Genomic DNA, 72,089 nt, shown 5'->3' with positions numbered 1-72,089 from the left:
TGTTGGACATATACAAGCATGCCAACAATAGTTTTTTTCAAAAATATCAATTATGAAAAAATCATCAAATCAATCTCCAAAAAAAAGCAAAACATGCTAAATTCGATCATCAAGGATACAAAAGCACTCAAAATCATGCCATAATCACAAATTAAAATAGCTTATCAATATTATGCAGTATCAATTTTTTACAAAATTACTTAAAAATTGATGCAATGATGAGAAAAATTTTACAAAAGGTATTAAAAAAATCCCTTTTTTTAAAAAATTCCGCACAATTAGATGAATGGTATAGCAAAAAAAACCTAAATTTTAACAACAACTCAATTTCCAATTAATTCTAACAGTGAAAATCATTACTAGGCAATTAAATTGGCAAAATTAGATTAAAATCGGTGCAGTTAGAGTGTGTAAAATCCCTGTTTGTAGTCCAAACACACATCAATTAACCATTTCACACATCAATTTTTCAATCACAAATCAAATCAAGCACGCACAATGATCAATTTTATGTTGCGTGCTCGCGCATACACACACTAGTAATTGACTTTTGTTTACCAATTTCTAGGTGTGTACACACAAGTGCTAAACCTTATCAAATTTTCACATTAAGCACACAAAGTTATTTAGTCATATCCACAATCACACATTGATTACTAGGGGACACACACGTGTGATTTAGTCTACAAAAACCTGAGATTTCACACACACACACACACACACACACACACACACACACACACACACAATCTTAGTTCACACAATTAGAAAATCAAAATTGCAAATTACCAAGTGAAATCATCAATACCATGCACAAGCAATTCTTGGAAAATTTTGGTATTATGATGGCATGGAAACACACAAATTAAAAATCCATAGCATCGAATTGGAAACAACTTTGCATACCACCACACATATCTATAATCCAAGGGCACCACTTGGTTGTCGATTGCTCAATGTGTAAGTCAATTCAATTGATGCTTTAAAACCCTATTCTTGCATTTCAATATCAAGAAATGGTTAAGTGATTAGCAGAAATCAACATTGTTACAATGCAATTAAAGCCTCTAACTAAACAACTATCAAAGTATAAGAACCAAATATTAGTCCAATTAGTAAAAAATTAGTGTGTAAGTTAGCAAAAATTAGTGAAACTAGGAAGAAATCAGCGAGAAATTAGAGTGTGTAGCACACAATTAGAGATGTGTCGTGTCAAATTGAGGGAAATCAAACACGTTATCATAGGCACACACATCCAACATCCACAAAACAACCAACACACATACCAAATTAGTGAGGCAACCTATTTTATAATGGCAAGACGACACTAGCATTAGGGGTCCATCAATGGATAGCTCCAATGATTACACCAGGGTACAATGAGGCTAAGTGTGTAGTGTAGATTATGGATGCCAAGATTACACTAGGATACAATGACACCAAAAATTTGGGGTTCCATCAAAGCATGGCTCCAATGATCAACATATAAATGTCAATCCACAGAGATGAGGCAAGGAAACACTCACACAAGACTAGTGAGCTAACCAAGACAACAAAAATGCTTAACTCTATGATGTGAGCTTGGCCTATGGAGGAGCTAAGCCATAATATTAGCAATATCGAGTTCCACTTCTCCTCACCTAAATCAACTCAATCACATGCCCTAACGATTCCAATGCTGCACAAGATCACTAATCCCATCATGCTACACACTAATCACATGCATGCACACACAGATTTATCAATCATCATTACTCCAATCAAATCTACTTGCACACACAAAGAATAGAGAGAAGTCACATAAGATGAAATAGCAACTAGCCATTAATTAGTTAAGATCTAGTTAATCAAGGCATCAAAGATGATTCAAGAGGCATAGTGAATGAGAATTAAGAACATTGTGTTAATCAAGTCACATGAGCATGACGAAGCTCAAGGACTTCATAGTCACACACCACATGAGCTCTGACTAGAGGTACTCTTAAGAAATGAGGTTGAGAACCCTAGTTCCATTCACACAAGGCCTTATATTTCCAGGGCTAAACTGTGCAATGTCTGAGTGCCCAAGGTCTTTAGGGTTATTGACATCTGCATTACATTTTGAAACTCTTATTGAGCCCGTACCACGTCATAATTATTACAATGACTCTAAATAAAATAGGAAATTATATGACCTTACCGTTTTGGAAAAATGTGTAGCTCTGATCTTTACTACTACTTTGTATTTGCCCTTAATGTACAATTGCTTGTCTTGGGCCTAACAGAATCCTATTAACTAGCATCATCTTAGTCAACACCCGAGCATCCACACCCCCTTGCAGATCTTGTTAAGGTTGAATTTAATATATATCTATGACATTGAGATATGTTCGCTTTTGCAAAGCTTTTGGTTGCATTTGAAGCTTACTTTGGAAGAGTCACCTAAAATTTTCTACAAGGTCGCTTCATTTTTCCTTGAGCTTATAAAGGCAATTTCTTCAAAGCATCAATTGCAATCTTACGATGGTCAACTTGGTGAGTATAGTTCTTGATCATGATAGATTCTAAAATGCAAGGTTATATTTTTAAAAGACCCTCTAGCTAACATATTCAAGCATATCAAGAGGGTTTTCTTAAATAAATTGTCTAATGGAACTAGCATTTAATTTAAATTTGTTAAAAAAGGACACTTAAAGTGTCTTGTTTTGGTACCAAACTAGTGTTAATGCAAGTAACCATTCTTTGTTATAGATTTAAGATATCAACCCATTGATTTTAAAGTGACATTCTCAACACTAATGATGGTCATATTCTTCAATCCTAAAAGGCCTCCTTTTTGGCTCAGGATGTGGATTTAGTCAATAGTTTTTTTGTGCTTTGGTCTTTGCCTCAATGATTGAACCATGATTTTTTCCTCGCAACAAATTTTGATAATAGCATTGGAAAGGATCATGCTACAAGAGTTGAGAGGGACATTGGGTCTTGGAGATGATTTTGCATTGGGACCATCAAAGTTTTTAATGTAGAGAGAGATCCCCAATCCACAAACTCTAAAGTCATGATGGGGTCCTTGCTTAATAAAAATTAGAGTCTTTTAATAAGAAAAATCCAGGAATAGGTCCTCACCATTGGCAATGTCTTGAGTCTATAAGCTTAAAAAAAGACCTAGTCTTATCTTGCAAGCAAAAATGGGACAAAACCTAACTGGTTTCAAACATTTTTGGCCTTACAACCTCTCTAGATGGGCTAAGGAATCCTCTTCCAATTTGTTTCCCCCTCTACACAAGTGAGGGCACAAACCCACCCATCCATGATTGACAATCTTAGTCAATCCCCACTCACCACCTTGCACTCACACATGATTCTTTATTTTTTAATTACTACTACACTCTTTTAAAACTTAAAATAATGGTTCGTTTCAATGTTTAGTAACAATGATTGCTTTAGAAAATTTCTTAAAAGTAGTATTGAAAACATTCTTTACTAAACTGAGATCTTTAGACTTCAGACAAGGTACTACCAACAAAACAATGATAATAACAACCATGTCCATTACTCCTCTTGTCTCAAGATCACCTATACATGGTTGAAAAATGGCACACATTTCTTTGTTTCAAAAACCAATGTGGAAGAAGACATCACCAAAAGTTCGGATGCCCATAAACCCTAATAACCAATTGACCATACAACTGGGCGGCTCCCCTAGGATAAGAAAAATATATCCAAAATAATGTAGAAAGATCAATACTTGAATAGAGTAGAAACTCATTGTTCACGGGGATGGATGACTTAAAAGTGGCCTTATAGCCATCATTGTTCATCACTTGAACTAAAATATATCCAGGAATGAGAGGTGGTCTTGGGACAAGCTGTCTTAAGGATGATCAATTAGATATTCCCTAATTCATTCAGTCTAACCAAAACATTTCTTTCTTAGCTTAACAAACAAGTGTACGATGTTCCTTGGAAGGAGGCCTTTCGTTCTCAGCTAATTTTAATATTTTCTAAGTACCTATCTATTCCCTAATGGATGCAATGCTATAATTTGTGAAGAGTTTATAGTAAATCAAAGAAGTTTTAATAATATAACTGGGCGGCTCCCCTAGGATAAGACAACGATATCCAAAATTATGTAGAAATATCAATACTTGAACGGAGTAGAAACTTATTATTCACAGGGGTGGGTGACTTAAAAGTGGCCTTATATACAACTAGGCGGCTCCCCTAGGATAAGAAAACGATATCGAGAATTATGTAGAAAGATCAATACTTGAACGTAGTAGAAACTTATTGTTCATGGGGGTGGGTGACTTAAAAGTGGCCTTATAGCCATCATTGTTCATCACTTGAACTGAAATATATAGAGGAATGAGAGGTGGTCTTGGGACAAGCTGTCTTAAGGATGATCAATTAGATATTTTCTAATTCATTCAGTCTAACCAAAACATTTCTTTCTTAGCTTAACAAACAAGTGTACGATGTCCCTTGGAAGGAGGCCTTTCGTTCTCAACTAATTTTAACTTTTCTAAGTACCTATCTATTCTTTAATGGATGCAATGCTATAATTTGAAGAGTTTATATTAAATCAAACAAGTTTTAATAATCAAAGGTTCACTTGGAATTGATCCGGTGCTAGGATCTATTGCCGCTTGGAGGATTGCATATTGTCATCTATCAAAAAGCTACTTGGAACAACCTCATTGTCATAAGTGGCTCTAGCCCTCTTGGTGGTGACTTCCTCTTCTATTAGATGACTTGTACGTGTTCTTTTGGGATCCATTTTCTTTATCCTCTATTAATCACTTAGAGTTTTTCTCTCTTAATGAATTTTGAGATGATTCTCTATGCTAGAGAGATTTTATCAAGGTCTCTGAGGCCGAAACAAATTGTGAAGAATGTTAAGTATGGAGCCTGATTCACCCCTTGTAATTTTTATTCTTAAAGACCCATATTTGTAAGGCCCCCATTATGAGGAGAAGCCACCGTGTGTAAGAAAAAGCACTCAACAAAAAACCAAAAAGTCACACTCAGTCTAAAAAATGAATATTTGTCAGAATATTTCCTTTATCATCGGAATATTATGACCGAACAGTGGTAGAAAATTGATCAAAAAATGGCCAATTTGTTGATTGATTCGCCGGAAGTTAATTGTCGGTGACCGGTGAGTGGAAGTCTTTGGCTAGTGGCAGAATTAAATGGCCGGTGGCCAATTTCTAGGCGGACTTGTCTTCTCAAGGGCAGCCACACATGGACGCATCAGAAGGTCCAACTTGGACTTGTCTACATAAGGGCAACTACACACGGTTGCCTCTCATGAGAGAGGGTATCCCTTTTGTCCTATAAAAGGAGGCCTCTACTACACACAAAATGCATTGTGAAGTTGATGAAACAAGGTGTATTTAAGGTGGTGAGAGTGAAGCAAGGCGGGAGCTCCATTAAGTGTATAATTCCTTTGTATCCTACTTCTAGCTTGAAGTACTAAATCCATTGAGTGACTGCTTTCCCGCGGATGTAGCCCGCATTGGGTGAACTATGTATATCATGTGTTCTCTCTCTCTCTCTCTCTCTTTCTCTCTACTCTATAATATCTCGTATGTGTGAAAATTATTTCTCTCCATTAAGTAAATCACTCTAATGTCTCCCTAGCTACGTCCTATTTTCTAGCAAAGACTAGGGGCATATTTATAGTTTTTTGGCAAGCAAGGATTGCGTATAGGCACCCCAACTTTCCAAGTAGCCCCCCAACTTCCCTAGGTGGACCCTTTTGCTAATTCAATCCTTGGCATGTTCAAAATATCTCCCATAGCATCTGCCTCGCTTGATTTTTCAATTCGCTAACTTTTGTTTCATTTTATTGCTTCAACTGGAAACATCTAGACCATGTGATTTAATGTCTTCTAGCCTATATGATTTACTATCTACAAAGGCTTCAAGTTATTTAATTTATTAAGGAGACCGTGAAAACTTCTGGTGAGATTCAAAGGTCAGTTTCTATACAAATTCGATTCAAATTTTTTTGGATCTAAATCTTTGCTTAAGATTTCAAAAATACCAAATTCAACTATTTTTAGGTGAAGGTCTTACTAATTTGTATGTCCAATATTCTCAATTAAAAATCAGGGTTCATTTTCTTAATTCCAAAAATGTGGAAACCTTCCTTAGGAATCCAACTTTGAGTAGTCGTTTTTTGTTGATGCACTGGAAGGTGGTGGAAGTCCCACTCGTACTATCTAGTACTCTCTATCTCTCTTTAATACGTAAATCATCTTTAGGCATTGAAACACGAAATTTATTTAATTTAAAGCCTATAGCAATAGTATTACATGAAAAGCCTAGTTTGAACACACCAAGAAGACACTAATTTTTCTTAAATTTTTCCTAGTGTTTTCCAAGAGTATTTTATAACTAAATATTCAACAATTCTCTCTAGCTACATGATAAAATTTCACAATACTAGCATCATGATATTCGACACAAATTAATTAAATGTATGGTTTGAATGTGAAGTGTCATTTTTACAAATATAGCACAATTCTTGCTAGCTACATGCATGACTTCCTATCTAATGCACCTTGGAGGCCCATGCCACATGGAATAAGGAGAGAGATTGGAGGGAGGAGTGGAGGCCAAGGCAAAGAAAGAAAGAGAAAGAGGCCCTAGAGCTATGTGGAGAGAAAAGGGGCCCTCTTTCTTGCTATAAGGAGATATCTCTCCCTCTCCTCGTCCATAGGACGAGCCACACCATAGTGTCTTTTACAAATAGAAATGAGCAAAGTTTTGAGGAGCCATATATTTCATTCTGACAATTCGTCTTTTTTAGAGAGAAGGCACCTACACAATAGTGGCCACTAGCAAAGAGAATGCAAAATTGGGTCTTTCTCAATCGCTTACAATTGAGAGTTTGGAAAGAGAAAACATAGAAAGAGAGGAGAGAAGTAGCGTAGAGAGAGTGGGGAACGTTGGTCTATTGAGTACTCAATCTACCATCACAAAGGGATGAATATTAAGCCTATTTGATGTCTATACATTATTGAGCAGTGACCAGGGCTCCATATCAAGCAAGTTCAATGCTAAATGTATGCTAGATGTGGCTTTAAAGAGCCAAAAATCTATGCTTTTGATGTTGAAAGCGGACATGTTTGAATTTGTCAAGATGGAAGTTTATGGACTAAGAATGTAGTACTCGGAGTGCTCCACAGGCTTGTCCTTATGGCTTGTCAATTGGAGCTACGGTGTGAAAGTTATGATAGTTTGAAGTTTGTGGTGCTTTTCAGATTTGTACCGGGCTGGACAGTTGTAGATGAAGGGTCGGGGATGAAGTGATTGCATGCGCCTGAAGTGCTCATCATATGGTGCACCTCAATCTTTTGAGATCGGCAATCAGAGCTCAAACTATGAAGATATGGCTAGTTGATGAAGTTTCGCCGGGGGCTAGTTCTATGCAAGGCTGGTCATCTCAATTGGTGTTCCATCTAAGGTTTTTGCAGCCTTTCCAGGGTTTGAATGGAAGGTATGCAGTGTATGAAAGCCATATATTTGATGGCACGTCAACAAACCGTTAGCAGTTGGACCTACATCTAGGGAACTCTTGGAGAGGATTGTAGAGCTTGAAGCAAATCACATTCATTTGCAACAAGAGATGACTAAACTTAAAATTGACCTTCAGTCTCCTGCTACAAACCTTGGGATTTGCTCACAATCACCATCACATGGAGGTGCACGCACCCGCACCCGCTCCATCTCTCCCAAGGTCAATTGAAGATGGCCATGTGTCTCTTCTCCAAGGCCATCATCTCCTTCTTCTCCAAAGTTTACATCCTCCATGACTGAGTTTTTTGTATGCACCTTTCAACAGCTCTCCTTTTCAAGATTTAGGTTGATAAATCCAGAGAGAATAGTTAATACAATATCTCCTCCTTTGTTATCAAAGGTCCAACTGTGAAAACTTCATTATCATTTTGTACAGGTTGGCTTGTCCCATCAATAGAGCACATTTTCTTTGCATCACCCACAACACCTCCATCTTCAACTATGGTGCACTCATGGTTTGTTTCAACCAATTCAATAGATGGGACATGCAATGAAGCCAATATATATCAAGGTGTACTAGATCCTGATCAATCATAAAAACCTAACACCCATGTTGATGGTTCCATGTCCCCCCCTCAAATAGGTATATCATCATCATCTCAGCCCCATCCTCAGCTATATGTGAACATTCTACAATCTATTGGTTAGACAGCCTACTTGTTTCGGTCTAATAAAGAGGTGACCTATTGGTACATATTCCCTTTTGTCAAAATATCATGGTCGAACGACGGTCAAAAAGTGGCAAAAAATTGACCGGTAGAGGTGGACATATGGTCGGTGGTTGTTTTTTGGGTGGACTCGTCTACACATGGGTGGTTACACATGGATGCATTGACACATGGGTCTCGCATGAGAGAGAGAGAGAGAGAGAGAGAGAGAGAGAGAGAGAGAGAGAGAGAGAGAGAGAGAGAGAGAGAGAGAGAGAGAGAGAGAGAGAGAGAGAGAGAGCAGCCCACAGAGGCTCCTTTATATCTATAATAGGAGGCCTCTTCTACACATGAAAAAAGATTGAAGCTAAGAGAGTGGATGCATGAATAGGTGGCCCGGTTTTAACCGGTTGAAAGTTGCTTTTGGAGGCTTAAAATTTAGGGGGTATGAAACTGGTGTTATGGGCAAGAATTGTTTGAATTAAATAATCATGTGGAGGATACAAAATCTTAATAATCGTGTGGAGGATTCAAAAACACGTGTGGAGCCCACGTCAGATGAATGTTCAGTCGAATGTTTGCATGACTGTACTTCTCCATATCTATGTGCCTTTCTCAGCTCACTTTATAGCCCCCTGTGCACGCTTCTTATCCTTTTCTATGGATAGCAACCTAAGAAAAAGCCCAAGGAATGCAGCCCGACAGGTCTCCCCCACAAAGACCCGACATTCTCCCACGAAGGTATGTCACCTCTCTCTGTGTTGTGTATAGTGGACCTGTATCTGTAGTAGAGTATTGAGGTGTGGATATATTGAGTAATGAATATGGATTTATTCTTTTTAGAGACAGAAGTTACAACCTCCTCCCAAAATTAGCCGCTTTGTTCACCCAAGGATGTGGAGGTGCCATTAAAGGCATTCTGCACAACAAAGGAGGATTTTCACAGGGAATATGGGTTAAGTCTTGAGCCCATATCCAACTGGATGAAAGTTTTCACGTGTCTTCCAGTGAAGGAGAAAAAGTACCGATAAAAAAAGCAAGGCCGGATCACTACAAGGAACTCTACCAACTCTACAAGCAGGTGTATCAATCCAAACCACCAAACTATCTGCTAGGAGTCAAGTTTGCACGCGGATATGTTTATTTTGTATGCACAGGTCTGGTAAAGTGGGCTGAGTTTGCATCTGAGGTGGTGAAGAATGTGACTAATGAAGGTCACTTAAATAGGAAAAGAGAACAATGGAAGTTAGAGACTTCCCAAGTATCCACAGGAACCCCAAGTGGTTCTGCCATCTTGTTAGTAAATACCCCATCCGGAAGTACACCAGCCGGAAGTGGGCTTTTTGCAACTACTCAGTCTGCGTTTAGTGTTGAAGTATCCACTTCCTTGCAAGAACTACTTGTTGAGGTTAGAAAATCTCATGACAATGTATCAGCTGAGTGTGAAAAGGCTAAGGATTCTGTGGTCAAATCTGTTGCTGATGTGCACCGTTGCGAGGGTGCCCTTGACACCATCCGAATGCACTTCCCTGACGATGACAGTGTACCAATAGGCTTTCTTGACAGCCTCCAAGAAAAATTTGACCAAGCAAAATCCACCCTACAATAGGCACAAGTATGCTTTTAACTCCATCTGATTGTAGTATAATACCTGCAAAGTACTGGTTTGGATGTACTATATACTATAGTCTATATACTGTTGTGAATGATTACACAATATACCTATAAAGTAGATTGATTACTATGAATAATGGTAACATACCTGCAAAGTGACGGTTGCAATACCGGTATTGGTATTCTATTGGTGAACATGTTACTATAAGTTCTATCAATGATCACAATAATGATATGAAAGCAACATAATACGTGTATAGCAACAAAATAATACCGATATAGTAACAAAACAAAACAGTAGTTTAACACTAAAGTAACGGTATGATTATAATAACCATATTGTACTGAAACTCTAATAGTGAAAATGGTATTATAAGTTTTACAATACCGGTATTATAACTCTATCATACCGGGATGGGTAGAATGTGGTACCACAAAACCGAATAATAAAAAAACATAATAGTATGACAATAACATCAATTCGGTAAGGGTAGATGACAATACCGGTAGAATGTTATCATACCGGTAGGATTATATCCTACCGGTATGATTACATCCTACTGGTATGATTACATCTTACGAGTATGATTACATCTTACCAGTATGGTTATATCCTACCAGTATAATTATATCCTACCGGTATGGTTACATCCGACCGGTATGGTTAGATCCGACCGGTATGATAAAATCCAACCGGTTTGATGTTATCCTTCCGGTATAATGTTATCCTACCGGTATGATGTTACCGGATGTTATCCTACCGGTATGATGTTATACTATCCAGTATAATAACATCATACCGGTGGGATAACATCATACCGGCAGGATGTAATCATATTGGTATGATAACATTATTATACCGATCTTCAAGCATTCATACCGATTTTATATCTGTTTGACATTGTCCGATAACAGGGGTCTCTTGCCTACAGGAAGAATTATCCAAATGCTTGGAGCGTGAGGAAACCTTTGGTCTTTGTGTCACGTTTGTGACAGACATGATTAGTCAACCAATGCTACTTGAAACCATAGTCTTGCCTGCACGAGTTTCAACTCCTAGACATAGTGTTGTTCTCATTGATGTGTGCAATGCTTGTGGTGTAAAAATTCATGATCACAATCACTCAAGCCATGTTGTTCTATTGCCTTGTTCACATGCATACCATGCATTTTGATATGCTCACTTGGCTGAGAAAGGAAAGTGCCTGCTTAAGGATTGCCCCGGAGTTATTTTAGTAGAAGACCAATCCCTTCTAAAGAAGAAGCCATTTGAACCATACCCAATAACAGGTGAGAAAATTGTTTCAATGGGTAAGAAACACACCATTGTTTTAATCAGGTGGTTGATTTTTGTCTTCTCTGAAGCTTTTTCAGAGTCAAGCTACTTCAGAACTACTGCCGGTAAAGACACAGGGAACGATGCAGTGACGCCTGCATACAAGACACCTGTGGAGGTTTTTCTTGATGAAAGTGTCCTTGGTAATGATGGAAACCTGTTTCGGAAACAGCAGAAGAAGAACAAAACTTTGAGGTAAAGGAGCAGAGTACGACTGGTGCTGAAGGGAAAACCTAGAATGAGGAAGACGATGTGTTGCTAGACACTGGCGTGCGGGTGACAAGATCAAAGACCCCGAGAAAACGAGGCCAACATGGCAAGAGTAAGTTTTTTCATTTATTAAGGCTCTAATAAGTGATCTTTTGCTGCACAACTTTCTAAAGTTGATGGTCGTGTAGATGTCAGGCTGGAGGGAAGTCCCGAGGAGACCCTTGCTCAGCATATAAGAAAGGCAAAAATAAATAAATTGAGAAGACTGTAGATGAGAAGCTTGAAATGGATCAAAAAAGCAAGGAAGAGGAAGAGACCCAGGGGCAGCCAGAAGAGGAGATGGACATAGAAGACACTAAGGAGATGCAGAATACCGGCACAAGTTCTGACCCTAAACCCAGAGCCTGGAAAAGATTATAGTTTCCCCCCCCTATGTTTCTTTTTATGTAACCACTTTTGAAATTAATATAACTTTCTTTCCCATTCGACGTCTCTTTTATCTTGTGCCTAATATTTGAACATTGTGTATTTTTATTGTATGATTTCAATCTGTAGATATGTCCTAATTGCATATTTAAATTTGAGTCTTGTGTAATTTTGCATCTGCAGATATGTTTTCAGTTGAATAATGGCGCCTTGCAGATAGGTTCAGGGCTGACATTCGTGCAATATGGAATTGGGTGTTGTCTCCTCCAGTGCTCGTGTTTCCTCTATGGTATAGACTATGTAAAAGAATCCCATTGATATGGCCAAGGCCACCACCTTTGTTGAGCGTCCAGCGTAGGGCTCTCATTTTGGACCTTAATGGCTTACTTCTCAAGTAATTTGATGAAAAATATGGTGAAGAATTGCCCTACTGGCAAGAAATGCGGTATGTTGTTGAAGGGGATACATAGTTTTGGGTAAGGCCCGATGCAGAAGTGTTTCTGAATTTTTGTTTCAGATGGTTCTAAGTGTTGATATGGAGTTGTTGTGAGTTTGAGAAGCTCAAACGCACGCTAGCGACAATGTTCCCAGACCACCACAAAAGATTCAATAGAGTGGTAAGTCAGGCGCAGTGCACAAGGGCCCCTTTTAAATTGGGCGCGACAGATAAACCGGTGTTCCACAAGAATCTCAAAAATTTTCCTGACCTACCACCTGACACACTTATCTTTGATGATTCTAGATATAAGCTAATGTTTAATTCATTGGGGTCATTTCTTGTTTTTCCCAAGCTATAAAAGCAGTCTGAAGAAGTGCATGATTGTTTTTTGTCAACCACTGTCATAAACTGGGTGGCACACTTGTTGATCTCTAAGGACAGAATTGAGTATACAAAGAGGACTGTAATTTGTAAAGACAGACAACCTGACGACACCTATGTGCGTCGTTTTTATTGGAAATGGCGGATTGACTTTTTCCAGAATAAAGGAACATATATTTTTTATAAAACAAAAGCTTCATAAACTCTGTGAAGTGGGCGACTTTTGTCGATGTATTTTTTTGTCGATGGATGTAAATGGAGAATTACTCAGCCTTCTCAATCAATGTAACAGAATTCATGTATAATACATTTACAAGCAAGTTGCACGGAAATACGTTGTATTGTATATTTGAAGTATCTTGCAAATAAAAGGAGAGAGGGAGAGGGACAAAGAGAGAGAGAGAGAGAGAGAGAGAGAGAGAGAGAGTCTGATACCGGTATTATACTGAGAAGTGACTCGTATGATACCGATATGATACTGAGAAGTGATTGGTATGATACCGGTATGATACTGAGAAGTGACACAGAGAGAGAGAGAGAGAGAGAGAGAGAGAGAGAGAGAGAGAGAGAGAGAGAGAGAGAGAGTCACGGAGAGAGAGAGAGAGAGAGAGAGAGAGGGACTTGTATGATACCGATATGATACTGAGAAGTGACTGGTATGATACCGGTATGATACTGAGAAGTGACTGGTATGATACCGGTAATAGGTATGATACTGAGAAGTGACAAAGAGAGAGAGAGAGAGAGAGAGAGAGAGAGAGAGAGAGAGAGAGAGAGAGAGAGAGAGAGAGAGAGAGAGAGAGAGATAGGGAGGGAGAGGGAGAGGGACTTGTATGATACCAGTATGATACTGAGAAGTGACTGGTTTCAAACACAGTTCAGTTTACAGTTAAAGGCAGAGTCAGAGAAAGGGGTTATGCCATCATGTTTGTACTATTATTGTACTTATACTGTAATCTCCAACTTGTATGATACCAATACAAAACCATTTAATTGCCGCCTTTATAGAACCAGTTTATTTAAAACGTAAGGACATGTAGTGATTCAAAGGGATAAACAAAGACATTTTTACATTTTAAAAAGGAAGTTTGGACAAAAAATTTAAACAAACTGGTTGCTACAACTCAAAAGGCATACTATTGTAAATAGACTCACTGACATCAAGTGATATTGTATTTAGTTTTGAGTTGCTGGGATGGGGTATCATGGGGATTTTGATTGCCCGAACAAGATGTGAATATATGAACACCTCTGGCTTTTTGTCCAAAAGCTCGTAGGTCTACTCATTTATCATACAATAGTAAAACCCTTTGATAGCATACGATCCTCGCCCAATGATATTGCCCCAGTCATCTTCAGCGTCTAAATGAAACTCCTCAATAGCTGCAGTGCATTTCACTATATAGAAATCCACTTTTTCTTCATTGTCATTTGGTGCCGGAACAGCAAAATTATCACCAACAATAGGAGCTTGACTGAGGGTGTCATAGTGTCCTTCACACGTTGCATCCTCATTTATTTCGTCGTCATCGTCTTCCCCTTCTTCTGTAGGCTCCAAAATAAGGTATGTCCAGAAAGGAACGTGTGACTTGCTCACACATCTCCTCCACTGTTCCTGTTTACATGCACTACAGAAACAAGACAGTGAACGTGTTCTCAAAGCAGTTGTATCATGCTCTGAATATGCAGAAACAGAGTGCATTGAGCGGGTATTTTTTACAGCCTTCACATCCCAATTTTTCCCCCTTTCGACATCCCCCAATTCAATCACCCAAAAAATCATGCTTACATAACGGGTGTGGGATGCATAGGTGGCTGTAGCACCATCTAACAAAGTCCGTCTCAATAGTGCCACAACATCTGCAACACAGTCTATCTTTGGGCAGTTTGGTTGCAATTGGTATTGAGTTAAAGACCTTTTTATCACTGCTCCCGCACCGTCGTGTTCTCCCTTACAATGGCCGGATCCAAAAAAGTTTCAAGACATTTTCCATCTCGTAAAGACACTGTATCTGCATTTTATTCAATGTATAGAAGAAGTTTAATATACTCTTGACACGATAAAATTACCAAAAAAACACGTATTATAATATTACTGATGTTAGACAAGCATTTTATTACAACTTTAATGCCAATATTATAGGTCTCTATATTAAAACCACCTTCAGATAATGTTTGTTAGAACATGGTATACCTGGCAAGAAAATAGAATGGTCTTCTTGCTTTGAATTGTGAAGCTGCTCCATCAGACCATACCCAATGACGCCTTATGTTTAGACCAAATTTCTTTAGCCATTCTGCACGTTTCAAAAAACAGTGTTGAACAAAATGTGTGTCATGTTGCTTGTCATTTGAAATGAAGAAGTGAATTGTCTTGTGGATGTCACCTACATAATATAAAAATCATAAATTATTGAAGGCTTAATACAAAAGAAGTAATATTGATCTAGGGTGATGTCATTACCTGCAATTCGGAAATATGTTATGTGCACAAAAATAGTTACTAGATTTGAATACCACTGCATGGATTGAATCTCATTTTGTTCTTTGAAACTATAATTTTCAACAAAGTCAACAACTGACACAACAACATCTTATGGAAAGCTTTGTATACATTCCCTATATTGTTCTGCTTGCCATCTATACACAAAATTATGCATTATGTATTTCTTAAGATGGTCTTTGAACATGACTGAGAGATCCTGGCATGATATTTCCTTATGCGACAAGACTTTCCTTTTCTTCTTCTGGCCGTCACGCGCAGTTCCTACTTCTAGGTCCTCAAAAATCTTCACCATAATCGTTTTAGCAATAAATGCAGCCTCTGTAGCACAAAAATCTAACTTATCCGGGCCACACCTTTTACATTGACCACTCAAGCAGGCAAGGGCGTGGAAGGTGGACGTATCTGATTTTGGACACAGTATAGAGTCCAATAAGGCTGTTACACTCTTGATAGGGTTTTTTGGTGCCTTGCATCCACCATTGTCTTTGCATATGTTGCATTGGCATTGGCAAGCTTTTCCATGCAGACCTAATACAGAACTTCGCATGTGATTTATGGCATCCTTTAGCAAGGACATTTGAAAATGTGAAATGCAGCAGCAAGTATATCGGTCTCTCAATTTCCACACAAAATATGGCTTCATGTACTCAAACGCACGCTGGCTTATTACAATTTCAGGGTATTGTTCTTTGAAGTTGAGAAAGAGCTCCACCTACAATGAAAAACATATATGGTTAAAGAACATTGAGGAAAACTGCAGGTTTTTATTATCTTTGAAGAAAACTGTTACATTACTATAAACCAGTATTTTTATTTCAAACCAGTATGTTTTTTCACTTAATTGGTTAGGCAAACCAGTACATATGAACACATGTCCTTGGTACGTACCAATGGTATATAAGTGTCAACCAGTTCAAATGTTCTTACTGTTGATGTAAACCAATCTTTTCATTTAAAACCGGTATGTTATTTACCTAACTAGTACATGTGAGCACTTAACCACGATGTATACCATTGAGAAATAAGTGTAAAAAAAAATTTACTGGATATGTAAACCAGTATTTTCCTTTCAAACCGATATGTTTTTTACCTATCTGACATGACAAACAGTACATGTGAACACTTGACCAGTACATGTGAACACTTAACCACGATGTATACCAGTGAGAAATAAGTGTTAAAAGTTTTTCACTGGTTATGTAAACCAGTTTTTTACCTAACTGGTTATGTAAACCAGTTTTTTACCTAATTGGTATGACAAACAGTACATGTGAACACTCGACCAAGATGTTTACTGGCATAAAATGTGTAAATGATTTTAAATCTATTTACTGGTTATGTAAACCGGTATTGTAATATCAAACCGCTATTAGTTTTTATATAACTGGTTATGTTAAGTAGTATGTCTACTACATACCACATATACACTTGACCGAGCTGTAAACTACTGTGAAAATGTGTTAACCAGTTGAAATTAATTTACTCGTTATATAGCCGGTTTTTTCATTTCAAACCGGTATTAGTAAGTGCATAATTGGTCGGGTTAACTAGTACATCTTTCACATACCACATATATACACTTGACCAAGTTCTATACTAGTGGGAAAAAAGTGTTAAGCATCTAGAATTTAATCTACTGGCTATGTAAACCATTTTTTTCATTTAAAATTGGTATTAGTCATGGCCCATTGCATACACAGAACCTAGTGCAAACCTGCAAACTGTATTCGTTCAGCCAGTTGCGTACAAAGAACCTAGCACAAACCTGGAAACTGAATTCGCTACTAGTGCTGACTCGGAGCTGTCAATATTGGGGAGCAACTACCATGTGGAAGAGATGAGGCAAGGCTGCGAAGCAAGGAAGGGCATACTATGAACGCTATGCAGGCAGGAGCAGACTCGCAGAGTACAATCTCTAGGAAATTTGGGGTTTTTAATTTTAGTCCCGTTTGTTTATACATATCATACGCGTGTGAAAGTATGCGTCTGCAAACATATGTTTCAGCAAACATACGCGTATGATATTCTCCTTCACATCCAATATTTATCTACTCTTAGTCTAGGACCAAATACAGATTCCCCTTATTTCCATTTAAAACTTTCTTCATATCCGATTTCATATCTACTCTTATCAACCCAATTATAGTGAATATAGGTCATGAATGCAAATATTAGAAAACAAAAATGGATATAGTGAAGCATGTTATTACCTGAGATTGTTCAAGAAGATGCACAGGATGTTTGACATATGAATTTCTTCCAATACGCTTTCTGCACACATCCTTCTTATTGGGTGAAACACGAGTGCTAGACATCCAAAAAGAGAAGATCAACTCTTTCTCATCAAGTGTTATGAAACCACAATCCATGGGCTGTCGAGCACACAAAGAGATTGGCAAATTGCCATCACCTGCTGCCCTCAACCGATTCTTTGCAGCTATGAAGTTCCTCTTGTGCAAATTTAGCAATTTAGATGCAGCTGAAACATTCACTTTTAAGGTAGATGTACACTCAACATTCATAAGCATTGTGGTGATGAACCTTTTAAGAAAGAGCTCCTGTCCGCTCTTGGGTAATTTGATTGCATCTACTGTGTTGCGTATGGCTTCAACGAAGGTTGTTTGTGCCCTGGGCATTTCAAGGTCTCCAAGAGAAGGATGATTGAAAAACTTGCACAAAATATATGAGCGTGATGCAACATCGAGGGTCTTTGTACGCCGATTGAAGAGCATAACAAGGTCATTGCAAAGTCTTTGACGCTTTGCATCATCAGCACCATTTTGATCATTATCTTCCTCACGTGCTACCTGCTCAAGCTTGTTCTTAGCACGCTGCTCCCTCTTTCTCCTAGCATGATATTCCTTGACCGCATCAACAACATACCTAGCACAAAGTTCACAGTGAGGCTGAGAGTAGTCACATACAATGTGAGATTCTTGCTCCATGCTAGAGAGGGAGAGATTGTGCGAGGTGATAGGCCTACAGAGATCAAGAGAAGTATATGACAGCAATAGATGTGTGATAGGCCTACAAAGTAAAACAGCAATCTGTGCTCCTACACAGAGAGTTAGAGAGAGACAAGAAAACGAGAGAGCGGGAAGACAAAGAGCTAGTTGACGTGCATAGTTAAGAGCTACAGAGCTGTCTTCTATATTTGAAAGAGAGGCGTGGAAATAGTAATGGTGTAAAGAGCTGGTTGACGTGCATAGTTAAGAGGTACAGAGCCGTCTTCTATATTTAACAAAAAGCTGTGGAAATTCTATATTTAATTAAAAATCTGTTCAAAAGAATATATCGAATGGAACTAATATAGATGGTATTATGTACCATTTATAAAACCTCTGTTCAGGACAAGGTTTTTGGTCCACCTATTCATGCATCCACCCAAGAGAAATGAGATAAAATAAGAAGTGCAAGGTAGAGAGAGAATCAGGATGAACAACCATTAAGGGTTTTTAAGCCCTTTGTAGATTACTTCAAGTTTGACGTGTAAAGCTATTGAGTGACTGTTTTCCCGTGGATGTAGCCCACAGTTGGGGTGAAGTACATGCATCTTGTGTGTATACTCTCTCTCTCTCTCTCTCTCTCTCTCTCTCTCTCTCTCTCTCTCTCTCTCTCTCTCTGCTATGCATGATTTATCTCTTTCCATTAAGTACACCACTCTAATCGCTACTTAGTACTCATTAATCCTGACAAGAGATCCAAATTACCTTTTAGAATTGCTAACAGATGAACACACTACATGGCCATTTTAGAATGAGTTTTGTTTTGTGTTCTCGACAAAATTTTGTTGTGGTGCTTTGAACTTGGGAAGTTTAGCATCCATTTGAATTACACTCAAGAATCATCCTCCACAATTGCTATTTGGATACACAAAAGTGGAAGCTTTGGGTTGTAATATAGTTGACTTGGATGCTGATGAAAGTACACATGGTGTAGCAACCAAGGTAAGAGAACGAATAACCATGGGACAAAGTTTGCCAGGTTAACTCCCAATGAAGAAGAAGGTTGGAGAAGTATTCACAGTGCCATGGTCACAGATTCACCATATTATAATGAAGATGGTAGCCTCTTAGGCATAGTTGAAGTCTCATATGATTCACACTCTTTCTCAAAGATCTTGATTCCATTTTTTGATGAAGAACCTATCTATGCTATCTAATGCACCTTGGGGGGCCCTGCCACATGGCATAAGGAGAGGGATTGAAGGAGCAGAGAGGCAAGGCAAAGAAAGAAAGAGACGGAAGCCCTGGAGTTGGGAGAGATAAGGATCTCTCTCTCTCTCTCTCTCTCTCTCTCTCTCTCTCTCTCTTTCTTTGGGAAGTGAGCTCCCTCCCTCCTCCCATCCATAGGATGGGCCACACACTCCTTAATGTAGTTTACCATACACCATGAGTTTGTCGTGATAATGTATTTACTTGTGTGCAAGACCATCTTCATGCAAGGATGCCCTTGATTTTTACAAAGATTGAAAATTAGAGTTGGGTACGATAAGTCCAATCCCTTCCTTCTACTCAACACATGTATCATCTTGTCTCTCTCTAATAATTCAAAGTGCGCTCATGGGAAAAAAGAAAAGCAAAGGATGCTTTTACTTGCATCTTTCAAGTGGCATGAAAAGCAACAAGTACTTGTGTTTGACAAATGTAACATGAAACTTTGAATCTACCTACACAAAGTGGAAAGGAGCAAAGGTCAGCGAAACTGTTGAGCATCTAGCTTGTCCTTGTGCACCATGCACAATAATGAGACGTTGAGTCCTATCAATGTCAATGTCCTCCCGTGGAGCTTCCTGAATCCTCGATTGATAGGTGTTCATGCATTGTATTATATACGAAGGCTGTGCTAAAGTTTGAAATTTTGAAGGACTGGATTGGTAAAGGGATTCCTCTATGACGAGGTGCACTGCCGTTCCCTTTTACATTCAACGTCATATATAATGTTAAAATGAAATAAGTGCATAAATCACATGCAAGTTTGCAACTTCACGATAGATTTCTGAAAGTGATTTACAAGGTGGGCGGGAATGTACATCACTTCCAAAAGGTATTCTTACCTCCAAGATAGTGAGTGCATAGGAATCCATAACGACTTTAAGGGTCACACTGATGGGTTCCCACAATTAAGAACCCTCTCTATATATAGGGCTTTCATAGGGTGTACTGGAAAAACCCTTTTGTTAATATGAATAGATTGACCCTTCTTTTTGGATTTCTAAAAGATGCCTCAGAAGAGAGTTGAGTTAGGCATACTTTCAATGTTTTCAGTGATGATTGAAACTTACCTTAAATGTTACTTTGATTTTAGAATATTAAATAAATCTTTTCATTTTACCTTTTAATGTTTCCAATGATGATTGAGATTTACCTTAAATGTCATTTTGATTTTAAAATATTAAATAATTTTTTTTTGCAAGCTAAAGGCTATCCATATGGGTGAAGGTCATTCAATTTTACTTGAAGGACACATTACTTGTAAAACATGTGTCCCTCAAAAGACCCTTAAAAATCTTCTTCTTTTTTTTTTTGCAAAACTCACAATTGTGAGTGGATTAGATTGAGTAGCTTAAAAAGTTACAAGGTTTTGTCATGCTCATGTTAAGCCATGACAACATCTAGGGATCATAATTACATCGGCTATCAGGATAGCCACCCCTACGAACCCGCTCCACAACCTTGATACAGAAGGTCCATACTCTTGTCATTCTGAGATCTTTTATTTATCGAAGGCCAATATTTTCCCCCATCCTGTGCATTCCATCTGCTGACAACAAGACACAAGTAGTTCTAGACCAATCCTCCGAGTGATGCTTGCGTCCGAGTGCCCATATTAGCACTTTGCTTTCTTGTATAATTTTTATGAAGCTTGCCACCTCAAAACCTCCTTAAAAATTACGGCGGTTCCTTGTCTGCCATACATTATGAAAGAAGAAGTATATGACGATCTGAGTGATGACGAGGAGTGCAGGATTACCTGAATTTTTATCTCCAAGAAATAGGTCAGTCTTAAAAAAACTAATTTTCCATGTTCTTTGGACCCACTTGCATACTTTCCCTGCGAGGCCTTTGATAGCTGGGCAGTCCATGAATAGGTGGGCCAAATCTTCACTAGCTGCCATGCACCCCAAGCATCAATCTAACCCAATCCCTCTCTCATGAATCTTCACCCCCGTTGATTTAGCACCCCAAATAACCTTCCATAAGAAAACCTTCATGTACTGCGGAACCTTTGGCTTCCATATGTTCGTCATTACATGCTCCCACCTTTCCTCCGGCCATTGCTTTGTCCATATCTTGTTAAGGGGGCTAGACCAATTCTTTTTTTGCATCATTGTCTGATAGATGCTTTTAGTATGGGGTTTCCACAAGAGACTGCTTCCGGGTCATTTCCAGGCATTCCAGTCCAACTCCGAATCACAGATTGGCATCACTAGATTGTCAAGATCTTTCATCACTTTGTGGACAAGCAAGACCTCCAAGCTATTAAGTTGGTACTGGGTAACCATAAGGTCAATGGTTTTCCAACTCTTGTTGCCACTGTCCCAGAAGTGCTCAAGTCGGTTCAGACCCTTATTATTCAGCTTCCTGGCTGTCTCAATCCAATAGGGAGTTTGTGGTGGATCCACAACTTTGGAGAGCCAGGGGGACCAATGTAGGATGGACTTCTTGAAGTATCTGTCTTCTTCCCCCCACCTTAAGACTCCTACTGCTCTATTGCATTTTCTTACCAATTCTCCTGAGCTGCCCCCCAGTTTTAAAGTAGACCACGCTGGGGCTAATAGTTTGTCATGAACCTCCACCCCTCTCCACTTTCCACCCTTCGAGCCAAGTTTAGTTGCTTCTATCATATCTCTGATCATGACAACCCAAACTTGATCTTGTTTAGCCAAGGAAACCACAAATTTGGTGCAACAAGCTTTTGCATGGGTCACAGGGTTGAGAATTCCGAGGCCTCCTTGATTCCCCGGCCGAGCAACTGATTCCCAACGGGCACATCGCCATGGCCTGGAAGATTTTGTGTTATTTTTCCATAAAAATCTTTTTATTGGTTTTAAGAACTCTTTCCAGTGACACTTAGCCATCTTGAGAAGCGGGCTAGTGAAGGCAATATAAGGAATCATAAAGGCATTCATCACTTTTATCCGACTTGGGAATGGGAGAAGAGCATACTCCCACCTACTCATTTTTGTTTTGATTTTTTCAAGCACCCACTCGAATATTTGCTTGTGAGTTACGTCCACCCCCAAGGGGGCTCCCAGATGTCTAAAGATATTCCCTTTTGTGACAATCTCCCCCAACCAGACAAAAGGGTCAAATGAGTCATTTTTCGATAGGGAAATCATCCTTGACTTCTCTATATTACACTAGGACCCCGAAACTACTGAGAATATTTGTACAATCTCCATAGCTTTTCTAATGACCTGGGGGCACGCCTTCAAGAAAAGGAGATAATCGTCTGCAAAAAGTTTTGCTAGGAGTTGGCTATTCTCAGGTAAGACAAGGCCTTGCACCTCCCCTCCTTCAGCACTAGCTTCGACCGTCGTGATTAGAGGATGTGATCCTATGGAGAACAGTAGAGGGGCCAGAGGGCATCCCTATTTAATAGACCTTTTGACCTCAAAAGAGGCAACAATTCTATCGTTAAATAGGAGCTCTGACTGGCTTCTAGCCCCCATTACACGTACCAGCCAACATAGGCGCGGCCCAAAGCCCAAAGCTTCCATGACAGCTTCTATATATGTCCATGTTATTCTGTCATAGGCCTCGTCCAGGTCTAACTGCAGCAGAATACACTTCTGCTTTGTGATTTTTGCGTATTCTATGCCCACCATTGTTGCCAAGATGTTATCGTAAATGGACCTTCCTTTGATGAAACCATGTTGATGGGGAGAGATGATGTTGGTTAGTAAGGGGGCTAGTCTGAGGGCCACTGCTTTAGCTATAATTTATTAGGCCACCAACATCATCGTTATAGGTGCCAATGTTTCAGTTTAGAACAGCAGATCTGTTTTGGAATGGGCTTGATAAGCCCTCTCTTCACACTTAACTCCAACGACCCTTCGACCATGGCTTTATTGGCCAATCTTGTGATTGGGGCCTTGAGATCATCCAAAAATTCTCTATAGAATTCCATTGTCATCCAGTCCCAACCAGGGGACTTTTCCTTGCCAAGGGCTTGCAATGCTAGTGAACATTTTTCTTCTGAGAATGCCCGTTCCAAGCTATTAGCTTCTGAGTGGGGAATTTCCTTCTTGACACTCTGAAGTAAGGTCCCTCTGGCTTCTTCCACTTCTTGGGACTGGGTCTCCGGCCGTCCAATGATTTGACTGAGATAGCTCAACATCAGACCAACCATTTCATCCTGGTTATGAACTGTTGTCCCTCTCTCATCATCGAGCGAGCGGACGTGGCCCCGGCTCTTCTTGATTTTTAAAGCCCTAAAAAACTGAGCTTGATTGGAGGCTTCAAGTTGCAGAAAAGTCTCCCTGGAGAGAAGCCTAGCCTTTTTTATATCTTCTAACTGCTCATTAGCAAGGTTAAATTTGGTTTCGAGCCATCGTTTGTGTTCTTCCTCAGTAGCATGCCCATTTGCTTTTATAGAGGTAAGCAATTGTACCTCCGTTGTAAGATGCAAAAGGTGATCCTCCCTAGCTTTCTTGATTCGAGGCCCGAGGTTTTGATTGCTTTATGGATGTTCCAAGAAAAGAGGTCCCACACATTGTGTTTGTTGAGGTCGACATCTTTTTTTAGCTTACCCGGTGCTTTCTTGGTTAGATTCCTAAAAAGAGGGTCTTTGAATAGGTGTGCCCCTGTTACCAACAGTTTTTTCTCACCTCTTGGGGTGTGCTCCTCCTCTTTATTCTTCTTAAAATATATATGCAAAGGAATGTGATCCGAAAGGGTTTTTGTTGGGACTACCTTCATCTCCATCAATGTCGGTATCCAGTCAGCTTGGTGCGAGCAATAGCATATGTCCAGTCTGGAAGTAGTGCCGGCGTACTGGAGGCTTGTGTAGGTGAACCCAAGCGTGCTGTTCCATGGGCCAACTTCCCATAAGTCGATCATTGCCCACTTTTCGCACAGAATTTTCCATTTAGACCTATCTGAGCCAGCCAACATACTGGAGGATAATGTTCTATCCCTGCTCTTTTCTACCATATTAAAGTCACCAACCAACAGACACTCCCCTTCAATAGGGGTATCTCTGAGATGCATCCATAGTTTAGCTCTATCTTTTGCATTGCAAGGGCCATACACATTCACAATGGTGAGGGGATGCACTTCCCATCTGTTTCTAATCCCCAGGATTCTGTTGGATGGGTGGTTAAGAACCAACTTTGGCTCCAATTCTATGTCCACAATGTTGAGGACGCCACTGAAGCCGTTATTTCCTTCTCCATAGAATACCAGTTTCTTTCCTAGCACCTGCTTTCTCTTGCAATGGGCATCTAGGTGGTGTTCCTGGATGGCCCAGAAGTTGACTGACTTCTCTTTTTTTATTTCCTCCCATAATAGGGTACTCTTCTTACGGGTTTTCAACCCCTTTACATTCCAAGATTGGATAGTGAGAGAATCCATAATTAGTAAGGGTTTCATTGGGATAGAGGTACGAATTCTTCAACATCCGAATCATCCCCCCCCCCCCCCCCCCCCTTCTCCTTGGTCTCAGGAGAATCCGGGGGTTCCAAGTCAGAGGATTTCTTTTCTTGTAGTGTTGCAAATGGATTGTGCAAAGGAACAATGAATCCCCCTCCTTTGGAAGGGGTGGAGGATGAATTAGATCCTTTCACCTCAAGTGTTCTCACTACTTGCAGCACTTTGGAGTCTCTTGCCACTACCTTCACTCTTTTGGCTCTTTTCAGACCAGGGACTTGGACAGCCATCGCCGTTGTCACTGTCATAAATTTGGGGGTAGTAGAGGTAGTAATGATCCTATTATTATTGCATGTACCTTCAGCAGCTCTTTGCATGGGAATCAATTCCTCCACAATCTTTTCTTGCATCTTCGTATCCATTTTCTCACATACCATCTCTCCTTTATCCTTCTCTGCATTTGTCCCTTCGTTATTGTCTCCCTGCTTCTCCATCCCTCCCATCGGGGATTCCATTTTATTGGGGGCCTGTGATGTCGGAGCTGCAGTATCGTTAGACTTCAAGGGGCAATCCTTGGCGAAGTGACCAAAGTTGTTGCATTTAAAACATGCCCCAAAGTATGTTCCAAAGTTTAGCGGAATAGTAACAAGCCCAGCTCCGACATTGATAACCATGCTTTTAGGTGGCGTTTTAGATGAATCCCATCCTATAAAAACCCTGTTTGAGGTTCTTCGAAACCCTCTCTTGTTAGGTATAAATAAGGGAGTGCCCAGTTGGCTAGCAAGCATCCTGAGATTATCCCATAGCCAGCTAGGTAGTCCCACAAACTCCACCCAGACCGAATGAAACGCTTGTAGAGATTCAGCTGAGTCAAACACTCTGGCTCCCAAGTCACCACACACACCGTAGTCCTATTAAATACTAGGGGCCCTTTGTCAAGGATCTTTTCCACATCGAAGGCCTCTTTGAATCTCACTGAGAAAAAACCTTTAGCTAGGTAGGAAGTACTTTCAATTGCTCCTCCATGACCAAGAATTTGAGGGCCCTGAAGCCATTGAATCATCTCAACCTGTTCGGGATTCTTTCACTGAACCCAAATATAAGCGTTAGCTTAGCTTGCATGGCTAGCTGTTTTTTAATAAGTGTTGGTGGAATCGCAACCGTAATAGCCTCAGCAACCTCCACCTGCTGTGGCAAAGACTTTTTTAAAGCATAGAAGGCTCAATCTGCCACCCGTCTTCTATCAGCCCATTGAATTCTGTATGGGAGCAAGTTCCTTTGTTGTTGTTAGGGCCAGCTTCAATCAATTTATTGACTTCCATCAGCTCTTGTTGAAGTCTAGCTTTTGCAATCTGCAAGTTTTTGATATCTCCTTCACTTGACATCCCTTCTACTCAGCCTTTTCCATAATCCCTAGAGTTAGGCCCCTTGAGTATGCTAGCAAACGATAAACCTGGCCTGCAAGTAGCAGATGCACCTGATGCTTTATTTGCGTTCGCAAAAATAGGACCCTGAGGAACCCTGTCTTTGAGGGTTTTTACCTCAAATTTGAACCCTTGCGCTAAGCCCATTTTCTCTCTTGTTTCCTCCGAGGGAACTTTTTCAGTCGGGCCAATTTTGTCCTCTTTCACGGTTGAAATCTTTGGCGAGCTGGGGCCTGGCATTTCCGTATCCTGCATCCGTCTCAAGGCGGAGCCACCGCCTACATCCATTGGCACAGCTAGCTCTATTGCGGAACTTTTCCCCGCCGCTAACATGTGTGAAAATTTGATGATGTCCTCACTTACGGCTAGAACGTCGAGTTCCATTAGAAAGTGTCGCGGATTAACACCACTTGGTTAAGCTAAGGATTTTGAAGGCAGAAAGGCTTAACAAACAAATAGTACACTCCTAATCGTTTTCTTGATACACCCTAAAGGCTGGTGATAACCCTTATTTTAGGACCCAAAAATGAAAGCTTTAAACGTAGGTATAAGTAAATCAGCGTGATTATTAACAAGTAGTCAATAATCGTATGCGGGAGAGCGCCACAGCAAGTGCAAGTCCTAGTGATTTTTGACAAAACGCATGAAAGAGAGAGCCTTTGGGCCATGTGAATGTCTGTCGTGCAGGTTGTGGGTGGAGTAGGTGGAGTAGGAGCAAAAAGATCCTCCTGTGTATCGATGGCGGCTGCTGCGTGCTGCCGATTGCAAACAAGCGATGAAGTCAAAATGACCAAGAAGCAGAATTAGGAGCAGATCGTGAAGATTTTTGTAGAGAAACCCTACATTATCTTCCTTTCTAAAAGAAGCCTTGGAGGAGAGTTGAGTTAGACATATGCCTTTCTAAAATAAGCCTTAGAGGAGAGTCGAGCTAGACATTGAAAGTTTAGAGGAGAGTCGAGCTAGACATACTTTCAATGTTTTCAATGATAGTACATCACTTCCAAAAGGTATTCTTACCTCCAAGATAGTGAGTGCATAGGAATCTATAACAACTTTAAGGGTCACATTGATGGGTTCCCACAATTACAAACCCTCTATATAGAGATCTTTCATAGGGTGTACTGCAAAAACCCTTTTGTTAATATGAATAGATTGACCCTTTTTTTGGATTTCTAAAAGAATCCTTAGAAGAGAGTTAAGTTATGCATACTTTCAATGTTTTCACTGATGATTGAGACTTACCTTAAATGTTATTTTGATTTTAGAATATTAAATAAATCTTTTCATTTCACCTTTTAATGTTTTCAATGATGATTGAGACTTACCTTAAATATTATTTTGATTTTAAAATATTAATTAAATCTTTTTGGCATGCTAAAAGCTTTAATATCCATATGGGTGAAAGTCGTTCAATTTTACTTGTAGGCAAAGAAATTGCGCTTAAAATACATGGAAAATAATATAATTTTGCAACAATACTAGCTAATATTGTAAAATTTCCGATTCAGATTTATCATGGAGGGATTTTTGTATGTTTGTGAAAATGATTTTTCTCGAACACTGCTTGTAGGACACATTACTTGTAAGACATGTGTCCCTCAAAGGAGCCTTAAAAATCTTGAAAAAAAAGAAATCATGTCTTTTCAAATACAGTTTCCAAAGTTGCATTATCTTCCTTTCTAGCTTTCTAGAAGAAGCCTTGGAGGAGAGTTGAGTTAGACATATGCCTTTTTAAAATAAGCCTTAGAGGAGAGTTGAGCTAGACATACTTTCAATGTTTCCAGTGATGGTTGAGACTTACCTTAAATGTTCTTTTGATTTTAGTATATTAAATAGGTCTTGCTATTTCACCTTTTATTTTAAAGCTTACATCATTGTTTGATTTTTTTAATTTTCTAAAAGAAGCTTTAGAGGAGAGTTGAGCTATGCATACTTTCAATGTTTTCATCGATAGATAGTTGAGACTTACCTTGAATGTCCTTGGATTTACCTCCTCAAAATAAGCCTCAGAGGAGAGTTGAGCTAGACATACTTTCAATGTTTCCAGTGATGGTTGAGACTTACATTAAATGTTATTTTGATTTTAGTATATTAAATAGGTTTTTTTATTTCACCTTTTATTTTAAAGTTTACATCATTGTTTAATCTTTTTTAGTTTTCTAAAAGAAGCTTTGGAGGAGAGTTGAGCTAGGCATACTTTCAATATTTTAGTCGATAGTTGAGACTTACCTTGAATGTCCTTGGACTTATAAAGAACAAGAAATTAGGGAGTGCATTCATGGGAGTTTGATGCTTTGAATGGTGATGTGAGGTTTTGACTCAAAGAAATTTCATTTGATATTTTTATTTTGTGAAAGGGTACTTTCATTTAAGGGCCACTTAAAGGTCTATTTCATTAAATTATTTTATTACTTTCTATTCTTGTAGACATACCTCTTCTTATGCACTTAATTAAATATTCTTTTGCTTTAGTTTAATTATAGGTCTTTTTATTTTGTTGTTTTTATTTGATTTACTTGTGACGTACCCATTGCGTGACACCTCTCATCATGGCCCACCTTTCTTCCTATTGAAACTAAAACAATTAACTCTACTTTGACATCCCTTGAAACAAAGGTATCTCCACAGATTCCTATCAAAACAAATTAAAAAAAGATTGTTGGGACATACCGGATCCTTTTATTTTGTTGTTTTTATTTGATTTTCTTTTAGTTGTTGCTTTCTAAAAGAGGCCTTAGAGGAGTGTTGGGTTAGGCATATTTTCAATGTTTTCAGTGTGATTGAAACATACCTTCAATGTTATTTCAGCTTTAAAATAGTACATAGATCTTATTATTTCACCCGTCATAGTGTTGGGTTCAGAATACTTTCAATGTTTTCAGTGTGATTGAGGTATACTTAAATGTTATTTCAACTTTAAAATAGTACATAGATCTTTTTATTTCACCCTTCATTTCACATTCATTTCACATCCTGACATGTCTTGACTTTTCTTGCATTCTGGATTTTGTTGTTTTAGAATATTAAAACAAAGTTTCACCTTGCATAATTCTAGTAAATTCTAGGTGCACACACACACACATTGATGAGCTCTTTTAATTTCCCATTTCATTTCAAAGACTCACATGACTTAGATTTTTTTGCATTATAGAAATTAATTCTTATCAATATTCATGAAAGTCTCTTTTCTTAAGCGGCCGTCGGCCGAATTTCCTCCTCATCACAAAGAAGCGAACCAAAAATACTGGCATAAATTTGTAAGATTTTTGAACTATTTTTTCACATATTTAATCTTTTTCTTCCTTTTACCATGGTTTGTAATCGGTTAGTCTCGATTTTCAACCGGCTCAAAGCTAAGCTGAGGCAATCCTTTCCCAAAGAGCAATTTCAGTTAAACTCAATCTTAATGACTTTAATACTTTCTTTTTTTTTTAGAAAGCCACTGTGACCCTTTCACTTGTTTTTTTAATGAATTCATGGGTTTTTGTTTCCAACATAGAATTAAAAAGCTCCTCTTGTTAATGTACTTCCATTATATTTTTAAAACTTTCACAAATAAAAAATTTATCATGCTAAACTCACATGGTATATGATTATATATTGGACTCCCCAAGGGATAAGCCACTAGCATGCTTGAAGAGAAAAGGTGGAGAAGGGTAGCTTTTGCGAGGGAGTATGCACAAATACCGCTGACCCTAGACAAACATGAGAGAGTCTAAATATTCTTTCATTTCTTTAGTGTGATAAAGTGCAAATGGGAACAGATCAAAAGGATCTGCTTTTGCACACAAGTGGTGTATAGTGTGTGAATGTTTAGATGTGGGTATGTGGATGGAAAGTAGATGTAGCCAAGAAATGAATGAGAGAAAAATCATGGCTATTTCAAATGTACCAACACCGTGTTAAGCTTCACACATCCCTTTTTTTTTTTTTTTTTTTTTTGGGGGGGGGGGGGGGGGGGGGGGGGAGACTCACAAATTGTGAGTGTGTAATGTATTAAAACAAAAAAATTTACATACTAGCCATGCTCATAACGAGCCATGGCACCACAACAGAAAACCTTAAGGTTGTCACAATAGTCCAAAGGACTCCCACCCCTATCGGACCACCCCCTCAAGGGAGAGACATCAGTTTCATGAAGATAACATAGACAACAATATATCGGGTTATAATGGGAGCCACCTGACCAAAAGGACAAGTCCAAAAACAATGTCTAATATGGGAGCCACCCGACCATGAGGACACGACCAGTTGACAAGGGTGCTCAAAGATAAGCAGGGCGAGGCGTAAGGGGGGGAGTGATGCGTATTTGTGAGGTCTCCACCCCACCGTATCAACGGCGGATCTGATGGTGAACCTAGTGGCCACTAGATCTATTGCGGAAGCAAACAAAATGGTTCGGTGTTTGACTAGCGGACGATCTCTCATCACAAAGTGAGTCGAGTTCGAGCCTACTAGCAGGGAGATCTAGCTCCACCTCGCAGGGGAAGCGTACTTGAGCTATCTAGCGATCCTAAGACCCACCTTCCAAGAGGAGAGAAGCCTCGAGTGCCTTTTTTCCCATGTTTCAGAGGCACATACTCTCGAGATTTCCCCGCTCTACGGGCAATGAGCATTACTAATATTGAGTAAGCACTATGGGGACAAAGAGTTCCCGACCAATCGGGACCACCCATCTCGTAGGCATTGGCAACCTGAGCCAAGCCCCTACTTTCCACCCCCACACTCACACTTCATTGTGTGACTTAATTACTACCACAAAAGTTGTTCAACATAAACATTCCTTGTTTTCATTCCGAAGCACATTGTTCGTTAAGACAGCCCTTCAACCAGTATTGCAAACAACACCAAGACAGTATTCTAGTAAAAATTCTACTCAAACTTATTCATTAAAATTCCAATGTTTTGGAGGTACAACATCCCCCCTCCAGCGAGAGTTCACTCCTCCCGTTGTCGCCTAGCTGCCCATACAACTAGGTCTGTCCACCGCATAGAAAGCACGTCATGGACACTCCCACCGCATAGAAACCAAGACGTGGGTTCCCACCGCATAGAAAGCAAGTCGTGGGTATCCACCGCATAAAAAGTAATTCGTGGATTCAAGAGCCCTTAACGAGAAACTCTGCCCCCTGTGATCAGTAGGGGGGTCAGGACTGATTCAACATTGGAAATAAAATGAACATGTCGAGCTAAATTTTCCCTAGCAGACATTCTTTCCTCTTGCAAACAGCATACCCATCAATCATTTCGTTCCTACTTTAGAACTTAATGTACAATGAATTCAATGCCGAGGTTTCCGTCGGATTTCTCCAACATGTTTGGGGATATTTTCATTCCTATCTAAACGTGTACAATGTTAAATTAAATAACTTGAATGAAATTATGACCTACCTCTTCCATTTCTTCGTCGATGGCCCGTGAGATGGCCGGTAATTGTTCGTCCATGGGAGCTTTTCCGTTCCCGTTCACCTTGCTCGTTCCTGCCTCGTGGTCGTGGGCTCCACCAAAGCGATTCCTCTTAACCGGGGCCATTTTAAACTCACTACTTTAAATGATTAGCTCGGGGAAAGAACTAAGGTTCGCAAGTGTCATAACAATTCAATAGGTAGATTAGCAACATAAATTAATCCCTCCTATATGCGAGGTTTAGAATTTTCCATATAGTAATCGTTATGGATGACACATAATCCTATAGGAACCAGCTCTAGACGATAATTACTCGGCTTACATGATTAAGAATAATAGGATTTCACTAATGGAATTACCAAAGAGATGAATTAAGTATGATTAATCTCTTTCCTAGCAACTAGATGATGTAGATTTATCTTATGCGTATGTGTGAGGAAAGTCGACTCGTAGAGACTTAATGACAGATTAATTATTCCTTAATTACATCTTAATGCATAACAGAATGGATCTAATTTAGCTACATTGTTAATAAAAAAGTGATTTTCATCAATCTACACAGTTACCGGCTTATCGATTAATCACTATGCTACCTAGAGAGAGAAAATTCTGTTAATCATGCACTAATCATTAACCGAGGATGATGAATGGCTGATAATTCAACTTTGGAATGATGATTACTTAATAGAATATGGTTAAAGAGAATTTAGGGAGTAATTATAGAGAATTACGACTAGGAATAAGCATAATAGACGAGAAATTTAGGTGGTAATGAAAAGGATTTGCAGAAAGCATTAATTAAACCGTGGTTACTGTGATTAAGGGCTGATAATCCTCTCGATTCTCTGATCTAATCGAGCTTCTTCAGGCGAGAATTCGACATCACCTCCCTCCTTGCTTCTCCTTCAAAAGGTGTGTGTTCCGGCAGCACCTTCCCAGAGTGTGTGTAGGTGTGTTGTGTGTGCACTGTGTGTGTGTGAGCATGTGTGTGTGTGTGTGTGTGTGTGTGTGTGTGTGTGTGTGTGTGTGTGTGTGTGTGTGTGTGTGTGTGTGTGTGTGTGTGTGTGTGTGTGTGCAGGCCTTTAAATAGGCTCCTACAGGCTGAAAATCGACCAGCCTTGCTAAATGCAACTGCAGGAGCACTCAGTCTCTACATTGGCAAGTCCAGTTCCCCTACCCACCAAGTGTCAGGTTGGCTTGGTTAAGTGGATCTAAGACTTAGTTACTAGCTTAGAAACTCTCCCAAGACTCCCACAAGGCAAGAGGGCGCCCCCTAGCTGCTAAAGCTAGTCTGGAGTGGGCTGGAACCTGTTCCCATACAGCCTCGCGCCCCCGGTACCTCCCCAGACAATTTTTAGGAAATTTGGTTCTAGGCTAAAACGGCTCATACGAGTCGGATTTTGATGCCAAAAATTGCTATAGTAAGCTCTAACTAAGGCGTACTGGCCCGAGTACCTGCCATATTTAGCAGCCCCCGGGGTCCAAAAATGCATTTTTTTGAAATTCCGGATACGGGTGCAGTTTTTCGAGACGATCAAAACTGGACGGGTCGGGTGACCAAAAACTTGCTATTTTTGGAATTTTTTTACAAAAAATATTTTAATTCACATTTCGAAGCTTTAAAACATTCTAAACATCATGGCACTGACAGAATTTGGAAAACTGCTAAAAATAGTAACTTTTTCCATTATGTTCATTTCATGGTACAATGGTGCTCTTTTGATCGGTCAGAGACCTTACAACCTTCCCAACATGAAAAATGGGTCAGAGACCTTACAACCTCCCCAACATGAAAAATTTGAGATGTCCTCATCTCAAGAATGTGTTTGGGTAATCTTTTATGAGGGTTTGTTCGTCCTCCCAAGTTGCATCTTCTTCAAGGTAATCCTTCCAGATGCTCCGTGATAGTTCTGTTGCGTAACTTCCTTTCCCTTGTTTTCAGTACGTAGTCCGGTTGGAGCTCGAGAACTCCTTGTGCTGGCATGACTATCTGATCTGAGTCTAAGAATTGATCAGGGTTAGGAATATAGGGTTTGAGTAAGCTGACGTGGAACACATCATGAACCTTCAAGTTTGCAGGTAACTTTCGCTTGTAGGGTTGGTCACTTACAACCTTAATGATCTCGAATGGTCCACAATAACTTGGGCTTAGCTTCTTATATCTGCCTAGTGATAAGTTGTTTTTCTTTGGTCGGACTCGCAGAAAAACCTTATCCCCTTCTTTGAAAGTTCTTTCTGAACGGTTCTTATCTGCATAGTGCTTCTGTCTATCCTGAGCGGCCTGAATGTCCAGGCGAATAGCTCTAGTCTGTGCTTCCATATCTTCTAACATCTTTCTAGAGGCTTCTACCGTGATGGTTGGATCTGAGAAGTTCAGTGGTGCTAAGCAGTCCTGTCCATAAGGAGCTTTGAAAGGTGACATTCGAATGCTTCTATGTTCGGCAGAATTATAAGCATACTCCACCAAAGGTAGATATTGTAACCACTTCTTTGGCTCTTGTGAACAATAGGCTCTGAGAATGTCCTCGATGACTTGATTAACTCTCTCAGTTTGCCCATCTGTCTGCGGATGATACGCTGTACTGAAGGCTAATTGTGACCCAATATATTGGAAAAGAGAAGTCCAAAATTTTGATGTAAACTTGGCATCTCTATCACTGACGATACACTTGGGCAGACCATGTAACCTAAAAATCTCCTTGATGAATACCCGACTAACATCTGAAGCAGTAAAGGTTGTCTTTACTGGTATTAGATGAGCCACTTTTGTGAGCATATCAACAACCACGAAAACACAATCATAACCTCCTGTAGAAGGTAATCCTGTAACAAAATCCATACTGATGCATTCCCATTTCATTTGGGGTATGTCAAGAGGTTGAAGTTGCCCTGGTAACTTGATTCTTTCGGCCTTTATCCGCTGACAAGAAAGACATTGCCTCACATAGCGAAGTATGTCCCCTTTCATTCCAGACCAAAAATAACTCCTCCTGACAGCATGAAGAGTCTTAGCATAGCCTGGATGTCCGAATGTAGGGCTATCGTGTGCTTCATACAAAATGGCCTTCTTTAAGGCTGGATCTCTGGGTACACAGAGTCTATGTCTGTAGTAAAGACATCCTCCCATAAGAGAGTAATCTTTAGCTTCAGGCATCTTATTTTGTTGGACTAGAGATACTATACGCTGGTATTCTGGATCTACCAAAGATGCTTCTTTGATTCTATCCCAGATAGGGTTATTTGGAATAGAGATAGCTCCAAGAAAGGATTTTCGGCTAAGACCATCTGCAACTGCATTTTCCTTCCCTGGTCTATACTTTATGTCAAGGTCATATTCCTGTAATAGCTCTATCCATCGTCGTTGTCGCATATTGAGAATAGGTTGAGTAAAAATCCATTTTAAGCTCTTGTGGTCTGTAACCAACTGAAACTTGCGTCCGAGAAGATAATGTCTCCATAACTTCAGCGCGTGAATAACCGCTAAAAGCTCCAAATCATGAGTAGGATAATTCTTCTCGTGATCCCTCAGCTTTCGCGAAGTATAAGCCACTGGTCTTCCTTCTTGAGTAAGAACTCCACCTAGAGCAAATTTGCTAGCATCGGTTGCTACTTCAAATTCCTTACTGAAATCTGGAACCTTTAAAATAGGAGCTGAGACCAAGAACTCTTTTAGTTTAGCAAAGCTAGACTCGTGCTCGGTCTTCCATTCGATCCTCATCCCTTTCTTTAGGAGTTCCGTCAAAGGTGCAACAATACGTGCATAGTCTTTGACAAAAATCCTGTACCATCCCATTATTCCAAGAAATCCTCTTACTTCGCTGACGATGGATGGTTGAGGCCAATCAACGATGTCCTTGACCTTGTCTGGGTCCACTGAAATCCCCTCAGCCGATATGACAAATCCAAGATAGTTGACTTTTGGTGGGCAAAAAGTGCACTTGTTCTCTTTAGCGTAAAGCTGATGTTCTCGAAGGAGATCAAGTACCTTGCGAACATGATCTTTGTGATCTGCTTCGTTCTTAGAGTAGACCAGAATGTCATCAAAGAAAACCAAGACAAAATCATCCAGGTAAGGTCTGAAAATATCCTGCATAAGTCGATTGAAGCTTGCAGGAGCATTTGTTAGACCAAAAGACATTATTGTGAACTCGTAGTGCCCATACCTAGTGTTGAAAGCCGTCTTTGGAATATCCGATTCCTTGATCCTGATTTGGTAATATCCTGACCTTAGATCTATCTTTGTAAATATTTTGGCACCGTGGAGTCTGTCCAAGAGTTTGTCAATCCTTGGAATTGGATACTTGTTCTTGACAGTTACCTAGTTCAGTCCCCGGTAATCTATGCATAGCCTTAAGGTTCCATCCTTCTTCTTCTGAAAAAGAACTGGAGCACCCCAAGGAGAAGTACTGGGTCGAATGAATCCTTGCTCAATGAGTTGCCTAAGTTGTTCCTTGAGTTCGATGGCCTCTGGAAGTGACATTTTATAAGGTCTTTTTGAGATAGGTTCACACCCAAGGATAGTCTCAATCTCATGATCTACCTCTCTGTGAGGTGGAAGATTCGTAAGGCCTTCAGAGAATACATCATTACTCCCTCAACCAGTTTGGCCGAAGTGAGTTATCTGATTGGTCCACCTTGTTGAGTTTAACCGCATAAATTTGCTGACCCTTCCTTAGTCCCTTCAAAAGTCTGTTGGCCTTAACTAGAGTAGCCTTACGTCTCCCATTTTCCCCCTGGATTAAGGCTTCATTACCCAAGTTATCTGTAAAGGTAAAATTCCCTTGTGCACAATGTATGTGGGCCCTATTTTGCTTTAGCCAGTCCATCCCTAGTATCCCATCAAAGAATCCTAAGGGTAGGGTTCGAAATTGGGCAGAAGTTGGGTGTCCCCCTAAATCAAAATCAATTTTTCCTGCAGAATGTTGAGATACTACTTCCTTGCCGTTTGCTAACTCTACAACTAGCTTGCTTGTGGGATACTTATCTAGCTTTAGCTTCCTCATGCATCGGGGTGAAATAAATGAAAGAGTACTACCACAATCTATAAGGAAGTTAACTTGTTCACCTCTGAGAGATCATGGCGTATGAATGACTGCGTATTGCTCGCAACCATTGGGATTGTCAATTGCAGCATGTAGGGTTGCTCTCTCCACTGCTTCATCACCCACAGTTGGTTGTACCACTGTGGCATTCACTCTGGCGGTAGCTCCACGCCCTCGCCCTCTATTCATCCTTCCTCGTCCTCCTCTTCCATTAGCTTGGCCACGCCCACGGGTATTCAAGGGTCTGGCATTGGCGTTGGTTGCCTGAATGTTCCTGAGGCGATTGGATCTGTAATTTCCATGCTCGCCGCAACCATAGCATCGAACATCAGGGAACTCCATGGTTGTGGTGGTAGCCACAATAAGGCTCTGGTTATGCTCTTGGTTGGCTGGTCTGTTATCCCAAGCAGTCATCCTTGCCCTCTTTGCCCAATGATTCCTCCTGTTCTGATTAGCCTTTTGTACTTCGAGAGCTAGAGGTTTGTCCCTCAACAAGGCATCCTGTAGCGTCGTCGGCCTGAGAGCTTCCAACCGAGTATTCAGAGGGTCGATTAGTCCTTGGCAGAACCTTGCCATCTGTTGTTCCAAGGTCATCTTAGGAGCATATCTCCGAAGAGTGACAAACTTTGCATAGTATTCTTCGACAGATGAATTCAGCTGCCAAAGTGAAAAGAATTCATTCATCCTCAAGGTTCTATAGGCAGGCGGTAAATATTGCCCCATTATTGCAGCTTTGATGTCTTCCCAGGATTGGGAAGATCCCTTAATATCCATGTCCCTGCAATGTTGCTTCCACCATATCTTGGCATCACCAGTCAGGCGGAACATCGCAAGCATGGTCTGATTTATGGGTTGGGTCCCCGCAGCTTCAAAGTAATCGCCCATGGATTCCATCCATACTTCCGCATCTCTCTCCACATTTGCCCCCTCGCCCTTAAGGATCGGAGGTTGGGCTTGCTTAAGGAGGAGCTTCTTCTCTTGCGCTGCCGAGTACAGAGCAACAAGCGGTGCCTACAGAGGTTATACGAGATTCTTGATACCATTACTTGGATTTCAAAATAGACACGAGACTTTAAACAAAATTCAAGATACCACTTTATCAAGAGACAGAGATTCAAAGACAAAAGTACTTTATTGATGAAAATTTATTACAATTGGAACCTCTCAAGGTTTAGGATTAACTGATGATCAGCTTATTCCATGGCTTTATGGATTACGCATAAAATACGCCTAGGAGATGGTATTCACATGATGCACTACTTCATTCGTGTAATAGTTTCTATACTCATTCTTGAGTGGATAATAAACTAAGATATCAAGCCGGAGTTCCGCTTTCAGTAATCCAAAGGTTTTGACTCGGTTCACTGGGATCACGTTGGTGACCTTCTTCAAAAGCAAGTCGTTGATGGTTTGATTGGAGTTGTCTGAAACAGTCTGGTCCAATCGTGTAGGCACCAAGTAGAATATCTCTATGACCCTCAACTCTTCTCCCCAACGTATCTTCTTCAAATCGGTAGCCAGGCATCCTAGCTTCCGAGCGTTGATGTAGTAAACCCCTCCTGGAAATGTCCAATCAAGTTCCCATCCTTTATGAATGCGAGTGCAGTGTGGCGTATAAGCCTTCAACAGTATCTCCATGACATCTCGCCTGAACTGGTAAACTGGGGATCTTCGAGCTTGCTCATAAATAAGCTCAAACACTTGGAGCTTCTGATATTCGAGCACTGGGTCTTCCTGCAACACCAATGCAAGGAATTCGGATCAACTACCTATATACTTTCAGTTCCTTATTTAAATATTCAAACAGTACGACTTTATTTCCTAGCCTAACCTATGCTCTGATCCCAGGTGGGAGGTCCCCACCCCACCGTATCAAAGGCGGATCTGATGGTGAACCTGGTGGCCACTAGGTCTATTGCAGAAGCAAACAAAATGGTTCGGGGTTCGACTAGCGGACGATCTCTCATCACAAAGTGAGTCGAATTCGAGCCTACTAGCAGGGAGATCTAGCTCCACCTCGCAGGGGAAGCGTACTTGAGCTATCTAGCAATCCTAAGACCCACCTTCCAAGAGGAGAGAAGCCTCGAGTGCCTTTTCCCCATGTTTCACAGGCACGTACTCTCGAGAATTCCCCGCTCTAGGGGCAATGAGCATTACTAATATCAAGTAAGCACTATGGGGACAAAGAGTTCCCGACCAATCGGGACCACCCATCTCGTAGGCATTGGCAACCTCAGCCAAGCCCCCACATTCCACCCCCACACTCACACTTCCTTGTGTGACCTAATTACTACCACAAAGGTTGTTCAACATAAACATTCCTTGTTTTAATTCCGAAGCACATTGTTCGTTAAGACAGCCCTTCAACTAGTATTGCAAACAACACCAAGACACTATTCTAGTAAAAATTCTACTCAAACATATTCATTAAAATTCCAATGTTCTGGAGGTACAACATCCCCCCTCCAGCGAGAGTTCACTCCTCCCATTGTCGCCTAGCTGCCCATACAACTAGGTCTGTCCACCGCATAGAAAGCACGTCATGGACACTCCCACCGCATAGAAACCAAGACGTGGGTTCCCACCGCATAGAAAGCAAGTCGTGGGTATCCACCGCATAAAAAGTAAGTCGTGGATTCAAGAGCCCTTAACGAGAAACTCTGCCCCCTGTGATCAGTAGGGGGGTCAGGACTGATTCAACATTGGAAATAAAATGAACATGTCGAGCTAAATTTTCCCTAGCAGACATTCTTTCCTCTTGCAAACAGCATACCCATCAATCATTTCCTTCCTACTTTAGAACTTAATGTACAATGAATTCAATGCCGAGGTTTCCGTCGGATTTCTCCAACATGTTTGGGGATATTTTCATTCCTATCTAGACGTGTGCAATGTTAAATTAAATAACTTGAATGAAATTATGACCTACCTCTTCCATTTCTTCGTCGATGGCCCGTGAGATGGTCGGTAATTGTTCGTCCATGGGAGCTTTTCCCTTCCCGTTCACCTTGCTCGTTCCTGCCTCGTGGTCGTGGACTCCACCAAAGCGAGTCCTCTTAACCAGGGCCATTTTAAACTCACTACTTTAAATGATTAGCTCGGGGAAAGAACTAAGGTTCGCAAGTGTCATAACAATTCAATAGGTAGATTAGCAACATAAATTAATCCCTCCTATATGCGAGGTTTAGAATTTTCCATATAGTAATCATTATGGATGACACATAATCCTATGGGAACGAGCTCTAGACGATAATTACTCGGCTTACATGATTAAGAATAATAGGATTTCACTAATGGAATTACCAGAGAGATGAATTAAGTATGATTAATCTCTTTCCTAGCAACTAGATGATGCAGATTTATCTTATGCGTATGTGTGAGGAAAGTCGACTCCTAGAGACTTAATGACAGATTAATTATTCCTTAATTACATCTTAATGCATAAGAGAATGGATCTAATTTATCTACATTGTTAATAAAAAAGTGATTTTCATCAATCTACACAGTTACCGGCTTATCGATTAATCACTATGCTACCTAGAGAGAGAAAATTCTGTTAATCATGCACTAATCATTAATCGAGGATGATGAATGGCTGATAATTCAGCTTTGGAATGATGATTACTTAATAGAATATGGTTAAAGAGAATTTAGGGAGTAATTATAGAGAATTACGACTAGGAATAAGCATAATAGACGAGAAATTTAGGTGGTAATGAAAAGGATTTGCAGAAAGCATTAATTAAACCGTGGTTACCGTGATTGAGGGCTGATAATCCTCTCGATCCTCTGATCTAATCGAGCTTCTTGAGGCGAGAATTCGACAGCACCTCCCTCCTTGCTTCTCCTTCAAAAGGTGTGGGTTCCGGCAGCACCTTCCCAGAGTGTGTGTAGGTGTGTTGTGTGTGCACTGTGTGTGTGTGAGCATGTGTGTGTGTGTGTGTGTGTGTGTGTGTGTGTGTGTGTGTGTGTGTGTGTGTGTGTGTGTGTGTGTGTGTGTGTGTGTGTGTGTGCAGGCCTTTAAATAGGCTCCTACAGGCTGAAAATCGACCAGCCTTGCTAAATACAACTGTAGGAGCACTCAGTCTCTACATTGGCAAGTCCAGTTCCCCTACCCACCAGGTGTTAGGTGTGCTTGGTTAAGTGGCTCTAAGACTTAGTTACTAACTTAGAAACTCTCCCAAGACTCCCACAAGGCAAGAGGGTGCCCCCTAGCTACTAAAGCTGTTCTGGAGTGGGCTGGAACCTGTTCCCATACAGCCTCGCGCCCCCGGTACCTCCCCAGACAATTTTTAGGAAATTTGGTTCTATGCTAAAACGGGTCATACGAGTCGGATTTTGATGCCGAAAATTGCTATAGCAAGCTCTAACTAAGGCGTACTGGCCCAAGTACCTGCCATATTTAGCAGCCCCCGGGGTCCGAAAATGCATTTTTTTGAAATTCCGAGTACGGGTGCAATTTTTTGAGACGATCAAAACTGGACGGGTCAGGTGACCAAAAACTTGCTATTTTTGGAATTTTTTAATAAAAATTATTTTAATTCACATTTCGAAGCTTTAAAACATTGTAAACATCATGGCACTGACAGAATTTGGAAAACTGCTAAAAATAGTAACTTTTTCCATTATGTTCATTTCATGGTACAATGGTGCTCTTTTGATCGGGGTCAGAGACCGTACAGTACTGGACAGGAGGCAAGGACATGAGGCAAAACAAGAGGAGAGCCAAGTGTCGAGGATAAAGCGAGAGCAGGTCCAGCACGTGCCAATTGAGCGGGCAAGGCACCTTTTTTTGAAATGTCTGCTCTTGCAAGAGTTGCATCGACCTCCGTGAGGTGGGTTCGCTTACACTGGGCATTTCACTTCTCGCGCCAGGTCCTGAGCTCAAAGCCAAACAATTCCTTGGCGAGCTGATAGCATCTGAGGAGATTCGGCCTGATCGAACGACGTAGAGCAAGTAAGTCCTTGGTCGCAACAAGGTGGGAACTCCTGCTCTTCTCATTTGTACTCAAGCTGTCAGGTACTTCTTTTTTCATCATATATGGTAGGCAAGGAGCCGTCATATGAACGTGGCAAGCTTCTCAAAGATTATACAAGAAAGCAAAGTGGTGATCTATACGTTGAGCCCTAAGCAAGACTCGAAAGACTGCTCTAGCGCTCCCATGTTGTATTGTCAACTTGCGATAAGTAAAGCCTAGGATTATAGTTCACCTAACCTGAGGATAAGCCTTGATGAGAGGCATTAAAAATCAGACTTGTAATCTTCAACACTTCAACACTCGACCTCGAGCTTGAGTGAAAAGTGATATAGAAAGTGGTTTTGTTGTGGCCTTTGAAATGGAGAGTCGGGTGGAGATTTTGAGAATCTAAGACCGAGTAGTATGGGATTTAGATAAGTAATATAGTGCTTGTGAAAAAGAAATTGAAAGTTTTTCTAGGTATCTCATTATCAACGGGGAAATCACTTGTTAGTTATACGATGTCAAAGAAACCTAGCCTCAATATTAGTGGCATTGATCCATACTAGTGTGTGACTCGCGCGTTGCTACGGCTAATTAGAAGCAATTCTTAACTCTCCTCTAGTGCTCAAAAAAACCTAGCTTTAGTGTAATCCCACTTACAAATATGTACATATGTATGTATATATATGTATTACACACACACACACACACACACACACATAAATACATACATACATACATACATTTACGTGTGTGTGTGTGTGTGTATGAGGGACATTACTACAAAAAAAAGTGTGTGTGAGAGATGCAGATGGGAGAAACCTTATATATTGATATATATTTTGCTTTGGTTGTCTATATAGGAGCATGTCATCTCTCTCTCTCTCTCTCTCTCTATATATATATATATATATATATATCCCCCGTTTTGAGTGAAAAATGTTGAGTTCGATATGTCAAATAGATCTCTAAGATCCCTGAGGTTTTTTTCTACAATATTAGAAATTCTCCTCATGGATGTGTGTGTATCTCTCTCTCTCTCTCTCTCTAAGGCCTCTTGGGATAGTTTCCTACGATGTTAAAATTCTCTTCTTCCTGAGTGTGTGTGTGTTTGTAGATGTGTGTGGTAATAAAAAGAGAAAAATGGTATAACCTTTCTATCACCCAAGTGTGGAAGATTGGTTATGCCATTTCCCTCTTGAATAACATGTCTTGAGTTAAACTCTCCTCGTTGGATAGATATTTAAGGTGTTTTGGGATATTTTCCTTCGATGTTAAAATTATCTTCTTCTTCTTCTACTACTTCTTCTTCTTCTTCTCTCTCTCTCTCTCTCTCTCTCTCTCTCTCTCTCTCACACACACACACACACACACACACATAGTTGTTTATTTTGCTCATGGACGATGACTTATGAGAGGTTGACAACATTTTTTGTGCTGGGAGATCAATAACCCATGGATTTCATGAACATACACTAATGGTAATAGATGGACTAGGACATAATTTTGGAATCAACACTCTAGTGCCTTTTACTTCACACAACCCATACTCATAGATGTACCGATTGCAATCTCGAGATTTTTCCTCTTGGCCAACATCGCACATCATGTGTAGCATTCAATATTTACTCTAAATTGGTGTAACTTTGTCCTATGTGGGCACATGAATTTACATAGGAGTAGTAGATGGGAGTATATGCTCATGATATGGTTACCTAACTAGCAGTGGTTGTCAAGTTATTATTGGATGACTTTAATAAAGCTTAGCATAATGAGTAGGCCCATACTCAAATAAAGTAAATCCATTCATACCAAACCCTTATACGCTATTTCTGATCTTTGAGTCTTGGCTCCTACAATCTTTGCTCGCACACTGTGTAGTTCATCTTGTGTCTTTGTCTACCGATTCAACTCTTTTCCTGCTGTTGATTTCTATGAAGGCCAAAACTTCCTTTGTAGATGCAACCCTTTGAAGTATCTTTTTGCTCGCAACCCCTCTAAGCAAAACCCCTTTTTTTATTGCCATGGTTCTATGCTCGCGCTACTGTTGAGTACTCTCCTTGCTCTCTCAAACATCTGACACACACACGCACACACTCACACACACATACACTTCAGGGGAGGCCCCTCTCGGATTGTAGACTAGTTTCCTGGCTTGGTGACGCACTAGAAATATGAGATATGCTCTCCTTGTGGTTTTCAACCACCACACATGCAAGTATTTAATCGTATGAAAATTGTTTTTTTGTACTTGGTCAATGCACCACTGCTATATCTCTTGAGGATGTTACAAACATACACATGTACACTTCAATTGTTGTAGCATGGATCTGACCTGGAGGGTATAGTGGCTGGTCTTCTATATTTTTCACATTCTGTTCATGACGAGCCATGGGGGCTAGGTCCGAACACTACTCGGATACTCAACTATATGACAGAATACATTGTACAACTCGGTGGCATGCGTATTCAACACACCATGCAGAAGAATACATATCAGTAGGTGTTTTTCACGTTCTTAGAAATGTTTTGTTAAATGTTCACTGTGATCACTTGTTAATCAGTGATGAAGGTAGCATAATAATCAGAAGGGAGCTTAGGTATAGTGCATTTTTTACAATAAATTATTGGGTTTGTTACTTATCTAAAGAATTCTTCTGGTATATTGTGGTTGGTAAGACCTAGTAAAACTGATTCTCAAATTTTTGGGATATTGTACTGTGTGTTGAAAATAACCTATGACATGTGGGTATATTACAATTATCATATGGTTTTTTTAGTGTATTTGCCAGGTTTTTAAACATCGATAAAATTGGTTGACATAACATGATGAATAAGAGTGATATTTTGGGGTGAATAATCTGACAGTGTTATTTTTTGGTCTTGGTTATAATAAATGGTACTCGGAGCGGTTCATCTTGACATATAATGAATGATTGATACATGGAATACTTGTTTTTTGTGTTATTGAAGCCTCAAAACTCTTGTGGAGGGTCTCTTTGTGAGATGGCATATACTGGTTTTTTGAAAAATTGCCTAGTATATGATCAAGTCTCTGTCCAAATTTGGTTAGATTGCTCTAGTAGCCTTGCTTTCATTAGATTGTGTTGCTAATGGTTCTATTTCTCATTAAGCAATAGCATAACAAACATAATTGTCTGTTGATATTGGTTGAACATGAACATTTGGATCTCATTGAATATGCAGTCTCTAAAAAAGATTTCTTGTCTGTAATCATATAATAAAATGTTTAACATTCAAAATGGAAGTTACGGCTGCAAGCTGGTGAGATTAAAAGGTTTTTTTTGGCATGATATGAGACAAAGGAGTAACATCTATGTTTTTGAATGCCTTAAACCTCCCGTAGTAGAGGGTCTCCTTAGAGATGGTGATTGCTGATATTTTTGAAAAATAGTTAAGAATACAGACAAGATGCTGTCCGATTTTTGATAGAATCGATTATATTGTTAATAATTTGTAAGACAAATGCTGAAAGTAAGCTACTTGAAACTCTAAGACTAATAGGGACTGGAGATAGATTTGGGGTTTACATAATTCATAAAGTTTTTTAAAGCTCAAATTGTTTTCATAACCATGAGTATAAAATATCACTTGTTGCTATGGGATGCATAACATCTACTTGATTGTCTTCTCTTGGATAACGAACACATTGGATATCCCACATATGGTAGGCCGTAAACACACTCTCAATGAGAAACCCCTTGTTTTTGGCATACCAACACATAGATAGGTACCTACGGAGAATTTGGTCAATTTTTCTATCATGTATGGTGGTAGATACTAGCACTATTTTGAGTATACACGGTGAATATTGGGATGCACATGACTCTACACTCAGAGGTTACAACATTACTTAAATTCTCAACTTAACAGTCAATCCTAAGGGTAAGCTGTGAACTAGGTTTGCAGGTGTGACATGGATGACAACTGGATCCAGTGTGGACACCTACAAAATGCACAAACATAGCCAGTTCTAACTGAGAGTTTTTGTATGGATGCAGGTAGCAACTGGAGCCTTCTCCATGTAGATGTAGTGGAAGCTCATCCCAAAGGGTGGACACACAAAGATACAACATTAATATATCAATTTGTAATGATCAAAGATCAAATTTTTTATTTGAATGACTGTATTATCCATTAGATATAGAATGTTGTATTGGTGTTTATGAAATGATAATTGAGTTTTATGACATCTTGTATCAAAATATTGTTATTTAATATATTATTTAATACAATTGTCTAAGTATGTTTCATTTATGAGGGGATTTTTATACTTAGACATACACTCCTTTTCCCTACTAGTCTTTGGTCATACTTAATGATTGGAATTAAATAATATATAAAATAATAACGTATCTACTCCAATTTACTTGACTTCAATCAAACGGTTTTTGTCAGGATATGCGTATTCATACCCTAAGAATTGGATTGCCTGCTCTTTGGTATAATTATTCCCTAGGAATTGGAGCGCTTAATGTCTATTATTAATAGCTTGACCCACCTAGTCCAAAGGGATAGGTTGGGGCTCTTTAGCTCCTAAATTGGCCAAGTTAATACAAGCTACATTACTACTAGTTTGATCTACCCAATCCAAAGGGATGGGTTGGGGCTCTCAACTCCTAAATTGGTCAAGCACCTACATGCTTACATATAATCCATATATTGTAATCAATGTCCAACCTCGAGCAAGTGTGGAATTTCCAATGGTCATTTCAAATGGTCTTTATCATGTAGGATCAAAGTATTGTATAGTAACCATCATGACGACATAGTTCACAAATTTGGGGTGATAGATCAACCAAAATCATGATATGTCAGGTATGTAGTTTTCATAATACCATACTCTCCTCCCTGGAGAACCCCTTTATCATACAACAATTGGGTATTCTTACATATAAACCCTATTCAACACATTACAGATGGGTATTCTCACATCTAAACCATACTCTCCTCCCTAGAGGACCCCTTCATCATACAATAGCTGGATATTCTTACATCTAAACCCTGTTCAACACATTACCGATGGGTATTCTTGCATCTAAACCCTTTTTAACACAGTATAAGTGATTGAGCTACAAACATTGCATTTTTAAGGAAGCATTTACTACAATTGGTGGGGTATTGGTCCACTTGGTGGTCCTCCACCAAGTAGACCTCTCCTCTGGGATGGGGGAGGGCCACACACACACACACACACACACACACATTGTCGTTTATTTTGCTTATGGTTGATGACTCATGAGATATTGATAACCTTTTCTGTGCTGGGAGATCGATAACCCTTGGGTTGCATGAAAATACACTAATGGTAATAGATGGACTAGGACATAATTTTGGAATCAACACTCTGGTGCCTTTTACCTCACACAACCCATATTGATAGATATACCGATTGCAATTGCAAAATTTCTCTTCTTGGCCGATATCGCACATCATGTGTAGCATTCAATATTTTCTTTTAATTGGTGTAACTTTGTCCAATGTGGGCACATGAGTTTACATAGGAGTAGTAGATAGGAGTATATGCTCATGATATGATTACTTAACTAGTAGTGGTTGTCAAGTTATTATTAGATCACTTTAATAAAGCTTAGCATAATGAGTAGGCCCATACTTGAATAAAGTAAATCCATTTATACCAAACCCTTATAGGCTATTTCTGATCTTTGAGTCTTGGCTCCTACAGTCTTTGGCTCGTGCACCGTGTAGTTCACCTGGGTCTTTGTCTACTAATTCAACTCTTTTTATGCTCTTGCTTTCTATGAAGGCCAAAACTTCCTTTGTAGATGTAACCCTTTGAAGTATCTTCTTGCTCGCAGCCACTCTAAGCCAACCCCTTTTTTTCTTTTGCCCTGGCTCTATGCTCGCACTACTGTTGAGTACTCTCCTTGCTCTCTCAAACATATGACACACACACGCACACACTCACACACACATACACTGCAAGGGAGGCCCCTCTCGGATTGTAGGCTTGGTGACACACTAGCAGTATAGATATTCTCTCGTTGTGGTTTTCAACCACCACATATGCAAGTATTTAATTGTATGAAAACTGTTTTCTATACTTGGTCGATGCACCACTGCTATATCTCTTGAGGATGTTACAAACATATACATGTACACTTCAATTGTTCCAGCACGGATCTGGCTTGGATGGTATAGTGCTGGTCTTCTATATTTTTCACATTCTATCCATGACGAGCCATGGGGCCTACGCCATAACACTACTTGGATACTCAACTATCTAACAAAATACATGGTACAACTCGTTGGCATGCGTCTTCGAAACACCATGCAGAAGAATACATACCAGGTAGGTGTTTTTCACCTGCTTAGAAATTCTATGTTAAATTTTCACTGTGATCACTTGTTAATCAATGATAAAGGTAGCATATAATCAAAAGGGAGCTTAGATATAGTGTATTTTTTACAAAAAAATTATTAGGTTATTTACTTATTTGAAAAATCCTTCTGGAATATTGCGGTTGGTAAGACCTAGTAAAATTGTTTCTCAAATGTTTGGGATATTGTACTGTGTGTTGCAAATAACCTATGACATATGGGTAGATTACAATTGGCATATGGTTTTTTTAGTGTATTTGACAGGTTTTTAAACATCAATAAAACTGTTTTCCATAACTTGGTGAATAAAAGTGATATTTTGGGGTAAATAATTTGACAGTGTTACTTTTTGGTCTTGGTTATAATAAATGGTACTTGGAACGGTTCATCTTGACATATAACGAACAATTGACACATGGAATACTTGTTATTTGTGTTGTCGAAGCCTCAAAACTCCTGTGGAGGGTCTCTTTGTGAGATGTCATATACTGGTTTTTTGAAAAATTACCTGGTATATGATCAAGTCTCTGCCCAAATCTAGTTAGATTGCTCTAGTAGCCTTGTTTTCATTGGATTTTCTGGCTAATGGTTTTATTTCTCATTAAGTAATAGCATAACAAACATAATAGTCTGTTGATATTGGTTGAACAGGAACATTTGGATCTCATTGAATATGCAGTCTCTAAAGAAGATTTTTGGTCTGTGATCATACAATAAAATGTTTGACATTTAAAGTGGAAGTTACGGCTTTTTGGCATGCTATGAGACAAAGAAATAACATCTATATTTAGAAAAGAAATCACATCTATGATCATGATTGCTGATATTTTTGAAAAATAGTTAAGAATACAAACAAGATGTTGTCTGATTTTTTATAGAATTGCTTATATTGTTAATAATTTGCAACACAAATTTTGAAAGTAAGCTTCTTGAAACTCTGAGACTGATAGGGACTGGAGATAGATTCGAGGTTTACATAATTTGTAAAGATTTATAAAGGTCGAATTGTTTTCATAACCATGTGTATAAAATATCACTTGTTGCTATGGGATGCATAACATCTACTTGATTTTTTTCTCTTGGATAGAAAACACATTGGATATCCCACATGTGGTAGGCCGTAAACACACTCTTAAATGATAAACCCCTTGCTTTTGGCATACGAACACATAGATAGGTACCTACGGACAATATTGGGATACACATGAGTCTACACTCAGAGGTTACATTACTTAAATTCTCAACTTAATAGTCAATCCTAAGGGTAAGCTGTAAACTAGGTTTGCACGTGTGACATGGTGACTGCTGGATCGAGTGTGGACACCTACAAAATACACAAACATAGACAGCTCGAATTGAGTGTTTTTGTATGGAAGCAGGTAATAGCTGGATCCTTCTCCATGTAGATGTAGTGGAAGCTCATATCAAAGGGTGGACACACAGAGATACAACATTAAGATATTGATTTGTAATGATCAAAGATCAAATTTTTTATTTAAATGATTGTATTATCCATTAGATACAGAATGTTGTATTGGTGTATATGAAATGATAATTGAGTTTTATGATATCTTGTTTTATGATATCTTGTTTTAGATTATTGTTATTTCGTATATTATTTAATACAATTATCTAAGTATGGTTCAATTATGGGGGGATTTCCATACTTAAACACACACTCCTTTTCCCTACTAGTCTTTGGTCAGACTAGTGACATACTTAACAATTGGAATTAGATATTATATGAAATAATAATGTATTTACTCCAATTTATCTTGACTTCAATCAAACGGTTTTTGTCAGGATATGGGTATTCATACCCTAAGAATTGGATTGTCTGCTCTTTGGTATAATTATTCCCTAGTAAATGGAGCGCTTAATGTCTATTAATAGCTTGACCCACCTAATCCAAAGGGATAGTTCGGGGCTCTTTAGCTCCTAAATTGGTCAAGTTAATACAAGTATCCTTATTAATAGCTTGATCTACCCCATCCATAGGGATGGGTTGGCGCTCTCAGCTCCTTAATTGGTCAAGCACCTACATGTGTAGCATTCAATATTTACTCTAAGTTGGTGTAACTTTGTCCTATGTGGGCACATGAATTTACATAGGAGTAGTAGATGGGAGCATATGCTCATGATATGATTACCTAACTAGTAGTGGCTGTCAAGTTATTATTGGATGACTTTAATAAAGCTTAGCATAATGAGTAGGCCCATACTTGAATAAAGTAAATCCATTTATACCAAACCCTTATAGGCTATTTCTGATCTTTGAGTCTTGGCTCCTACAATCTTTGACACGTGCACCGCGTAGTTCACCTTGTGTCTTTGTCTATTGATTCAATTCTTTTCCACTCTTGCTTTCTATGAAGGCCAAAACTTCCTTTGTATATGTAACCCTTTGAAGTATCTTCTTGCTCGCAACCCCTCTAAGAAAATCCCTTTTTTTTTATTGCCCTAGCTCGATGCTCGCGCTACTGTTGAGTACTCTCCTTGCTCTCTCAAACATCTGACACACACACGCACACACTCACTTACACATACACTACAAGGGAGGACCCTCTGGGATTGTAGACTAGCTGCTTGGCTTGGTGACGCACTAGCAGTATGAGATATGCTCCCCTTGTGGTTTTCAACCACCACATATGCAAGTATTTAATTTTATGAAAAAAAAATTATGTACTTGGTTGATGCACCACTGCTCTCGAGGATGTTACGAACATACACATGTACCCTTCAATTGTTGCAGCATGGATCTGGCCTGGATGGTATAGTGTTGGTCTTCTATATTTTTCACATTCTGTTCATGACGAGCCATGGGGGCTAGGTCCGAACAATACTTGGATACTCAACTATCTGACAAAATACATCATACAACTCGCTTGCATGTGCATTTGACACACCATGCAAAAGAATACATATCAAGTAGGTGTTTTTCACCTGCTTAAAAATGGATTGCAAATTTTCACTTTGATCACTTGTTAATCAGTGATGAAGGTAGCATGATAATCAGAAGGGAGCTTAGATATAGTGTATTTTTTACAAAACATTATTGGGTTTGTTACTTATCTGAAAAATCCTTCTGGAATATTGTGGTTGGTAAGACCTACTAAAGTTGTTTCTCAAATGTTAGGGATATTGTACTGTGTGTTGCAAATAACCTATGACATGTGGGTGGATTACAATAGGCATATGAATTTTTTGATGTATTTGATAGGTTGTTAAACATCGATAAAACTGTTTGACATAACTTGATGAATAAGAGTGATATTTTGGGGTGAATAATCTGACAATGTTACTTTTTGGCCTTGGTTATAGTAAATGGTACTCGAAACGGTTCATCTTGACATATAACAAAAGATTGATACATAATATAGTTGTTATTTGTGTTGTCAAAGCCTCAAAAATCCTGTGGAGGGTATCTTTTTGAGATGGCATATACTGGTTTTTTGAAAAATTGCCCGATATACGATAAAGTCTCTGTCCAAATTTGGTTAGATTGCTCTAGTAGCCTTGATTTCATTGGATTGTGTGGCTAATGGTTCTATTTCTCATTAAGCAATAGCATAACGAACATAATAGTCTATTGATATTGGTTGAACACGAACATTTGGATCTCATTGAATATGCAGTTTCTAAAGAAGAGTTTTGGTATGTAATCATACAATAAAATGTTTGACATTTAAAGTGGAAGTTACATCTCAAAGCTGGTGAATTATAAGGTTTTTTTGGCATGCTATGAGACAAAGGAATAACATCTATGTTTTTGAATGCCTTAAACCTCCCATAGTAGAGGGTCTCCTTGGAGATGGCAATTGCTGAAATTTTTGAAAAATAGTTAAGAATATAAACAAGATGCTGTCCGATTTTTGATATAATTTCTTATATTGTTAATAATTTGTAAGAAAAATGCTGAAAGTAAGCTTCTTGAAACTCTGAGACTGACAAGGACTGGAGATAGATTTGGGGTTTACATAATTCATAAAGTTTTATAAAGCTCGAATTGTTTTCATAACCATGAGTATAAAATATCACTTGTTGTTATGGGATGCATAACATCTACTTGATTGTCTTCTCTTGGATAGCAAACACACTGGATATCCCACATGGGGTAGGCCGTAAACACACTCTGAAATGAGAAACCCCTTGTTTTTGGCATACGAACACGTAGATAGGTACCTATGGAGAATTTGGTCAAATGTTTTATCCATTAGATACAAAATGTTGTATGGTGTATATGAAATGATAATTGAGTTTTATGACATCTTGTTTTAAAATATTGTTATTTAACATATTATTTAATACAATTATCTAAGTATGGTTCAATTATGAGGGGGTTTTCATACTTAAACACACACTTACGCTTATGGTGATAGTGGCCTTGATTCATCCAAGCGGATGTGCTCCTTCCAAATCTAACAATGGACTATCCATGAATCTCCTCTCTTCGCAAACTCTCTCTCTCTCTCTCTCTCTCTCTCTCTCTCTCTCTCTCTCTCTCTCTGACATACTTGAGCTACATCTAGAGCTAGCCCGTGGATGGACCAACTTTGTCGTAAGTAGGCAAGCGTCCCTCTATTCATAAAAACATAATGTTTACGTTTTCATTAGTGTCTATCATGTGTGTGCAGGTACATACCCGCACTCAATGAAATAATCAGCAAACTAGGGAGAGGGATGGATAGCAACATAGATGCATAATGTTCAACAATTTCTCAAGCACTTTAAGAAAGGGTATAGAAGTGCCTCATTATGGTTATTTTTAAAATTGTAAACTATAAACTTGCATACTTTATTTTGAAAATATCAATATTGGTCTTTAAAAATTTCCCTTGAGAAAACAAAACAATATATATCTTCAAGAATCGGATTTTAATTAAATGACAAAATATCCAATAAAATTGATCTTTTTTTGTTATGTGTACTTAAGTTGGTACTTTTTTTTTTGCAAAACTCACATTTTTTAGTGTAAAGTGTAAAGTAGAGAGTTTTTTGACTTTCCATTGTCAAGTCTTTTCATTTCCTGCCATATTACCACACACTTTTTCATTTTAGATCTTCTTAGCCTTCACTTTTGCATTTTAGACCAAAAGTTTTGTAAGGTTTTCATTTAAGTCAACCAATGCATGACACATGGATGCCCTCTTCTTCCTTGAAAATTTTAAGCTGCATTATACATAGTATAGATAGTTGTATGCTACTTCATGCTAGTGATAAATATATTAGTGGCAGGGTGGAGATTGTAGACTACCATTCATGATGAGAGAGAGAGAGAGAGAGAGAGAGAGAGAGAGAGAGAGAGAGAGAGAGTACAAATAGAGAAAAGGGAAGACCGTATGAAGCATGATGGAGGGATGGGAGTTGATGGCGAGGAATATCATAAGTGTAGCCATCATTCTTCTTCTTGAAATCGTGCCTTCAATCCTTCATTACAAGTGTGTGGAGATGTGGTGCTCATTTTGTGCATGTGATGGTGATGGTGATGGTGTTGTGATTATGTGATTAGGGTTCATGCTACTAGCATGTAGCACAAGGGTGTGTATGTGTAGGTGTGGGTATGTGTGTATGGGATAGTGTGTGTGTGTGTGTGTGTGTGTGTGTGTGTGTGTGTAGTGTAGTCTCCGTTTACAAAAGAGAAGACCTTCTTTTATAGGCCAAGAGAGTGATTAGGGAAGAGATAATGAGCAAGAGGAGTTATTATATAGTAACTTCAGTTAGAGGCATTCCCTTAATGAGAGAGCTCTGTGTGCCCTGCTTATTGACCAATTTCCTCCTAAACGCATTCATCATTGCAAGCTTTGTCTCCATGCCACCTTCCATAGCTTGAGTCCAAGAGCTTCCTTATAATATCTGAGATAATCTTGACAAAATAAGAGAAAATACAGCAATAATGGAGAGAAACCTATTAGAATTGGTGTATGTAGTTGGATAACCATGACTTCTTCCCAAATGGACAGATAGGCTCCACCATTTTGGCTATACCTCCCAAAACATAGCTCCAAAAATTATAAAACAAATAGGGGCCAAAAGATCAGCTCAATGCCTACAACTTTACTGGTAATAACTTTTTCCAATTCAGAATGAAAAAAATAGAGAAAAATCCCACAAAAATATGTGTCCGTCTTTTTCCTTCCAAAAGTCTTTCAGGTGGTCCCCTCTTGTAAGGTCTCTACTTTCGAATTTCACACAAGTTCTATTACGCATTTGAATTTTTTTTAACCATCACTCATTATTTAAGATATTCGAGTTCATATTATGAATCGTAGGTTGAGAAAACCTAGAATTTAAAATTTACGCTACAAAATTCTGACATATTTAGCTATATGAATCAATAACTAACTTATTGCAAGACTTATTTACCGATTATAGAATTTTCTATTACTACCGTAAAGTTAATATAAGACTGTAAAGTTTAACTTAAAAATGTAAAGTAAATTATCATTAAGGAAATAAATAAAATAATTATAAAGACAAAAGAATACACAGGGATGACAAATGAAGGCACATGGACTCACCTGGACTCACATAGGAGGGGACAAAGTGGGACACACTGTCACATGTAAAGGAGAGGCTAGTCTTGACCAATCTTAATGAGGGGGCGCTGTGTGGCCTTATCTTTTAATGATAATGACAAAGTGGTCAAGCTAAGGGGTACCACAAGGGTACCAAAAACGCGAGTATGATTTTTGAGAAAAAAAAAATTAAAAAAAATTTAAATTTTTTTTTTGGAAAAAAAATTTGAACGTTTTCTTTTCTGTTATAAATAGAGCATCCATGCTCACACTTTAGACATAGAGATTGCCTCTATAGTGCTCACGAAGTGCTGCCACTTCTCTTAGAGAGAAGACGTCCACAAACCACTAAGAGAACAAAAACTCTAGTGGACTAATAAGGTGCGTATTAATTAAGCATTCAATTAACTTTAGGAATGATGTATGTGTGCTATCTCTTACTCTAATCTCTCTAATAGATTGATAAAATTCAATTAGCTATGTGTGTGTGTGTTATCTCTTACTCTAATCTCTCTAATAGATTAATAAGATTAGTAAGATTCAATTAGCTATGTGTGTGTGTGATATCCCTTACTCTAATTTCTCTAATAGATTAGTAAGATTCAATTAGTTTTAAGAAGGATATGTGTGTATGTGTGCTATCTCTTACTCTAATCTCTCTAATAGATTAGTAAGATTCAATTAGTTTTAAAAAGGATATGTGTGTGTGTGTGCTATCTTTTACTCTAATCTCTCTAATGGATAGTAACATTCAATTAGTTTTAAGAAGGATATGTGTGTATGTGTGCTATCTCTTACTCTAATTTCTCTAATAGATTAGTAAGATTCATTTAGTTTTAAGAAGGATATGTGTGTGTGTGCTATCTTTTACTCTAATCTCTCTAATAGATAGTAACATTCAATTAGTTTTAAGAAGGATATGTGTGTATGTGTGCTATCTCTTACTCTAATTTCTCTAATAGATTAGTAAGATTCATTTAGTTTTAAGAAGGATATGTGTGTGTGTGTGTGTGTGTGTGTGTGTGTGCTATCTTTTACTTTAATCTCTCTAATAGATAGTAACATTCAATTAGTTTTAAGAAGGATATGTGTGTATGTGTGCTATCTCTTACTCTAATTTCTCTAATAGATTAGTAAGATTCAATTAGCTTTAAGAAGGATATGTGTGTGCGTGCTATCTCTAACTCTAATTTCCCTAATAGATTAGTAAGATTCAATTAACTTTAGAAAAGATGTGTGTATGTTTTCTCTTACTCTAATCTCTCTAAGTATACCTTCTCTCTCTAGTTAGTACATCTTCACTATTAACTTATGCATAGTTAATTGAAAGTTAATACATAAGAGAACTCATCATATTCTTATTATACATGATGAAATTCTCATTCACCAATTTTATTGTCAATTAGATTAGGTAGAATTTTGAATAATACTAAAAATTGATTTAGTTGAAGTATAGAAATTGAAGTTAGAATTGGATTAGAAATGTGAAGCATAAAAGTAATGCATTCTTAAACTTTCACTCATAGTTTACACACCTAATTTTTGATTAATTACGATTAGCAAATATTTTATGTATAAAAATTAGATGTAAAACAACAACACTAAGTGTGAATCCGAGTTGGCGAGGGTTCAAATTACAGACTCTCTTTGGAAACAAGGAGACTACTAGGGAAATTGACCAATTTAAAGTTCTAAGTGTATAACATAAGTGTAGTACAAAAAAATGGCTCCAAAGCGTGCTCAAACACAAGGCGCTAATGATCATGAAGCCGGTACAAGTAACGGGGGAACTCCTGCGGAACACGCTATGTCTCCACCAATCGGACCAATCGGAGCTATGGTACATGTTAGTGTTGCAATTTCAAGTTATGCATCATTGCATATTCGAGACCATAGGAATATATTATTTACCTTATGAAAAGAAAACACGGACTGAAACCACGGGGCTTAACCCCAAGAAAGTCGTCATATGTTTGACAAGTAGAAAAGATTGTCTGGTTAAACTGGTTGCTATAGGAAAGAATGTTTGTCCAAAACCTTCAGTATGGTTTCTCTCAAGTCTCTCTACTTATTAGCGTTGGTATTATGTGGCAGTTGCCGAGGCGTGAGATGATGCCCAGGATGGCACCGCTGATGCTGTGGTGGGAGTACACCTAGATTAACCCAGCTGGATACTGCAGTTTTGTTTTTCCGTGGCATGAGGATGACGCCCAGATTGGCACCGTTGTTGTTGTGGCGGGAGTACGTCTAGATTAGCACAACGAGTACTTGTCGAGCAGTATGGGACGCTCATGAGGACAAGGGTTTTTATAAATAATGTATATACCGATCAGACATGATAGCGCGTAGAGATTCTTGAGTGAACCTAATCCAAGGGTTGCTGGTTTAAAATTGGACGACTTCTTGTTTGACTATTGTTTGTAATACTGTTTGAAGGGTTGTTTTAACGAACCAGTATCATAAATAAAGTAAAAGAACATGTATGTTTAAACAGTGTGGTAGTAATTAGATAATAAAAGAAGGGTGAGTGTCGTGTGGAAAGTGAGAGAATGATACCCCGACGGTATCATTCTATGGACGGGTGGACCCGATGAGTCGGGTAACTTTCCAATGCTAGAAATTGTTTTTTTAAGTCATAAATCTTAAAAGAGACAAACCTTGGCGGCTGTGCTTCTGAAACATGGGGAAAAAAGCGCACAGGTTGGTTACTCTAAGATTTATACTTTTAGGTATAATTGTTTATAGATAGTTTTTAGATAGGGTTATGGTGGTCACGCTTCGCCATCGCGAGATAGGACCAATCCTTCACTAACGGTTCATGCCCGTGGCTACGTAGTAGCTAAGGCAATGTCCGTTCGTTTTTCTTTTTCAGGATTGGAGACCTATCAAAGGTACTCCGCTCCTCTCAAAAAGGAGCAGGGACCTCACACCTCTTGACTTTATGTGCAAGCTTTATCTCCACAAGTGAATTATACTTTAATTTGATAATATATTGTTGACTCCAACTTAATAATCTATAAGATTATCCTCCCTTTCACTATTGACTTTTACTCATCACCTGTAGTCATTGCGGGTAGAATCAGCATCCAGTGAATGTTTTTTTCCTTTTCATAGGGTTTTTTCTTACCATTCCTTATTCCAAGATCCAAATGTGTCAAACCCATAGCTATTTACAAAATATATACATAGGTTTTTTTGTGATTTTCATGCATCAAAAGTGCATACCAAGAGAGAGGTGAAGAAAAAATTAAAAAATTAACCCTCATTAGCCCTCCCCCTGAAGCTAGAGGCATTTATGTCTCTAGCTTTGTACTTAATTCTTCTTTAGTTGAGGTAAAGGAGTCTCCCTCCTCATGGATTTCCATCATAGGTGCTTGATCAAACCTCAAAAAGTACCGCTTCAACATCCATCCATTGACACGTGTTTTATGGAGCCTACCATCTGCATTCATCAATCAGTAACTGCCATTGTTGTAGTGCTTTTTAATGACACAAATGGCCCCTCCTGAAGAAGAGACCCAACCATCTCGGTCTTTTTTGTAGAGGTAAAAGGTGTTTGAAGCTTGTTAGCTTTGGAATGTTCAAATGGTAGGAAACAACACTAGCTACTGAAAGCGTTCTCCTTCTGTTGAGCTTGAGTGATGGAAGAGGAAAATGGATAACTCAGGAATTTCACAAAGTATCAAGTTGGCTTGTGTGTGTGTGTGTGTGTGTGTGTGTGAGAGAGAGAGAGAGAGAGAGGGAGCACTCGTGACACTGAGTAGAAACTAGCGCAGCTCAAGCGGACGACGTCGGAAGAGCAGTTTTCATTTGAAAAATCTGCATTTTTGTTCTGTGTATGTGCATGTATGTTTGAGAGAGAGAGAGAGAGAGAGAGAGAGAGAGAGAGAGAGAGAGAGAGAGAGGTTAACTTAGATTTAAGATTAGATTTTGGATTTAGTTTTTATATTAAAGTTTAGCTTCAAGAATATCATTTAATTTTCGAGTTAGGTTTATGGTAATCTCTCTTGAAGCATTAAGTTAGAAAGCTTTCAGCGGCATGATACTCAGAATGGAGATGTTAAGCTGCTGTTAATTGCTACAATTAAATAAGAGGCAAAGGGGTGTTGTCCACTACATGCATTGTCATGTAGACGTGGGTGTGTAGATTTCTTGTATTGTTGGACGGACACGCCGCAACGGACGTCGGCACAGCGAGAACTCACCTAACAAGATTTGTCAACTAAGGACGAAGCTCGACCCGCAGGCGCATGGAAGCAAGCATAGGGTGTCAACCCACACTCGATCGACTCCTAACTAATTCCTATAGAGGTCTCTACCCAATGTCTAATCTACAGCCTTCAGGAGTGCATAAGAGGAAACTTCCTACAACACTTTCTAGAGCCGAATACCCATCAAACAATCTCAAATGCCACAGAACTTGAAGGAGACCCTACTAAGACCAGTAGGTTGCTCTCCCTAAGGTCTATGAACCAAAATCCCAACCCAAAATACCTGGTGCAAAATCGCGTAGGATGTCTGGCTGAAAATTTCAGGTCGTCGTTTTCGAAAACTAAAGTGCCTAATGTGTAGCTCTACTCAATGCAAACGCGTGGATATGCTGAAATGAAAATTCGAACAACGTATGCTCACCGAATCACCACATGAAGCTCGTAGATGGAGCTCGCAAAACCGGACCGAACATGCACAATGTAGGTATCGGCGCGTAGCTCTCGTCAGGGGCACCACGCTGCACTTCTCCACAGTTGATTTCGACCATCGGTGCGTGCGTAGCGTCAAGATGAAGCTCTCACTCTCTCTTGTACACAGTACGCTCACTCACAGACTTCAAAACTTTTTAAAATGACAAAAGGTTTCTCATTAAGGTCAAAAAGTGGTATAAATACCTTACAATTCTCAAACCCTAATGTTCCAATCTAACCATCTACTCAATCTAAGTGTCAAAACTGGGATACAATCTGGAAACTTCTATAAGCCCCAATATTTACAAAGGTGAAATGTCGGGTTTTCTCAATAAATGAATAGTTACAAAAAATAATAATCTGCTAAGCAGTCATTTTTCGTAGGGTGTGTCCTACTTCTAACACTCCCCCCCTCCTTGATCATGTCGTCCCCGACATGGCTGTTGAACTGCTTCTTCATCTTAGGCTTTCTCTCATCTTGAGTAGCAACTCATATCTTGCATGTTGAGCCAGTAGTGTCGGGCCGAATATGTCAGTGCTGATTGTGAAGAAGCCGGTGTAGAAAGCTTCTTCAAAGGCCTGGAGGTGATAGGATGGCAAAAACATGATCCTTTGATACAACGCATGTATCACCTCCTTGGAAGGCTGACCAGACAGATCGTATGCACATTTGTATGTATCTTGAAAGAAGAAGATATTTTCTGTCGCTTTGCCTGGTTTGAACGTCTCGAAGACTACCAAAAGTGTTTTGCAAATCTTTCTTATCATAATGCAAGATAGGTCAAGCGAGCCAATGAACAATTTGATGGCGCCCGTTAGGGTTTTCACCATGTATTGAACACTTATGCTCTTGCCTGCCTTCAAGCCTGGCAGCTTCGGATAGTTTAGCCAAGTGGGTTAGCTTCTTTGCAGTAGCTCATGGGCCTTCCACGTCCGTATCCTTGGTAGAGGGTAGAAACTTAGGTTATCTCTTATAACTTTTGGTGCCTCTACCAGGTGTATTAGATACTGTGGAGATGTCTGCTGTGTACATTGGCACTGTTGGCTCTTCTCTGATTCTTTTGTTGATTGTGGCGGCTTTGTACTTTAGCAAAGGATATGGGAGAGAGGGCTATAGCCATTCACGCCGAAGGTTGCTGGCGTCTATCTTCTAAATCGTCATTGATTTAAAGACCCTCTGCTCCCATTCCAAGGCTTGTTTGGTCGTGTCTCTGATTTCCGCTTCTATGGCCTTTCGCAGCTTCTCTTCTTCTTCTTGTGTCAGATCTTGTGGCTCTTGAGAGGGTCCTACAAGGATTTCGTCTTGCATGGGTGTGTCCACAGGATCTGCCACATTCTCTAAATCTATTCCTTCCATGGCTGTTGGCCCGGTGCTAAACTGCTCTTCTGTCTGCTGGCGTCTCAGCTCTTCTATTTGCTTTTGGAATATCTGCATTTTTGCTTCAGCTTGCTCTCCCATATTCACAAGGAGGTCATTGAAATCAGCATTTATCTTCTCCGCCTCCTCGAGCTTTTTCTTGATGGTTTCTAGCTCATTTTGCATTGCCTTGTGCTCTTCTTCCATGCGGGTTTGCATGACCATTGACCCCTCGGCCATCATCAGCCTTTGCTTTTTCTCTAAGGTCAACTCCTTCTGGAGCTCTTTCATTTGTTCTTCATAAATCTGACTCTCTGAAGTGGTGTGAGTCGAGCTAGTTTCTCTGACTCTGGCTGGAGATGCCCGAAGCAGTTGGATGGTTTGATCTTTAACTTTAATCTGGTCCTTGAGCCCAATGACCTCATCCTGGCTAGCCTCCTACTCTATCTCTACCTTCTCTTTGGCATTCCGCATGGCTTCCACTTCCTTGGACTCTTCAACAAGTTGTAGGGTTAGGTTGTCCCTTTTCCTCTCTGCATCTGTCAATGACTTGTTGAGTTTTCGATATTCGTCTTCGGCTCCTTGCAGTATTTGAGCTGCTGCCTGATTTTTTCTTTCCACCTCCTGGCATCTTTGCAATGCCTTTGCCAAATTGGCTTGCAGCTCTACTTCTCTCTCTATATGCCTTTGGCTTTGTTTTTGTAGAGTGTCGACTTCAGACTTGATCTGCACTTCAGTGGCTTTGAGATTAGCCATCTCACTTTTTGTGGTCAGTGATTGTGCCCTGAGCCCGGTTAGCTTGGTCATCACCACATCCCAATCATTGGTGGGTAGCTGCAGGTCCACTGTATCAGTGGCCATCTCTTTTAGCTTCACTAACCGCCGCAGGCTCTGCATCTGCTCTTTGGGCCCTGTGCTTGCCAAGTCAAATGCGATTGTGGCTCCCTCTTCTTTTGAATATCCAGCAGCTAGTAGATCTAGAAACGTGTTATACCTTGCTTCATTTGGCTCTGACTACTCACTTTTGGGCTTAGCTTCTTCTTTTTGCTCTTGCTCTTGGCTCTGTTCTTGCCTTGAATCTTCTTGATGTTCAGATTTGTCTAGCTCCTCCTTCTGTTGAGTTTGTGGAGGGCTACGGGGAGGTGGTGATGGCGGTGGGCTGGACTCCGGGCTGGAAGGTGGAGTTGCCGGCTTTTTCTTGAAGTCCCTGTCTGCCTTTGTCTTTCTCTCTCTCTCTCTCTCTCTCTCTCTCTCTCTCTCTCTCTCTCTCTCTCTCTCTCTCTCTCTCTCTCTCTCTCTCTCTCTCTCTCTCTCTCTCTCTCTCTCTCTCTCTCTCGGCCTTCCTGCTCTTCTAGCAGTTGCCGTCGGACTTCCTCCACTTCTGCTTCTGTAAATGGTACATTTGGGATATTTTCTGTCGTGGCATCCATAATCTCAAAATTCTTAATATAATCTTCAAATCTGTCTCTTTGCACCCTTCGGGATGATCCCGACATTGCTTCTAGTGACGGCTTCCATAGCTCGCTCAAATCTCCCTTGAGGGCTCTTTCGGCTCTGAAGATTTCCATTAGCCGCTCTAGCCGTGCCGCTTTCTGTGATTTTGTCTCTTTGACCGGCACTTGGACACTCTCTTTCTTTCCTTTCTTCAACTCTGGCTGCTCCTCTTACACGGTTTCTAACCGGCATTTCAACCTTGTGGCAACTCTGGGTGCTTTGGGTTGTTCCTCTTCCTTATCTTCCTTGAGCCTTAGCCAGTCATTTTGTGATGGAGGGTCAGGCCATCTTCCCTTGGCGTGCAATGCCCCATATACCACTTTCGTGATCAGCTCACCCGACACAATGTAGGTGGGGTTCTTGTTGCCCATCTTCACCAGATTATCATGGATATAGGCTGCATAGTTGATTACCTTTGGCTTTCTCTTCTGCATTGCCCAGGTGAAGGTTGTGGCAATTGCTCCAGGCGGCATTCGGTACTTCTGCGGCCACTTTGTACACATGTGGAAATACCGGTTGTAAAGCTGGCTCATGATTGCAAATTTGGGGTTTGCAATGTCTTCAAAGGTGTAGTTGCTTTTCTTTCCAGAGTACACCTTTACTTCATCTCTTCTTTTGGTTACACTATACCCTTTGTTGAAGAGGTCTAGTGCAGCTGCCACTACTTTTTCTGTGATTACAATCACAGTGTCTGGCTTGCCTTGCAGATCCGTGACTCTGGCCACTCCATCTCCCTTGATTGTAGTCACAAACTCCCATACTCTTTTTATGTCAATTCCTGCCGGCACAGCTTCAAAATAATTATGGAGATCTATCTTCTCCAGATACTCTGCCATCTTGCTTCTGACAAACTCATTGAGCTCCCGCGGTAGCATGGGTAGCTCTATTACATTTCCTTCGGTGTCTTTGAACACGCCTGGGTAGATCTTTAGATCATTTGACTCTAGCAAGTCCTCTTGAATCCACCTGCTAGTTGGCTTTAGAGTTCCTTCTGGGATGACAAACGGCTCCACTTCTTCCAAATAGTCTTTTATGGTCATCCTCTTCTTCTTTGACGGTGATTTTGCGGCTGCCATAGATCCTGTTGCGTAGGATGTCTTTTTCATCAGTTTTTGGTGATACTTGACATGCTGGTGGTCCTTGGCCTGTGCAACATGGCTATGTGATTGGAATTGGGTTTGGGCATCAAACATTGCATTTTTTTGCAGATTCAGGCTTTAGGCTCACAAATTGGGTAGGATGTCCACAACAGGTGGCAAATGATATCCAAATGGGTTGAAAATTGATATATGGGCTCCTTGCACCATGGTAATGGCTCTCATGATGTCAATTTTTGCATAGAAGGTCAAAAACATGCTTGAAACATCCTACGCGTAGGATGTCTTTTTCATCAAAATTGCTTGGGATTTGTTCTGTGGTAAGACCATGTGTAGTGTTTTTGGGCTCAAAAAAATGTATCTTGGAGGTGTTGGGGGTAAAAAATGATTAGAATGGCTTGAAACTTGTTATATGAGCTCTTGAAGGTGATATGAAAAGATCTGGAATTGAAAAACACCCTCTGTAGGCCAAAAATGTCAAATAGACATCCTACACATAGGATGTCTACTTCATCATTTTTTGCAGGTGACCACACAGATTGGTTGGCAATGTGCCCATGAATGTATGGTGCAAGTTTTATGTGATTTGGACAAGTTTTGGTATGTCTATGGTCCATTATTGCCTCTATGCCTTGACTTTGCGTTTTTTCATACATATGAGGTCACTTTTGGTCCAAATGTGATGAAACTTGGTGGCTAGCATGTAAAGGCTATTCAAAAAATGTGTGTGATGAGAAATGTTGGGTTTTGTGCCCAGAAATGGCTTTGAGACATCCTACGCGTAGGATGTCTCCTGATGAAATTTATGTGGAGACTGCTACTGGTGCCTCTGCCCTTAGCCCCCTGAGTCCCTTTTAAGCCTAATTTCAACAAAAAAGTCAAATAGATAGAAAGTAACTCCCTGTGTGGATTTCAGAGCCTCTGAGCCGTTTTCTGACTTTTGGAATGCTTTTCAGCGATGAAATTTCTTGATATTGGTCTCCATAGCTTCCCGATCCCTTGGGGATCCTTGCTGTATGGTTTTTGTCGACTTTGACTTCATTGGAGCTTCGTTTGGCAATTTGTCGCTCTAGAAGCACCCGTGGTTGCATTTACATGTCTTTGATGACTTGTGGTGGTCTACCACCATAGGACTTGGTTGTTGATGGTCTAGGAAAGCTGCTCGTGAAGTTTGCTGGCAAACGGACATGCGGTTTGGCCGCGAGAGCTATTCGACACTTTGTGTGTCTGATGCCATTTCTGAAGTTTAGTGCCGCTTCGGGTCACCTTTTGGTCATGTGGGCTACATAGACTTGTTGAGCATGTTGAGATGCTCCTACCCATGAATTTTGGTAGCATTTGGGCGCCTCTCCTCCGATTTCCCTTTTGGTGGCCTCTTGCGGGGCTCTAGGAATTAGGGTTTTTCCCGATGGTTTTCTACTACCTTTGGGCATCCAAGACTGGTCTCCTATGCTCGGGTAAGCTGCCGATGAAGTCTCATTGCTTTTGGGTTAGCCGTTAGGTGGCCACTTCTACTTGTAGGTCTCTACTGCCCGCTTTCTGTGTGAACCCTACGCTAGTTTTCGCGACAAAACGACAAACATGCGCGAAAAGCTCAAGGTGGTGAGCCTAACTCTCATGTCTGAAGCCCGTCGGGTAGTCGTGCGCGTCGTAGAAGCTGCTGGAAGTTCCGTTCGCTTTAGGTGGCAGGAGCTCTCTCTCAAAGGTCAATAGTGGAAATGAGCTTACAATGAAGTGAAAATTTCTTATAATGGGGGTCCCCGAACAACTTTTCATGAAATTTGACATGTGCTCCCAACTTCTTGCGAGATGCGGTTTAGGCTCAAAAATTTCTTGATTTGGACTCCATTTGCCCAGTTTACAAGAAATTTGACGTTTCGGTCAAAATCTGGCCAAAACGCTTTCCACTCCAGTCTCATAATTGCACCCCCATTGTACCATAGATTTTCCTATAGTCACTGATCATCCCCATATTTTTTTTTTCATTACAACCGTTTTTCACTTGCTTTTTGTATTTTTGAAGTTTTTCTAACGAAAATTAGCAAAATTAAAAGGAAAATAGAAAATCAAACCCAGAAAATCCCCAAAAATCATAATAAATCAAAAACATCACCGCAAAACACTATATACATGCAAATGAAATTTTTATGGTCGGATTTCTCTGTTTTACCAGTATTTTGTTCGAAAATGGCTATTTTTACTCATATACACACACCTAGGGGCTTGATTTGGCATTTGGCCCCATATACCTGTAGATTCATGTTGTATAAGGGCATATGTACTTGGGTTAATCCAAAAAAATTCGCAATCAAATAAAAATCCTTAAAAATAGTCGCAAAACATGCCCTTTTTTGCTCTTTCTGCCATTTGGGTCCACATTTGAGAACGCCTCCCCCCTCCTAGCCAGAGTCCTCCTAGATGACAAGGTATCACCTCGGTGTATGTGCCATGCACGGGTTGAAAAAATTGTGCTAATGCTTGGCCATGTAATGTGGCCCTATATAATGCATACTCGGTCAATGCATGGAAAAATTAATGTTGTGTAAGAGAAGGGTATAAGCAAGATGCTTGTTGGCATTCGCCGTCGAGGTTTCTTGTTTGTTGTTGATTTGGTGGGCTGAGTTTCTTTGCAAGTAAAAGTTGTAACTGTACCGCTCTTTGTTTGATTGTCTTTCTTGCAAAAGTCGCTCGTTGTGCCGCTACTGTCGATATGGCCGTAATTGTCTCCTTGGAGAGAATTTTCATGGTGGAATTGGCCGTAGACCTTGTCTCTTTTGCTTTCCATGTGTAGCTTTGCCCTGCCGGTTTTTGTAGGTTTATTGCTACTGCCTCGGTTGCCATTTTTTTGTTGCTGATTGGCACCCACATAAATCGGTTTGTTGGTTTCATATGTAATTGTATGCCTTCCGATGTTGCTTGTACTGAAGGGAGTTCCTTTTGCTTCGGTTTCAAGATCCAAATGCGAGTTGTATTTGAGTTGTTGCTGAGCAATTTCTTTGGGATCCATATTTGTTTTATTCCCTTGGTTTTTGGTTGAACTATCTGTTTCTGTTGTATTGTGGTTTGTCTGCCATATCACTTCTATCCTTCCGTACCCATACTTGTTTTTCTCGTGTTGCTAACTCCGATCTCTTCACTGCGGTCTGTGACTTTTTATGTTTGGAGTGAACATTGTTGGCAGTTCCCTTTGTTCGCCTTCGGTATCCTGTTGTTCTTTAGTGGCACCCTTACTTTTGGCTCTTTGTCCAGTGATGGCATTGTTGGCAGCTGATTCTTCCTGGGTTGCAAGATATTTCTTAATTTAGATTTTTTCTTTTATTTGAAAGAAGTTGGTAGCTTATCAAATCATTGTTCCACTTTTAATGAGATACTTGATGTAATATGAGACAAAACTCTCCTAATTCATGACATTATAATAGCAAAATTGTTTTCAAAACATGCCTGAGAATGACATCAAAAAATCAATAACAGAAGACTTAGTATCTTTGAGGTCATAGGGTACCCTCTAGTGAGTTCTCATTAGAGCACCTTTTTGTCTTATGGCCTCAATCTCACGAGGTTATGATACCATATGATGTGGGTATCCGGTCTTCCTATGGACGGTATGTGGTCTTCCTATGGACCTAGGATCATAGGGTTTTGTGATTGTTAACTGAGTCAATGTCAGCTAACAGAATCTGATAAAGATCGAAGACCAAAGACGTACGAATGCACATCCAGGATGAATAGAAAGAGGCAGTGAAGATTCGAGTTACACACTTTCCACATTTTTCAAAAACGGTCACGTATTGTAAATTCCTAAATAATAGCCATTGTAATATTTTTAATGTGTTACGGGCTCAATGGGAGTTCCAAGCTAGTGTGCCTAGGTTGCAGATTAAGTAAGTGGTGGATCCCTAAAGGCCTTGGGCACCCGAACATTGAATGTTTTTACCCTAGGTATATAAGGCAATGTGTAAAAGAAATTAGGGTTCTCAAGCTCGGTTGTTGAGAGCACTCTTTGGTGAGAGCTCATGAGGTTTGTGGCTATGGAGTTCTTGAGTTTCTCCTTGCTCATGTGACTTGATTAACACTAATCAATGCTTATTTCTCTTTCGTTGTGTCTCTCTCGTGCTTCTTTGTGATTACTAATGATGCTTTGATTAGCTAGATCATAACTAATTAGTGGTTAATCCCTCTCTAATATTGTGTGATTGCCCTCTTTTGCTTGTGTGTGCATGTAGGTTTTATTGGAGTGTGGTACTCGATAGATCTATGCGTGTATGTTTGTGATTAATGTGTTGCATGATAGGATTTGTGTTGTGTGTGTCTTGCAATCATTAGTGTGTGTGATTGGGTTGATTGGAGATGAAGGGAAGTGGATGTGGAGATTGCCAACCATTGTGGCTTAGCTCCTCCATAGCCTTGAGAAGATCACCTCATAGATTCACCATTCATGTTGCCATGATTAGGTCACTAATCGTGTAAGTGTTTCCATGCCCTGGCAGGGTCGCTCATCCCTGTGGATGATAATTTTGTTGGTCATTCATACGTCTTTGGTCTTTAGCAGCTTTTGTTAACTAACATCGACTCAATTAACAGTGATTCCAAATTACATAGATTCTTTGTAAGATTCTCAAATATTTTTTTGTTCCTTGAAAGTCTAAGATCCTCCGGTACCTCTATCAATAGATGGAGCCTAAGTGTGGCCTAAGAGAGTTATGCATTTCTTTCTAGTTTGCAATTAAGAGGCTTGTGCTTTTCATTAAGTAGCTTAGAGATACCCTCCCATGATATTAAGGCTAAAGGGTTCTAATTCCAAGACACACAAGGTAAGTGATTTTTGCAATAATATATGTCACTTTATGGCCTTTTGGTCATAGGGTGCTAATGCCATAGGTGTTAATTAAATCACTTCCTATGACATTTATTGATAAAATGTCTTGTAAAAGTTAATATAGCAACCTTTGGACTTCAGATCATAGAGTTTTTGGTGGATAAACTAGTGTGGCCATATGTAGGATCATACAATGCCAATAGTATGGCTTTATATGGCCACCTTTGTTAAAGTGTGGCCAAAGAACAAATGGATCTCTATGACCCAAAGGCCATAAGGTGCCATTTCTAAATAACATAAAGGAACTTAAAGAATGTCAAAAAGGATGTTATTTGTCCTAAAAGGCCCATGCCTTTTATTGAAGCTATCTATGTAGGGATCGTAAGTGCCTTGTTAAAAACCTTAGGATCTAAGGACACTTAATCTTAGCCACAATCAGTAAGGTGTCTTGTGAAAGAATATAAGCCAATGTATTGCTTTATGTTCATGGGCTATTAATACTATAAAGTGAAAATCCCCTAAGCTCATAGCATAACATATGGCCTTGTGGCCATGTAGATTGCCCTTGATGGTGCAATGGATACAAATTGTAAAACAACAAACATTTGAATCTGTCAATAAACTAAAATTGAGCATTTAGAACATCCAAGTCAAAAGTTACTTATAACATTGAAAGACAAATTTGCATAAGCACTCTGAAAAAAACATAAAGAGCTTTTTGATTTCATAATATCACAAAAATCTACTCGATCATCTCCTCAATGGAGATCTATTTGAGATCATACTGAATCTTTAATTGTTTTATATAGTTCTTGGCGTCATGTACTTTGATAGCAGGCTCCTTGTATCCCAATTTTTTAGCAAGCATAATTGCTTAATACCTTTTAAGACTGATAAAGTTTTCAAACTCCTTAAAAGTCTCACTTTTTCTCGATCAATCATCAGGGTTTTCTTGTCATGACTTTAAGTGGACATTCCACTATTGCTAGATCTTGCACCTTTTTCATCGTCGAGAGGATGGAAAGTTGTTGATAGTCTGCGTGTGGAGTAGGTTTTCCCTAGAGAAACCAAATTTTTCTCTTGCCACTTTACAATAACCTTGTGAACATGATTATAAAGTTCATGTCCTTGCACTATGGGTGCTTGTCCATATAAATAAGAGCTTGTAAGTGCGTGAACGCCATTGACATGATGAAGAGCTTGAGTATATGTTAGTAAATCTCCAAGGAAGATATTATCCTCCTCATCAACATTGAATGATGGCAAAAACATACATATCAATGCAGGATTAACACATCCCTTTAATGGTGCATCATCTACTAGAAGCATTCTTTTTGCATCAATCCCAAATTTTGTTGATGCAATAGCCAACGGTTTGAAAAGTGCTTCTACTTTTGGATTATCTGGGCGAGTGATTCTTGATTCTTCACATCATTGACATTGGATTTGTCCCTAGATCATAAATAATGGAAGTTTTTCTCTAGCCTCCTTCTCTATAATCTTGCAATGTCCATTACATGTGTAACATTAGCAACTGATCATATCCCAGCATTGAAATTACTAAGTAGATTCTTTAAACACTCAATGGATCCTGGTCGTAAAACAATATACTCATGTTGAAACTTTAAGCTCTTCATTTTTTTGGACTTCTGCCAGCGTCGTCTCAAAAGCAAACCACCCAAGCTCACTATTATAGTTAGCATTCTATCATAGGATGAAAGGTCCAAATCACCATGCACCCCAGTTCCCAGATCTTGAGCTACTAAAATGTTTTGGATGGATTCTTCTTCTGACCTTGTATATTTTTGGAGCCTGCATCACCTTTCTTCTACTCCCATAGAATCACTCTTCAGACTCTTCTCCAATGGCTACAATGCTTGACCTTCATAAACTTGTAGATGTTTGTCAACTTCTTCAAGAACTCTCTGGCTGCTATGGAGATCGATAGGATCTTCTACTCCCATAGCATCACTATTCAAATTCTTCTCCAATGGCTGCAACGGTTGAACTTTAGGAGCTTGTATATTTTTGTCAACTTCTTTCAACAACTCTCTGGTTTCTATGGAAATCCATAGATTTTTTCTCAGAAGGTTCGATTTCTTGAAAATCATTTGATCCAACAATCTTAGGTGAAACTTTGTCAACCTCAGTCTCAAAAGGTTCAGTAGCTTGAAAATCTTTTGTACCAACAATCTAAGGTGAAACTTCATCAATCGCAACATTGTGTTGAAGGACTAAAAGTTTTAAAAGACACCTATTGTTAGCTTTGTCACACTCTTGGAAGAAAATTAGAGAGTATCCAAATGACAAGTTTTCTATCTCAAAATAAACTTAATAGATATTTGAGAATACATTTAATAAGACCAAGGATGCCATTGCAATATAGCTAGTGGAAAACTTAGGACCACCCTAAAGGGCCTTATGGTTGCATGATCAACTTTGACTACAAGGTGTTGATAATAGGTTTCCTGAAGGAAAACACATTTTACTCTATGCAATAAGGGTCATAGAGTGAATTTTGTAGGTATCTTGAAGATTGCTTTGGAGCTTCAAATATGTATTCTATGGTCTTAGGTCCATAACGCGTTTTCTTTGTAGGTAACTAAAAATTCCCGAGATCTCGAGGAGGCAAAGTTGAGCAATTTGAAGCAAAGTTGTCACCATAGATTTTTTTTGGGACCCTGCTCTCAGTGATAGGTTTAAGCTTTGCCCTTCAATGCATTTGTTTGTCTTGTATTTAACCACTAAATATACAATCCAGTTTACAAAATTAACAGTTCTCATATAGTATGCAATGATTGCTTTGTAATACACATTAATGCAATGTTCTAATTGCTATAAGACAAGCTAAAAAACTATACTAGTCCTAGCGTTCCTTTATAAAAATAAATTCAAGATATTTATTTTAATTCTATACATCATTGAGAAGAAAAACAAAAACATAGTTTTGACCAATATACTCACACTTTCTTTCTTTGAATAAAATTCTGTTGCAATTAAAGAATTTAGATCTTCACATATAACAACAAACAAATGTTTTATAAACCATGTGCGCTTTGATACTTGATGTTATTTATCTAGGAAAGTATTTGACATATCTAACATGTTGAATATACATTTAATCTAGCTATTTGCGATGCAAAGATAATTATTTGAAATGCGTACACTATCAATTCACAATAGAAGAATTTACACTCAATCTAAAATATGATATAAGATGATTATTGTTAGCGGGTCGCCGGCGGATGTCTGCAGCATAGCTTTCCAGCACTAACATAATGTCAAGACTCAGGGAAAGTGACTCGGATGGGACACGGAGACTCTATGAGATCGTCAATCTCACGAAGTGAACCTTAACAAGAAAACACACTAGTTCAACAAGCAAACCAACACTCAATGATCAGGGAAATCTACCTATGTCCTTTCTCACAGCTCTAGGTCATCATGCCATTTTGGCACTCGAACGGACTCGAAATGCAATGAAACTTTAGGAGGAGGTCTATGACACCTAGGGGCACTATCCTAGCAAGTCTGGTTGCAATCCAACAAGGTACCAAATTCATGATTCATCATGAAAAAGGTCCTGAAAACTGCAACAAAACTATTCAGAATTGTCGTCCTATGGTCTAAGAACACTCTCCTATGGTCAAAACGACTAAAAATAGCAATTTAAACACTCAAATCTACAATTATAGCTCACAAACGCGTAGTCGCGAACCACAACAAAAATGACAATGCTTACACTTAAATTAAAGAGCAAAGAGAGAGGAACACAATGCAAATTTTGGATTTGAAAACTAATTACCCATTCATTAGTTGCATCGATTACAAATTGGAGCAGCTCGTAGCTTGAGTGTACGTTTTTTGAGCTCCCACTTCTTCTCAAGATAAGCCTCCTTTCACATTAAGGTTATTGACCTTTATACCTAAGTCATTCTAAATGGCTACTGGCCGGCTCACACGGACCTTTCCATATATCATTACAACATTACAACTCAGGGGATTGATCCACTACTCTGTAATCAGGATTTACATAGAGTATTACTACACTAGCTCGGAAAACTAATAGAGTACAAATGTGGTGTCCAGCTATGTGTCCGACCAATTGGACGCCCGTTTGATCTGTCTATAAACATTCCCCCCTTCCTAATTCGTGTCGTCCCTTGACAAGACCTTGTGCAATCTTGTCATAGGGTTGTCTTCATCTTTGT

The sequence above is a fragment of the Adiantum capillus-veneris genome, chromosome 10 (assembly GCF_014529385.1).
Source record: "Adiantum capillus-veneris isolate H3 chromosome 10, ASM1452938v2, whole genome shotgun sequence".
Taxonomy (NCBI): Eukaryota; Viridiplantae; Streptophyta; class Polypodiopsida; order Polypodiales; family Pteridaceae; genus Adiantum; species Adiantum capillus-veneris.
Note: the sequence above shows the minus strand (reverse complement) of the source record.